This window comes from Polypterus senegalus, chromosome 4 (assembly GCF_016835505.1).
Source record: "Polypterus senegalus isolate Bchr_013 chromosome 4, ASM1683550v1, whole genome shotgun sequence".
In the NCBI taxonomy this organism is placed as follows: Eukaryota; Metazoa; Chordata; class Cladistia; order Polypteriformes; family Polypteridae; genus Polypterus; species Polypterus senegalus.
Window position 1 is genome coordinate 251,095,448 of NC_053157.1, and position 72,089 is coordinate 251,167,536.

Consider the following 72,089-nt stretch of genomic DNA (forward strand, 5'->3'; position numbering starts at 1 on the left):
CAAACACACAGAACTTCACTCTGGAGAGGAGAAACCTCATTGCTGTAAAGATTGTGGCAAACGATTCTCAATGAGAAGATATCTTCAGAACCACAGAATAGTCCACACAGGAGAAAAACCTCATTGCTGTTCAAAATGTGGAAAGTCATTCTCAAGTAGAAGCGAACTTCAGTGGCACAAAAAAAATCACACAGGAGAAAAACCTTACTGCTGTCCAGAATGTGGTAAGTCGTTCTCAAGGAGAAGTGATCTTCAGGAGCACGGAAAAATCCATACAGGAGAAAAACCTCATTGCTGTTTAGAATGTGGTAAGTCGTTCTTAAGGAGAAGCGATCTTCAGAGGCACAGAAAAATCCATACAGGAGAAAAACCTTATTGTTGTCCTTTATGTGGTAAGCTATTCCCAACGAGTAGCCATCTTCAGAGGCACAGAAAAATCCACACAGGAGAAAAACCTAATTTTTGTCCATAATGTGTCAAACATTTTTCTGACAAATGCAGTTTTCAAAGGCACACAGCAATTGATACTGGAGAGATGCTATATTGCTGTTCTCTTTGTGGAAATAGATTTTTTAACATCAGCTCTTTTCAAGTAAACACACAAACTCCCACTAGAGCGAAAATGAATGTGTGATTAGAATGTGGCAAATTTTATACAGAAAGGTCTTTACAGACGTGCCAAAATCCATACTGAAGAAAAATCACATTGCTGTTCTGAATGTAAGAAATGATTCTTTGATTTAAAAGCACTAAAGTGCCACATGAGAACTCATTCTGGAGTCAAACCTTATTGTTGTCCTCAAAGTGATAAGCAGTTCTCACAACAAAGCACCCTAAAAAGTCACATTAGATGTCACACTGGTGAAAAACCTCACCAGTGCTTGGAGTGTGGCAAACAATTCTCACGTCTCAGTCATCTTTATAATCATCGGAGATGTCATATTGGAGAGAAGTCTTACAGTTGTACTGAATGTGGAATGTGATTCTCATTTAAAAGTTCACTTAACAAACATAAAATAATTAATTCTGGTATGAAACAAAGTTGTTCTGACTGTGGCAAGCTGTTTAACTCGAGATCTCTTAATGGCAAAGCATTGTTGCTGTCAGAACTCATCACTGACACCAAATTTGATATACTGTGTTTAACGGAGACTTGGCAAAAAGCAAACGAACTGACGTCTCTCACGGAGGCGACTCCATCTGGTTTCACTTTCCATAAAGAACCTTGCAGCTCTAGACAAGGAGGTGGGATAGCGGTAATTTTCAGAGCAGACTTAAATATCAAACGAATCCCAATTGACTGTCCACTGTCTTTTGAGTGCCTGGCTCTTAAACTAATAACGGAATCAGGTCTCACTCATTGTTCTTTATCGTCCCCCAAAATACAATGCATCCTTCTTACCCGATTTGATTGAACTTTTAACACACCTAAGCTCTTACTCTCAGAGAATTATCCTTCTTGGTGATTTCAACATCCATATTGACACTACTACATATAAACTGAGAAATGAATTCCTGTCCTTACAGGACTGTTTTGACTTGACACAACATGTTGATTTTCCCCCATCCAACCCACTCTGGTGGTCATATATTGGACCTGATCTGCACTTCTGGACTATCTGTTACCAACATCTACAGCACTGATTTGGGACTCTTTGACCATAAAGCAGTACTTTTCACTGTCTCACTGCCTTTACCTCCTATTACCTGTAAACGACAAATTTCTTACAGAAAACTTAAAAATATCTGTCCCTCTATCCTTTCTGGATCCATTTCTGATCTTTTACTGTCTTCACATATTCAAGTCAACACTTGATAGTCTTGTTGTCCACTATAACTCAGCTCTTCATTCAGTATAAGATAAAACAGTTCCTTTAAAACTTAAGGAGGTTTCCTTTAAACGTTCAGCTCCTTGGTATAACTCAGAGATATGATCTATGAAAGCAGCTGGCCGACGCCTTGAGAGAATTTCACATAAGACTGGCCTCACCGTGCACATCCAGGCTTCTCTGACCACCAAAGAGCTTACAGAGAAGCACTAACTGCTGCTAAGAACACCCACTATGGCAGAATAATAGAAAGTGGCCACAATAACCCAAGGGTTTTGTTTTCTGTAGTTAATAAACTACTCGAACCTGCATCTGGCCCAACTACCTCTTCTACTGAAGTCTGTGAGGAATTCCTCCACTTTTTCCGTAACAAAATTAAAGATCTAAATAATTCAACTAACATAAATACATCATCTGTTTATATCTCTCCCTGTTTTCCCACTCCATCCAGCTCCTTTCTCTTAAGTTCTCACCAGTCACATCTGCTGTTGTTAATGACCTGCTTTGTAAGATGAGGCCGACTACTTGTGTACTGGACCCCATCCTCAGCACACTACTTAAATCCTGCCTTCATGCCATAATCCCGAATGCTACAACAATAATAAACTCATCCCTTGACACTGGCTCTGTGCCACTCACTTTCTGTAACCCCAATGTTATAAAAGTCTGGTCTTGATGGTGACGATCTTAACAATTTTCTGCCTATTTCCAACTTACCTTTCCTGTCAAAAGTTCTTGAGCGTGTTGTAGCCTCCCAGCTCACCAATTACTTAACTTCTAATAATTTGATGGAACCCTTTCAGTCTGGTTTCAGGGCGCAGCACAGCTGTGAAACTGCTCTGCTATGGGTAACCAATGATCTGCTTATGGCAGCAGACTCTGGACAAACCAGCATATTAATTCTATTAGACCTCAGTGCAGCATTTGACACTGTCAGACATGACATTCTACTGTCTAGAATGGAGAACATGCTGGGTATCTCTGGCACTCCCCTCCAGTGGTTCAAGTCCTATCTAACTGATAGGCAAGAGTTTGTTAGTGTTGGCAGTCACACAAGGAGTTCCTCAGGGCTCTGTCCTCGGCCCTCTTCTCTTCTGTATTTATATGCTTCCCCTTGGCCATATTATCCGTAGCTATGGACTGGGCTATCATTTTTATGCAGATGATACTCAACTCTACTTCAATGTTAAAAGTGGAACTTCATCAGAGCTTTCTCAGCTCACAACCTGCCTTAGTGAAATTAAAACCTGGATGGAGCAGAACTCTTTGAAATTAAACTGCAACAAAACTGAACTCCTGCAAATTGGGACTAAAATGCAACTTAATAAAATGAGCTCCTTCCCAGTCAATCTTGCTGGTGATCTCATCAGACCTGCCTCTACTGCAAAGAATTTTGGTGTCATTTTTGATTCCTCCCTTTCTTACTCAGCTGACATAAATCACATTATGAAACTTTCTTACTTTCACCTCCGTAACATATCCTGTGTTTGTTCCTTCCTCTTCTTTTCTAATGCTGAGAAACTTGTCACTACTTTTATCAAATTCCGCATAGATTATTGTAACTCGCTGCTGGCAGGTGCCCCTTTTAATCTTATATCACAGCTCCAGCTTATTCAAAACTCGGCTGTAAGAGTCCTCACTCAAACCAGCAGCAGTGAGCACATCACACCATCCAGCTTCGTCTTCACTGGCTCCCTGTGTCTTACAGAATCGATTATAAAATCCTACTAATAACCTACAAAGCCTTAAATAACCTCGTGCCAAACTACATCAGTGACCTTCTCCATCACTATGTGCCTGCCTGCTCACTAAGGTCCTCTGATTCTGGCAATCTTGTTGTGCCCAACACTAATCTACACTCCATGGGTGACAGGGCCTTCAGCTGTATAGTGCCCAGACTCTGGAATGACCTACCGAAATTAATCAGGTCAGCTGACTCCATGAATTCTTTTAAAAAACAACTCAAAACTCATCTGTTCAGGAAGGCTTTTAGCTCTATTTGACTTTATTAGTCTTCTCTCAGTTTACCTCCATGTCAAGATGCTCATGTAATCTGTGTGTTTGTGCAGACCATAAATTATGTTCTCTGAATTTACTGTCTTAATCTTCTTTATTTATTTATTTGGTTTGTACTGTGCTATACACTGTATACCCTGCCATTCTTTCTTATATTCTGTAAGTGCCTTGAACATGGGAAAGGCGCTATATAAATAAAATGTATTATTATTATTAAGCTTTACTCAGATAGCAGGACTCCTAAAGATCACATGAGAATTCACTCTGGAGAGAAACCCTATTGCTGTCCAGAATGTGGCAAACGATTATTACGTCCAAGTGCACTTAAGTGCCACAGAAGGATCCACACTGGAGAGAAGCAGTACACCTGTTCGAATGTGGTAAAGGGTACTCTTCCAGAAGAATTTTCCTTAGACAAACAGAAAGTCATATTGGAGTAAAGCCTGTCCCAGAAATGACAAATGATATTTCCATTGGCTCCTCATGCAAAAAAAAAAAAGAAGAAGAAAAATGTTCTGAATGATGTAAAGCACTCCAGTTGAAAGTAGTTAATAAATACATAAGAATAGTGGAGAAAACACTGAAATTGGCAAACAGATCGTAGATTTAAGGTGACCTCCGAGCCACATCTGAATTCACACTGGAATACAACAAATCTTTCACAAACAGCAAGAATCTTCTTCAACAACTTAGATGTGCAAGAAAAAAACCTCATTGTTGTCCTAAATGTGGTTAACGCTTTTCAGACAGCAGTGGCCTTCATAGTCATAAATAACTGGCCTACTTGTGGTAAGCCTCTTAGCTGTTCTGAATGTTGAAAGTGATTCTCCTGTATCAGCCATCATCAGCAACACATAAGATTTCATGAAGGACACAGAAACTGTACTACCAGGACATCAGCCATACAGGGACTGATCATCTCTGCGCCAGTGCTGTGACATAAGATGGTGAAAAATACAAACACCAGACAACAGAATGAGGTAGCAACAGTACTGTGTGGTGATAACAACTTCAACCACAGAACACAACTGAAAAAGTTCAATGTAATAATGAAAAATAGGAGAAGTCAAATCAATACCACATTAGAGTGCCAACTACCAGGAGGTGCCACTGACAATGAGGGGAATATTTTTGTTTCGGAGCTTTGGAGATGGGGCCTTATCTGAGTAGCCATGAACTTCTACCATCTCTGGGATGTCATCTGATGGCTGACGCCTGGGCTGAGTGCAGACAGCCGTTCTTAACCCTGATAATGAAGAAGTCATTTAGTGACGTCAGCTGACAGCCAATGCTGTCCAATCAAATACTGGGGAGGGACAGTCGAGGAGGACAGGAGACTAAAAAGAGAGCCGTCACATGACAGACCAATGTAGAGGGGCTTTATAAGACTTTTACACTAATTTAGGTTACCATTTATAAATGATAAGAGTCTTTACAAACCAAACACATTCATCAGCTGTGTGTCAAGGGTGAGTCCTTAAGTGGGAATTTAAGAAGATCGAAATACAAATAAAATGAAACATTCAGGGTTCAAAGAGAAATGTTTAAGACCTGAAGAGGGAATCACAACAAAATGTATAGATGGAATATTATTTAAAATAATAATAATAATAATAATGTTATGAGAAATGGGACACCATAATGAATGCAGAACACAATGAAAATGAAATGAACTGATTTTATTGTCTGACATATAAGAGAAAAAGGGAAGACAAAGCAGAAAACACACAGGGATCTCTGCTGACCCAGCTGTTAATTTGATAAATGAACCTAAAAATATAACAGATGTCACTTTGCTCCATGCCAGTATATCCTGGGTGGTGTGTGAAGGACGCTCTATACTCTGAATGTGTTGGTTCAGGTTTCAGTTTGAGTTCAGCACCTTCTTCATATCGATACCCAAGACGTTTCTTCACATCGAGACTACAAGCTGGAGGCCACAGGCGCTCAATAAACTCCAACAGCAGGATGGACGATTAGAAAGCTCTGCTCTGAGAGAGTGTCAGCTTCACAAAGCTTTGGCTTCATTTACTTGACAGAAAACTCCAAAAAGCAGAAGTGGCCCCTTCTGTACCCCCCACTGAAGGTCACATTTGACCCCCTCACTACTCAGCGTTGGTTCACTCTGCTTGGACTTTATGTATTTTGTAAGTTTATGTTTCATTTTTTGGCCACACTCTTTTTACATTTCATTTCATTGATGTTCTCAAATGTGTGAGTATAGCTTGACTCTTACAAGGACTTGTCTAAAAAGGAAACAATGGCCATGAAATGCAAGAAGGAAGAAAAATATAAAAAGTGTAAACCACAAAATGAAAAGGTGACATCGATGAAATAGGCTCAGTGGCAGAGGTGATGAGGACAAAATCAGAAAGAACAGCACAGAAAAGGCAGGTGCCATCTGAAAACAAAAGAAGAAAGCTGACTTGTGGAAAGACCTGTCAGTCACTCCTGATTGGACTGTTGAGGACAGCCGTGGCATTCAGACTTCAAAGTTCATGTGTCTTTGATTTCAAATCTGTGACCATGCACTGAATAAGTCTGTTATTTATCAGTTAGCATGTTCTGAGTCTGTAATGTCATCACAAAGATCATACAAACACGTAATGTGACATTTGTGATCAATCACTTTTGTTGATTTTTATGTCACCATTCATCAGCCCTGTACAGAGTGACACTTCCAGATCAGCAACCCCACTGCACCCCATAGCACATTTGGAGTTTGGGACTGGAGCACAAAGTGGACGGCACTCTGAGAAGGACAGACTTGTAAGACGTGAACAAAGCCAGCTGCCCTCCCTGGTCTGTCTTCATTCAGAAGGACTCACCTGAGTGGTGGGATTGTTCTGCGGCGCTCCTGTTAGCCGACATTTCATCAGCTTGCTTTCTGCGTTTCATCTGATAACCAGCAGAGTTAATCAAAGATGAGCCAGGCCTGTTACAATGAGAACGTTCTTGACATTTTGGTTTGCTTTAAATATTTTTTATGCTTATTTTCTTTGAGTTCTTGGAGGCCATGTACATTAGAGATTATTAATACATGAGCATTTGGTGTTAATAATGAATTGACAATTAATAAACTGTTCTTATTGCTAAATTGTAAGTGTGGCCTGTTGCCATTTTGTACCTTTATCCTTCTTGACTGTGTTGCTAGGACGTGTTGCACTGTTGCTTTCCTAGAATTAAGTGACACGTCACCGACGCTCGGCCTCACACCCTTCATCACACGTGAGGCAGAATCAAAGATTAAAGATCCAACTGTTAATCAGCTTCAGTGTGTGAGTGTAAGTGCAGGCTTATTCTCACTTTGACCATGTTAATGGCTCAGCGCCTAGATTTTGGAGACGGTACGTCATCTGATTATCGGCTCCTGACAAATCTTGCTTTTTCTACGTTAAATGTTTTTAGTGTAGATGTTTGTCGCATTACGCCTTTAAATTATTGTACTGTTTTGAGTCAATGGCCTGAGGCTTAGGATTTCACCTTCCGAGAACTTCACTGTGGTACTCATAGGATTGATGATCAGTTCAGAGAAATACCATTTTTAGTTTGTTTTCAGTTTTAACATCGACATTTAAGGCATATCTTCTAGTCGGTGACTGCTGGTGATTTTCATTATGACTCCGTTAAGCTCTTTGGTTTTTGTCAATGCCTGCTCTGATTCTTTAGCTATTGAGTCCTGCTGCAGTTTCTGGATGTGCAAACATCTGATTAGCCACATTTCCTCTTGCCAGGTGACAGTTATCACTGAACCTCAAAAACAGGTGGACATTATTCATGCTGCCGTCCAGCAGATCATCTCTGGATATTAGTGGCTAACACAGCAACACCGTCCATTCAATATAAGGAGCCACAAAGCCATCCACATCATCTTTGGCTGACATGCTGTTTTATTCAAAATCAAAGCAGCCTGTATCCTCCTTATAGGTATTGGAGTTGGACATTCTGAAACTAATGTGACACCCTGGAGGGCTTTATTAGCTCTTTGTTATTATGCTGGTTTGGGGGCTTCAGTGCCAAAACTCCTGTGCCAAAAAAGAGTCAAAGATGAGATAATGAAGGCAACATCAGACCAAAGACTTGAAGAAGGATCACCTCTGAAAGACAAAGAGTGCACTCCACTACCAACTAGGGTCTTCCTTTGACCCCTGAGCACAAACACAAATGCACACAGCACTGGACATCATCTTTAAAGGGTTGGCATCGTTAAAGTGGCATGAGTGTGCCAAGAGAAATGAGGACTCTTAACAAGTGACTAACCAGCCAGGCCTGCTTTGCCATGTTGAACTGTTATGTGTGAGAAGCTCCTGATTAATGGTCTCATTTAAACTTCTCACTTTTACAATACTGAACTCATCTGGAGACTCAAGAAAGTTGACAGTTTGGTCCTCTCTGACCCAAAGCTGCCCTTCAAAGTGAGGGCACATTGACTGGGATGTCATGCAAAAAATCTTAAAAGAGAGAACCTAAATTAATTTAGATATACTTTATGAATCCCAAGGGGAACTTTAAACGCATACAGCAGCAGAAACATAAAACATGAAGGACATGGACTCACAAGACAATTAATGCAATCAATCAATCAATCAATTTAAATTGTGCAGAAACTGGAAAATGAACTGAAAAAGTATCAGCATTTAGTTTAGGATGTCAGGAGGACGCATTGCAGTGTTTAGCAAAGACCCCTAAGGTGTTTCTTAGCACACTGTGGTGGAATGAGTCTGTGGCTAAAAGTGTCCCACAGGGAGCCCCATCTGGAGGGGATTTTTCCTGATGACCTTCAGTTTAGCCCCCATCCTCTTTCCACAACAGTGCCCAGTGTGCCCAGGGTTTTCCATGTGATGAAGCAGCTTTTCTGATTGGTTTCTTCAGGCCTTGTGCTTTGTTTGAATGCCCCAGAATACCACCGTGTGGAACAACACACAGGCTACTCCTGACTTTTAGAAGATTTCCAGCAGATAGCTGCACACATCAAAAGTCCTGAGTCAGCTCAGGAAGGCCAGTCTACTCTACCACTTTAGAAGCCTCCTGTACTTCGACTAGTTTCCATTTTTAAGGCAGCAAATGATGGGGGAGTCTTCTGAGTATTTCTGCAGGTGGCAAGTGCTGGGATTGTACTGGAAGTCTGTTGTGTTGAGGGTGAACAAGAAGAGAGGCAGAACATTTCTCAAAGGTGCTCCAGTATTACACACCACCAGTTCTGACACACAGCCCTTGACCCTCACAAACTCTCTTCTGTTGTTCACGTAGTCCAGGAGACTGAGGGGGGCATCGTGAAGCATAGCCTTGAGCCTCTTCAGTATTCAATAAGGCTGAATGGTGGTAAAGGCCATGGAGATACCCAAGAACATGATCGTGACTGTGGTGCCGGGTTTGTCCAAGTGAGAGTAGGACTGTGGAGCAGACAGACGACAGCATCCTCCACACTGATATGTGTCTGATTGGCACACTGCAGACCATCCAGATGTGCTGAAACGAGAGGCCACTGCTGTTTTAGGACCATCCTCTCAAAGGTCTTCATGATTTATGAAGTAAGAGAAACTTGTCTGAAGTCCTCAGGGTCACTGGAATGCCCTTTCCTTTGCACTGGGACCACACAGGATGTTTTCCACAGCTGGGGACCCTTCTGGAAATTCAGGGAAAGGGAGAGAAGGTGTTAAGCACTGCAGAAATGGATTGTGTTTGAAATGAACTTTTTTTTTTTTTCACTCCTTCATATTTTCATGACAAGTGAATATAGTACAAATATTTTAATTGTGCATATATGTTTGTGTTATCTGTGTATTTATATTAGAAATTAGAATGGAATTGCAGAGATCTCATTAATGTTAAAAAAAAAACAAAAAACTGATTTTGTAATTGTACCGCAGATTGTTTGTTTGTTTTCCTGCCTGGATTTGAATTGGATGGCAAGGCAGCAGCCCACTTGAATGGATCGCCTCTTTCATTGTGCAGATCGACTTCACGTCTTCGTGTTTGAATCCTAGAACTTTCACAACAGCGAGTTATGCATCTCATCTGAGGACAGACAAGAGAGAAAATTGAACTCTTTTACTGGTTCATCGTTGTTAAATGGTATTGGACTCTTGTTTAACGGATGTCATAGATACTGTGGATGCTGAAGTCGAAAAAAACAATGGGAGTCAAAAGCACCAATTTATTCTTGGTGAGAGGAGGCAGGCTACAAACCCTGTCACGTCTAGTGTGCTACAAACCACTGCACTACGTAAAAAGCAAAATACCAGTGGCTATGTTGGTATTGTGTCCATGAGAGGAGAGGGCAATGAAGCAGTTCCCAAGGGATGCAGAATTCCTGTTGAAGGTTATGCAAGTCCCAGTGCTCTCCATGCTGGAAAGTGTTTGTTAATTGAGCAGCCCAGGGTATCATATTTACCTGGAAGAGTTTTTGTAGACAGTTGTCTTATTAACTTGCCTACTCAGCATCCTTATAAATTAACAGTGTGGGCAAGAAATGAAACTGATCCTGATGTAGTCATTCCCAAGAACTATGTTATTGCTCAATTGGCTGTACCCCATGCTGTACTTTCCAGTTCTTCCTCAGACTGTAACCAGCATGGCAGAGTAGAATGTGGCTGATTATCCACTCAGTTACAGAATGCAGCTGAAAACTTGCATTTAGGTTTCATCTTTGGTGATTCCCACTGTCAGATGCATTGAAGCTCAGGATTACTGAGAGGCTGTATCCGTGTTTTTGTATTTAATGACCTGGATTATGGTCATGCAACTAAGATCAAGCATCACATCAGACTTAAGGATGAAACACCCTTTAAATAGAGTTCAAGGCCTACACATCCCAATGATTATGAAGCAATATGGCAGCTTCTCAAAACTCTCTTGGAAGCTGGAATAATACGTGAATCAAAATCCCCATACTCCACTCCCATCATCACTGTTAGGAAAAAGAATGGTAATGTCAGTATGTGTGTGGATTACCGTAAATTAAACTCTTTGACCAAATAAAGATGCTTATGCACCTCCGAATCTGGAGGAAACGTTCTCCTCACTTTCAGGTGCTCAGTGGTCAGTCATGAATTTGAAATCTGGATATTATCAGATTGAAATGGAAGAAACAGATAAGCACAAGACTGCCTTTGTATGTCCCATGGGCTTCTGGGAATTCAACAGCATGCCACAGGGAAATACTAATGTCCCGAGTACTTTTCCAAGGCTAATGGATTAACTTGAAGTGTTGGTGTTCCTTGACGATTGGATTGTGTTCTCAAGCAGTCTAGAAGAACATGAAGCACGACCTTTACGAGTGCTGAGCAGCCTTAGAGAAAATGCTCTTAAATTGTCTCCAGACAAATGCACATTTTTCCAAACTTCAGTCTGCTATTTGGAACATGTAGTTTTGAGGGAGGGAGTTCACACTGACCCTCACAAAATTAGTGCTTTAACAACCTGGCCTGTACCTAAGAATCTTTTTGGGATTTTCTAGTTATTATCGCTCTTACAGTGCATCCAGAAAGTATTCACAGCACATCACTTTTTCCACATTTTGTTATGTTACAGCCTTATTCCAAAATGTATTTGATTCATTTTTTTCCTCATAATTCTACACACAACACCCCATAATGACAACGTGAAAAAAGTTTACTTGAGATTTTTGCAAATTTATTAAAAATGTAAAAAATTGAGAAATCCCATGTACATAAGTATTCACTGCCTTTGCTCAATAGTTTGTCGACCTTTGGCAGCAATTCCAGCCTCAAGTCTTTTTGAATGTGATGCCACAAGCTTAGCACACCTATCCTTGGCCAGTATCGCCCATTCCTCTTTGCAGCACCTCTCAAGCTCCATCAGGTTGGATGAGAAGCGTCGGTGCACAGCCATTTTAAGATCTCTCCAGAGATGTTCAATCTGATTCAAGTCTGGCTCTGCTCTGGCTGGGCCACTCAAGGACATTCACAGAGTTGTCCTGAAGCCACTCCTTTGATATCTTGGCTGTGTGCTTAGGGTCGTTGTCCTGCTGAAAGATGAACCGTTGCCACAGTCTGAGGTCAAGAGCGCTCTGGAGCAGGTTTTCATCCAGGATGTCTCTGTACATTGCTGCAGTCATCTTTCCCTTTATCCTGACTAGTCTCCCAGTTCATGATGCTGCCACCACCATGCTTCACTGTAGGGATGGTATTGGCCTGGTGATGAGCGGTGCCTGGTTTCCTCCAAACATGACGCCTGGCATTTACACCAAAGAGTTCAATCTTTGTCTCATCAGACCAGAGGATTTTGTTTCTCATGGTCTGAGAGTCCTTCAGGTGCCTTTTGGCAAACTCCAGGTGGGCTGCCATGTGCCTTTTACTAATGACTGGCTGCCTTCTGGCCAATCTACCATACAGGCCTGATTGGTGGGTTGCTGCAGAGATGGTTGTCCTTCTGGAAGGTTCTCCTCTCTCCACAGAGGACCTCTGGAGCTGACAGAGTGACCATCAGGTTCTTGCTCACCTCCCTGACTAAGGCCCTTCTCCACCGATCACTCAGTTTAGATGGCCGACCAGCTCTATGAAGAGCCCTCGTGGTTTTGAACTTCTTCCACTTACGGATGATGGAGACCACTGTGCTCATTGGGACCTTCAAAGCAGCAGAAATTTTTCTGTAACCTTCCCCAGATTTGTGCCTCAAGACAATCCTGTCTCGATGGTCTACAGACAATTCCTTTGACTTCATGCTTGGCTTGTGCTCTGACATGAACTGTCAACTGTGGGACTTTCTATAGACAGGTGTGTGCCTTTCCAAATCATGTCCAATCAACTGAATTTACCACAGGTGGACTCCAATGAAGCTGCAACGAAAAGACACATTTAACATTCAACCTACCGACAGATTTTACATACATGAAGAGCCGGCTGTGGTCCTTGGGGAACCCGAGGATAATTTACTATAAGAATATAGCAAAATAATAATAATACCAGAATTCCAGATTTCTTATCAGAGTATTATTAGTTATGTAAATAATGTCATCTAAAGAAAAAAATCTGCGGTTGGCTGGCGCCCTGCCTGGGGTTTGTTTCCTGCCTTGCGCCCTGTGTTTGCTGGGATTGGCTCCAGCAGACCCCCGTGACCCTGTAATTCGGATATGGCGGGTTGAATACTGGATGGATGGATGGATATTTTGTATATAAAATAATTGAAATAAACATGCAGTTGTTCAAAAGTCAACAATTTTTATTTACATATTATTCTCTTTGATTTTTTAAAACTATACTCTTCAACACTTCTTATTTTGTCTTTCAGTTCAAAGTAAATAAAACAATTCAAACTAAACCCACTCCAGTCAGTCACAGCACACCATTTTCTTCCTGCTCTGCTCAGTGAGTGCTGTCATGTGACACGAGGATCAAACAGTTGCCACCTTCCTGTCTGTGTCTCAGGACCAAAAGTGACTCCTTTTCTGAATTGATGTTCCCCCTGAGTGTTGGACAGTCCCGTCTGCAGGAGAAGTTCTACTCACTCCCTCCCATGAGGCTAAATGCTGCTTTGATTGGTCTTGTAATGGTGGAGTTTCAGCTCTCCTTTAATGTGTGACATGACCAAGGCGTAGCCCCAGCTGCTTCAAGAAGATCCGGTGATGTCTGTCACCTTCTGATGACTTCCAGTCTGGAAAGGCAGTGATGTCTGCAACATCCACCATGTTCATAAATAATGCCATCTGCCATCTGTTTATTTTTCTTCTGCATGTAAACATTTTGGCCTTTACTCACTGCAGACTCCAAACGGATTACAGTTTCTTTATTTCCACAGTCACACCCTGTCTTCATCATATTTTACATTATTATCTGTTATAATAAAACATAAACTTTCCATGTTATAGTTACCTAACACTTCATGATGAAGCTATGCATTGTATTTCAGACTCTGAACTTATCTCACCTCAGAACAGCAGTCTCTCAAGTTGTGAACAGAGGAGCTGTGGAAATCTCGAGCTGCTGCTGTGTCCGTCTGCTTCTGAATGACTAACAGAGTGTCCCTACACCGGTGACAATGTGTGACACTCGAAGTGAGGACCCTTCACGAACAGTGACTGAGTAAATTGTTACATTTATTAAAACTGCATAGGCAGGATTGGAGGCTTTTGACTGGGGGCCTTTGGGTGCTTTAGACATTTGGATTTTTAAAAAGCAATAATCACAGAAAAAAATAGAAAATAATGATGTGACATTATTAGGAACAAACTGCTTGACAAAATCATAAAAAATAGGAATGATGAAAAAACAACTGTGAGGTATGACAAAATATATACCTCAGGGGTCCTCAAAGACCCCAGTTGGTAGGATGAGGGTTAAGCATGTTGGACAGTAGTTTATGTGATGTTTATCTACAATACAAATTCAGTACGACACCAGGGTCTCCAAACACTCAAATATGAAGCTGATTTCGTTTTACAGTGAAACTCTTTACATACACAATACAATTAGGGGTGTGTGCCCCCTGGCCGACTACAGCGGCCCACCCTCCCTTGATAGCTCGATTTGCTCGCTGTCGGTCCACAAGAGGAGGATCAACGACGTGACCCTCTGGGGTCTTCACTGAGAGATAGTTACGATACCACTGAGCCACCTAATGGGGTAATTAACGAGCTCCGCACAACTGAACTACCAGTACTGTTCTTAGCGTAGCAGATGGAGACAAAATATTATGTTTGACATACACATGTTAAATTGGTTTAATTGACACAAGAGTATCATTGTTGTATTATCCTAATGAAGATGAATGATATAGTACAGTCGATTTATTCCACTTCTGGAGGTGTACATTGTCGGTATTCTCCATTGCATTTGCCCCGCAGTGTAACGTGTGCCAGTGTAAGTGAGGGGTGGAAGACGAGCTCACATAACGGGAGACAAGGCACCTCCTCACCCTGATGCCATGCGGGCTCTTCTAATAAATATTACCATCGTGAGGTTTTTCTCATTCCTGCCCGTTTACTATTATTATTATTATTATTATTATTATTACTAGCAACTTGGCGCGCGCTACGCTGCGCGTTGGATGACCACAGTTGAAGGACTCAATCGTAAGGACCTCTCGTCGGGTGTCTCATTGGCACGCTTTTGCCTCTTTCTCTCGCTATCATGGCGTAATCTGTCTTCTCTCTCTGTAGGGGTTTCAGTTGCCTTTCGTTGTGCCTCAGAGACACGTTGTTGAGCTAATCTGTGTGAATGCTGAGTGTCCGTTTCTTACGAGCGACTGTCACGCCTTTGCCTCTTTGCTTCGTGATCACACTGTGATGTGTCCTCTCTCGCAGCAGCAGGTTTAGTTGCGTTTCCTTTCGACATTGTTCCGTAAGGTCTCCTCCCTACAAGTGCACATGGGTAGCTGAAGACGGAAAGGCATAGTGGGCATAGTGAAACACACGAATTGGTGACCAGGGGAACCATCGGACTCAGACACGGGGCTCGAAATACTCAAGTGCTCAAGTGTTATTTATAATTTATTTCTTTTTTTTTTTTGTTATGAACTTCCCCAAAAGAGTTGATCCCTGTAAATAGTTAATAGTATATGAACAATATAATCTGTTGTAGTACGGGCGTATATTGGCGTCACACCTCATAACCTGCATACACCACATGTTTGGCTGTAACGCCAGAAGCGCGGTGGACGCTGTAAGGGTAGGTTGTGGATTCTGTTTCTTTCGTGATTTTTTTGTTTCATTTTATTGATTATTTAATAGGCAGAGGGGAGAAGACATTAATGTGATGCTCTGTCTATTTCTTTACTTTTGTTTTAAAAAGATTTTCCGGAACAGGAAAAATAAAAGCAAACAGGAAAGAACGGAGGAGGGTAAGCAGGAATTCTGAGAGGGGACGGACTGGGCGGCTATACAGACAAAAGGAACGCAGACCCGGACACGGACACCGTGCTGGGCTTTTATTATATAGATTATTATTATTATTATTATTATTATTATTATTCAACACATATGTAGAGGACATGTGTGTCTTATTTTATGTGTGTGACAGGACGGACGGTAAAGCCTTGAATGAAACTCAGTGTTGATGCTTTGGGTAACACGACAGGTGAGGAGCAGAGAACGTTAAACGTGTCAGTGACTGCGGGGGATTGTGGGACTGAAGATGGTTTAAGAAAACAGAAACGACAAAAGCTTCGTCTGTCAAGAATTCTATTTCCATCAGTGATTTACTCTGTTGTGCTGCACTTCAGAAGATTACTTATTTACCCCCCCTTTGATAAGATGAATTCACAAGTAAAGGATGTCGCTGACAAAGTCGGATGTTTTTCACAAGTTTGGCTCCAGATGTGCTTATCCAGCTGCTCCTTCTTGTCAGTACTTGAGTGATCTTTATGTCCACCTCTGGATGAATTCACAGTTTCTTTACAATATTTTTATCTCATTTATGCAGAAATCCTGAGGCTTTACCTAAATTGCATTAAGATTGCACTTCACAATTTCATCTATCTGTATACTTGTATATGGTTGAGATGACAATAAAGTTTGTTTTGACTTTCTGTTTTAAAGACAGTTGTGATTAGTTGTGCAGAGCTCGCTTTTACTCACATTGCTTTTTGTAAATCAATAATACAAATCAGCTACAGATCTGGGAATCACTGAATAGTAAAAACGTTCAATGAGGAGTGTTGTGCGCTTATACAAGTCGGCTTTGGTGAAGTGTTTCTTAGCCTCTCTGATATGATCGACGTGGGGTAGAATAGACACTGGATTGTTATAATAAGTGCTGCCTTATGCAAATAAATGCTTAGAATTTGTGATTCTAGGCGGACACGATTCTACAGCAAGGAACGAGGTGCCCCATGTGAATCGTTCATAATGTCTGCTAAATGTATTTCTAAACTTACAGACAAGTACTACATAACTCTTTTTAAAAAGTCCTTTTTTTTAACTCTGGGCAGAGACCATCCGCGAGCCCCAACTAGGATTTAAACTCACGTCAGCACACTTTACAGATGCAGCGGGGCCAACTGCTTTTACGCTTTGAGCCAAAGCCATTCAGTAGATGAGGGGACTGACCAGTCGGCAGCCGACTGCGCTGATCATAGACATATATAGATGGACGCAGCATTCTCTGTGTGTACCCAGTCGACATGATACAGCAGCGTGTCCGCCATATTGCGAGTGGCAAAAGTGCTATTTAAACTAATACAGCTAGACGTGGAAAATGGGTTTTCTTATGAGAAAACAATAATGTTTAAAACAGAATCGTTTACACACAACAGATTTTGGCGAATCGTTTAAATGCAATTATTTATATCCATTTACGAACTAATAATGGCAATTATTAAATAATAATAATTATAATTATTATAATTATATAAATTTTTCCCATATAAGTAACTTTTCTCTGACTGCCTTCTTCCATCTCTGAAACATTTCTAGATTTCAGCCTGTTCTTACCCAACACAGTACTGAAGTATCAGTTAATGCCCAAGTCACCTCACGTATAGATTACTAATGCTATTCTATCTGGCATCCCACAAAAGCGTATCCATCGCTTACAACTTCTTCAGAATTCTGCTGGCAGGATAATAACCCGCTGTTCTAAATCCACTGAACATATCCCACCGATTCGCTCTCAACTTCACTGGCTCCCTGTTCACTACAGACTACAATACTAAATCCCGCTCTTAACATTTAAAGCTCTCCACACCTCACTGATCTTCTCCAGACGGACACTCCTCTCACTCACTCAGATCCTCATCTGCAGCTCGACTTTCTGTACCACACGTCAGACTCGGTGCTATGGGAGCTCGAGCGTCTCTCATTGTGCTCCTCAACTCGGGAATTCTCTTCCTTTTCATATACGTTAGCTTGATTAAATAACTGATTTTAAAACTGCCCTCAAAAGTTCTCTTTTCAAACTGGCTTACCAATTGTGAATTTTGCACTGTTACTGCCAGTTATCTTTGTTTGTTTGCTTATTTTTGCTTTTTGATTTATCATTCTTTTGATTTTTTTTACTAATGTTTAATTTTATTGTAAGGTGTCACTGAGTGCTAAGAAAGGCACCTATTAAATAAAAAGTATTATTATTATTATTATTATTGAGAAAAAAACTTGACCAATGTCTGAAAGTCAAAATAGTAAGACTGCACCTGGAGTCTGGTCTTTCTTTTAACAGTGAAATGATCCACTCAGTTACAAAAATAAACAATTTTATTGTATACAAATTGGCTTAATAATTTCTGAAAACATTTCACTCTAACACCAATCTACATAGTTAGTCACTAAATACGTTTAGCCAAAACGTTGTTTAGAGGCTCACTTGAGCACATAAATGAATAGCTTTGCTAGCTTAGCCTGAAGTAGCTAAAGTTAAGATTATAAAACGGGATTTTCTAATGGCCAAATATAACCAAAACAATTTATCAGCCTTACCTATGAAATGTAATCACCCGGGATCTGGTTTGGAGCGTACAGCGGTTTGTACAATCCCAAGAAGCACATGTGTAAGGCATCGTTATCCATCACTTCACTCCACAGAAGTGCCACTCGCAATATGGCGGCACGTTGACGTACAATTCTGCAGGTAATGAGGCGTCTAGTAATTCTTTGTCAACAGCGCGTATATCAATGACGTCACGACGCAAGCGTGCCTTAAAATCACGTGACGGGCTCATTTCAAACAATCCTCAGAGCGGCGCTTCGAAAGGTCGGCACGTAAATATGCAGCAGCACATCAGTAATTTGCACTTATGATACCCTCGTGTTCAGACTTTCTCACGGCCATAAAATCAAGCGAAGATGCGGAAGGTGAGAAAAATGTCGAACATGTGGATCGCGTACGGGTGGGAATGCAAGCAGTGAGGAAGATCGCGATATGCAGAGGCTTTACATTTAAGGAGATGCCTGACGCCGCGTGTTTCGCTTTTAAGTGTCAGGGATTGAGCGCTATGTGGAGGAGATGGCACAGCAAATCGCACCTTCACGAGTTTATTGTGGATGATGGAGGTCGCGCACTTTTAGCTGGTGCTACGTTATTTTATTTTCCGATTGTTGTCCCGTGAAATGTAATGCTACATGGGACTTGGCGGAGGCGCGTTAACTCGGGAATGCTTCTGTTCTCTTCGCGCTTGTGCATTTTTTCTCGAGGCTTATGCTTTTGATTTCGCGCATGCTCGAACAGTCCTGTCCGTCGGACACGCGCTTGTTGAGCCGCTCGCTCCCGCACGGCCCCGTTGTTAATTTATTTTTCTTGAGCTCTGCGTGTTCTTTGTATTTTTTTCCTTTTTTTTCTAAAGCCGTCATCGCCAAAGTTTATTAAAGTGGCGTCGCACGTTGTAACTTTACAGGGCGCGTTCAGGTTTAATTTCCAGCAGTTTGTCTCATACTGAGACCTATTAGCAATAATTTTAAATGATTTCATTTTTTGTATTTTCTTATCAGTAAAGATGCTCGTGAGGTTTCACTGTAACAGAGATACTTTGATTTGTTTACTGTGAAATAAAAATACAAACTTTACACAACCTAGTGCTGCCGGTGGATAAAGTAAAATCTACAGCGGGCATTGCATTTTATTTTTAATTTTTTTTTTTTTTTGCAATATTTGAAATGGTATTGTTTTATTTAATATATTCTATCCTTTACCATTACTTTAAGTATTTCTATGTACGGTTATTCTTTAGCTTACTAGAGATGGCCGTGTTAAATGAAGAACAGGACTCAAGCCAATCGGGCTGTTTGTGTCGGTCCACATGAAGCTATCAAAATACAAAATGTGAAAGCTGCAGAGCTCAGTAGAGCCGTGACTCGACTATTATGGGCTGGAGCTCAACTGTCTGTCCTTTTTTAAAGTGGCAGTGCCGCCGCAGAGACTTTGGTGATCAGATTCTGATGCCCATGATGGTGAATCCCTGTTGAGCCCCCTCCTATCTTGCCCCTCAGACCCTCGTGCCACTAGGTGGTCTTTAGGTACGATTCCTGCTAAAGTCTCTTTTTAATATCCATCTTGTGGTTTTTCTTTGCTGACTCAGCTGATATCTCCGTGATTTCCACACACAAGTCCCATAGTTGCAGTTCATTAGTTTCTGGTTCATCTTGCAGATTATCCACACTTGATGTGTCAACAGACCTTCTGTGTCAGCAATGCTGTCAGGATCAGTAAACTCTGAATTATACCAAGTTCTGCTTTGCCAGCCCAATCTAATTCTTTATCTGTATTCCACCATCTCTGCCCACATATCTCACAGTTTGCCCCTTTTTTAGACAAACACAATGACTCAGTTTTAACCTGTGAGTTTGCTCAACTTCAGCATCGACATCTTCTACTGGGACTGAAGAGTTTAGAGTCTCCTTCTCATCTCCAGTGTCTTCATTATCTGATGTAGTGTTAGATAAATCTCTCTCTTCATCTCTCTCACTGCTGGTGGTCTGTCGATTGTCACCTTTACCATTGACTTTATGTAGTCTAGAATGGTGGGCCCTTCCAAGAGCACCTCCACGTCTGACACATTTCACAACTCCATCCTGTCCAATGACATCTGCAGGTCCCTTCCATTCTGCACAGTCCACTCTTTTGTCGTCCACTTTGTCTCAGATTTATCATTTTCAGGATTAACCTGTCTCTGGAGTGCTCTCCGTATTCGGTCTGAACACTCGGCTTCAGTAAATGCTCTTCTTGGAGTGTCGAGCGCTGGAATATGTGCTCCACTGACACACTCCTAGTGGTGTCTTCTAGGGCGGGTGGTCTGTCCACAAGAACACAAGGAAGATTTGGATTTCAGACAAACACCGGCTGATATGAGCTGTACCCATAAATATTGTGCATGGTATTCTTTACCATTAGTGTCCTGTGGCAGTAATCTGGCACTAACCAGTCACATCCAGTATTCTTTATCACTTTCTGTATAATTTCTGTGAGTGTCTCATTGTGTCTCTCAGGTAGTCATTACCCCAGGGACTGTATGCAGTGGTGGTCTTTGTTTCAATGTTAAAATTCTCGGCCATCTCTCTGATTCCCCACCATTATCACTAAGTAGTTTCTGAGGAGCTCCATGTACTCTTATCTGAGAAATGAATGAATGAATTGTATCACAATTTCTGATGGTCTCTTTGTCTTCACAGCACTTCCTGCACTGAAATGTTTGAATGTGTCAATGATGTGAAGACCCCGTCCTCCTGTTTGACGTTCATGTCCGTTTATAGCCACAGTTTCATTGTATTCATAGGCTAGCGGCACACCAACAGCTGCTCTGAGTTTGTGTTTGCTGTATTTCAGGCGAGTCTCACAATTCTCAACATTTTATTTAAGTAAGGGAGCCCACTCTGCCTCTTTGTTTCCTGAGCAGTGAAGCAGTTTGTGTAATCGGTCCAGTGAAGGAGATCCACGTTGGAGGTGAAGGTTTAACAAAGCCTTTTGCTTCTCTCCTGTACTCCTCTTTTCTGAGACTCTTAGAATCTCACGTTCACAACGCTCACCGTTTTTATTTCTTTATCTGAGATGTTCACACAGTAATGAGCAGAGCTGGTTAATTCAAGAGTCACTGGCTGATTAAACATCACTGCTTTGTCATTTTCATTATCGAAAAGTGTCCCTGCCCTTTTTAAGAACCATCCTTCTATCCATCCATTTTCAAACCCGCTGAATCCGAACACAGGGTCACGGGGTCTGCTGGAGCCAATCCCAGCCAACACAGGGCACAAGGCAAGAAACAATCCTGGGCAGGGTGCCAACCCACCGCAGGACACACACAAACACACCCATACACCAAGCCCACACTAAGGACAATTTAGAATCGCTAATCCACCTAACCTGCATGTCTTTGGACTGTGGGAGAAAACCGGAGCACCCAGAGGAAACCCACGCAGACACGGGGAGAACATGCAAACTCTGCGCACGTTTTAAAAAATAATCATTTTTCCAGCTCTCGTATGCCTTTCTCTTGTTAATTGCAGGCAGGATTCTATAATTGGCAGCCATCCTCTACTATGAATGTTAAACTTAAATAAAAACACAACACCTTTGATGTTAGCCACACACTTTTTATTTTTCTCTCCTATAAAACACACCATCATGAGTAACCTCCTACAAACCCACTCTCCTCTAACCCTGAATGTCCTACTCCCAGTCGGGATGCAGTCCTGTAATCCCACAAATAGGAGCACATATATAAGATATAGAATATAACAACTTAACAGAATGAAGCACCCGATGCGGAGTTCAAGTCCAGCGAGGATATCCAACAAAGCCCTAAATATGACGGCTTTAATAGACCTGCCATTGCTGTGTCCACACATGATGGTGTCGTGTAGATAAAGTGTTGTCATATCTACATGGTGGCACTGAAATGTATGCAAATCCCCTTTAATGAAGGTCTGCAGTGCACTTTGATCACATCTAAATTGTTTGATTTGTAATTTTAAACTGTGAAGCAGAGGAGAAATTAAAAAAAAATGTGTATTTGACACAAACCTCATGGAGGGCACTGTGACCCTGAAGTGTGCTCATTATTTTTACTGACTTTATGAAGTTAATTCTACACTTTTATTTTCACAGGGCTTTCCCATTTCACATGGCCATACACTGAGGTGTCTAATGGCCTCCAGCTCAGGGCTGTCCATGTGAGAAGTGAATCTGAGAAGAGAAGGGCAGACATTTAAAGATAGAGAAGAGTTTCCCACAGAGCATGGCCTCTGCCAATGAAGATGGCGTGGATGAAAGAACGGTGGGCATTAAAGAAGAGGACTGTGAGCGGCTCACACCAGAGGATGTGTGTGTGAAGCTGGAGGATCACGAAGAAAGAATTTCAGATTTCAAAGAGGTGGAGAAGTGCAAGGGGGTGACTGCTGCCATTAAAGCTGAGGATTTGAATGATTTCTCCGTTGGTCTTGAACTTCAAAAGCATGAAACTGAGGATATTTTCAAGCAAGAGGCCTGTGAAGAATCTCCATCCAGTTTAAAGCTCTGGTCCACTAATACGGGACGACTGGCTACACAGGAGAATTCTGCAGAGCTGAAATCAGAGTTATCAGAGTCTGAAGAGAAAATCACCGAGAGAAATGGGAGAGAAGGAGAAGAGTCATCTGGGAGTGTTGGAATGAGTGAGTAATGTGATTAAATATAAAAGAAAGAGAGCGTTTATAAATTCTAATGGTGGGTGCTTTGATGTTTTTAGAAGATTGAAATGAGAGTGGAAAACACCGTTAATTAAACTTGGATAAAGACCACCTGCTCAGGTGCATGATAACAAACAATAGGTTACCTAATAAATGATAAACTTGGGATGAATTTGGAAAAATCTAAAGTGTTAAGCGAATGACTTGAACCTCATGAAGCTTTGACTGAAGCTGTGACATATGTTAGGCCAACAGCACATTACATTCAATGAGAATATCAAAAATCATATTTAGTTAAAAACATGTATATTTCTTAAATTGTGCAGCAGTTAAGCCAGAAATGTCCCTGAAAAGAAAGAAAAGTAAGAATAAAATCCTCACCCCGTGCACTAAATATGACAAAATTTTCTCAAGCCAGTGCACACCTAATATGTGCCTTATCTTACCTACCGCCCTTACTGACTTTTTGGCCGAAATCAAAAACTGGTTTACATTTAATTTTCTTAAACTCAACACTGATAAAACAGAGATTCTTCTCATTGGTACAAAATCCACATTATCCAAATTCCACAACTTCCCCTTTATAATTGATAACTGTACGCTATCTCCATCCTCTCAGGCCAAAAGTCTTGGTGTCCTCTTGGATAATAATCTCTCCTTTCTTTCACACATCAATACTATTACACGATCTGCTTACTTCCACCTACGCAATATCAACCGTCTCCGCCCCTCTCTCACCCCACACTCTGCTGCAGTTCTTGTTCATAGCCTTGTCACCTCTCGCTTGGACTATTGTAACTCTCTTCTTTTTGGTCTCCCTCAAAAAACTCTTCACAAATTTCAACTAGTCCAGAACTCAGCTGCCCGTATTATTACGCGATCTCCTTCCACTCACCACATCACTTCTGTTCTGCATTATCTTCACTGGCTCCCTATCAAGTTCCGCATTGAGTTTAAAATCCTTCTGCACAAAGAACATTTACCCATAATGCACACATAAAGGAACAAAACAAGCTGAGTATAACAAAAGGCATGCCTTAATCATTCTTCACATTCCTAATCAAATAAAATGTTTAGTTAGATATTTGTATCCATCTACTATGACAAGAAGAAAATGACAGTCTTGGTGAACGCTTCAGGTTCTTATCTAAGAATATAAGCATCTCTGCATGTTCTGAGGATACTCTGGTCCTCTTGTCATCCACGATGTGTGCTACCATACTGAACAGACCCTCGCTGTCCCCATTTGTATAAGGAGGGCACAGGTAGGACGACGACTTTTATTGGTCCTCCAGAAAGCCAGTAGCCCAGCATCTTTTGTGGCATGAGGTTTACAGAGATAAAGATTCACCTCTGATGCTGCTGACTCAAATATCGTTTTTATCTTTATTAACAATTTCTTCATGCATTCTGCAGTTCTGTTGGTGGAGAGTTTCTTTGGATCTCTCGGCTGTCGTCTGTCTCTCAGAGTGCTTCTGTGTGGTCGAGACACCGGCATTAAGCAGTTTGTGTTTTGAGATTTGCAATCATCTGTGAAATATGTATCCTTGTACCATTGTTTAATGTGTGGTAAAATCATTATGATAATATCTGTTACAGAATTCGAAACTGTACAGTTACTATTCACTAAATGGTTGTTTCATTAGTATTATTTTATTAGTTATAAAACGTAGGCTTGCACCTTTCTACCCTACAAGCTGTTAAGAGAGCTAATTACAAGTGTAACCCCCTTTCACCACCAATCCTTCTTCGGTAGGCAAAGGCCTGAGCTCTTTATAACGGTGTTGCCACCTATATTGTTGGCAGGTTCACTATAGTCCACTTTAAACTCGGTAATGCCCAATCCAAGCACTGTTACTCAGATATGTTATAAAACCAAACTCTCTACTTAATTTGAACATAAACAGTTTTCCCAAAAACTTAAAGTATTTACAAATATATATATACATACAATACATAAAACAAACGCTAAATTATTTACATCTATACAATACATATATTATGTGTCCGAAACTACTGGTGAGCTCACCCAGGACTTATTTACGCAGTCAGTAAATGTTACTGCTCCGCTGGGGCCCCAGCCGTAGCTCGGGTGCGTAGTGGCCACACAAACAAAACAAAAACTGGCCCCTTCACTTGAACGTTTATTCAAGCAGCTTTACACAAACAAAATAAAATAAAGACCGACCTTGTTTGATATCTTCCTTATTATACTCTGGTACCTCCTTTATGCTTCCGTCTCCCTCTTTCTCAAACACCCTCTTTACTCACTGATCGCCATTTCTACATTTTCGTCCGGCCTGCCGGTTTTCCCTTTGATGTTTTAGCCGTGTGCTTACGTTAGTTCCTCTATCTGTCTTTCCGTCTTTCTTCGGGCGCTTTGCCTCCAACAGCCTCTCTTTTCTCTTTGTTTCTGGTTTCAGCGCTTTGCCTCAACAGCCTCTTTTCTCTTTCTGTCTTGTTTTAGCGCTTTGCCTCAACAGCCTCTCTTTTCTCTTCTTACGCCTTGTTTCGCTGGGCTGCCTCAACTGTGACGCTTTCTGCAACTCTTCTTACGCCTGGTTTCGCTCTTGTATCGCATGCTGCCTCAACTGCGACTCTCGTTTCTCTTCGCTCTTTCCGCCTGGCTTCGCGCCTTGCCTCAACAGCGCCTCTGTCTTGTTTCAGCGTTTTGCTTCAACTACCACTTCTTTCTGCAACTCTTTCTTTACGCCTTGTTTCGGCGTGCTGCCTCAAACCACGACTCTTTCTGGCAACGAACTCTTTTCTTTCTTTCTTCTTGTTTCGGCGGTTTGCCTGAAACTATACTTTTCTTTTCCTGGTTTCAGCTCTCCGAACTATATCACATCTGCTGTTTATGGCGGTTCCCTCTTTCAATCAGGCAACCCATATATATACTCCACGTTACCCAACCCCCACAACTGGTGTCCCAATTCTTTCAATAAAACTTTATTTACAACAAAAAAGTTACATTTTCATTTTGAAACCTGACCAGGTTACACAAGTATGATAATGACTTATATTTATGTACCAGCTCAGTAAAACTCTGCATCCCTTTCCTTCCATCTACCTACACATTCACTTAAAGACTTAAAGGGATTTTAGTCACAAACTCTAATGCTTCGTTAATTATACAAATAAATCGGTCAACAAACACTCACTGGTAGATGGAATCGTGGTTCTAAATGATCTAGAAGGTGACATCTTCCAGAACTGAAAGTAGCTGGTTGTCCAGGCTTATGAATTCCACTGTTTTTGCTGTCACAGTAAGTCTTTGGTGTTCTTGCTGTCAGTATTATAAGGCTGAGTTTTCTAAGTGCTGCCATTATTGGAGGCCGAGTGAGAGTAGGTGACTGAGTAGACTAAGCTTGATGGTCACCTCAGCCTTTGAACAGCTCGTTCTTCACACCAGTCCCTTTAGTGTTGACTTCTCAGATGGTGAATAAGGTTTGTATTGTTGAAAGTGTTAGCAGAGAATACTCCATGACTGACTTCTTTTTGCACAAATATTACAAGCCACAAATTTATGTCTTGTAGGAAGGCAGTTCAACTGTTAGACCAGTGAGGACGTGTTTCTGTATTTTGGTAATGTGGGAACTTTGTCTTGCATGCTTTTTATCATTCAAAATCAGATGTTAAGATCAGTCATTTTAATAAGTCGTTTGGAGTGAAAATTGGCTGATTTAGATTTTTGATCGATTGATCAAATCAGGCCTGTCTTTCACATGTGAGAGAAAGGTGTAGAAATTCAATAGACAGCAACAGAACATGTTAAGATGTCACATGGAGTGGCCAGAACATAAATGGCACCACAGTGTGAGGATGGAACTCCAACTAGTGTGCCACCACTTTACTTGAACTGTTTCATTTATTTTAAAAGACGGGTAGTGGTTTGAAATGTGGACATCAATCCCTGATGTTAGAGTTCAAATTTAGCTATTGACATCATGTCACCTCAAGCAAGTCATGTGACCAGCCTGTGCTCCAGTTGCAAATACAAGAGACATGTAACCAATTGTGTCTCAAATGTTGGAATTCACCTTGGATAATCCTGTTAGGAAAATAATAATTACAATAATAGTTAAATTGTTTGTGTTATTTCAGATTTACAGAAGATGGGCAGTTTCTCTTCACCTTTATTTGTTCAGCCCTCTCCTCAATACACAGAGAAAGGTATGAATAAATCGGTAAAAGGATCAGAGAACCTGACAGTAGCCTTTTTGCAGTGCAGTTCTCTCCCTGCTACTGGAGTAACACAGACAGAAGACATCAAAACTGATCGACAGCAAGTGGAGAAAGAAGTCCAAATTCCTACAGGAAAAAAATGTTTGGAATGTGGCAAACAATTCACACACAGAAGTAGTCTTTATCAGCATATGAAGATTCACACAAGAGAAAGAACATATTGTTGTCAGGTATGTGGTAAGTCCTTTTCAAGGAGAAGCCATCTTCAGAGTCACAGAAGAACCCATACAGGAGAAAAACCTTATTGTTGTCCTGAATGTGGTAAATCATTCTCAACAAGTAGCCATCGTCAGAGGCACAGGAAAATCCACACAGGAGTAAAACCTCATTGCTGTCCAGAATGTGGTAAGTTGTTCTCAAGGAGAGGCCATCTTCAGGACCACAGCAAAATCCACACAGGAGAAAAACCTTATTGCTGTCTAGAATGTGGCAAACAATATTCTGACAAACGCAGTTTTCAAAGGCACACACAAATTAACACTGGAGGTAATCCATATTGCTGTACTCGATGTGAAAAAAGGTTTTTCAACTTTAACTGTTTTCGAGTCCACACCCAAACTCACCCTGAACAGAAAATGCAGTATGTATGTTCTACATGTGGCAAATGTTATGCAAGAAAAGATAGTCTTCAGAGTCATGTCAAAATTCATACTGGAGAAAAATCTTTTTGCTGTTCTAATTGTGGGAAACGATTCTTAGATTTATGCTTACTCCAGTGCCACATCAGATGTCGCATTGGAGAGAAACCTCACAGTTGCTTGGAGTGTGGCAAACAATTCTCACGTCTCAGTTCTCTTTATTGTCATAGGAGAACTCATACTGGAGAGAAGCCTTACAGTTGTACTGAATATGGAATGCAATTCTCATATAACAGTTCTCTTCACAAACATAAAATAATTCATTCTGGTAAGAAACAAAGCTGTTCTGATGGTGGCAAGGTTTTCTCCGACAGCACGACTCTTAAGGTCAACATAAGAATTCACTCCGGAGAGAAACCCTATTGCTGTCCAGAATGTGGCAAACAATTCTCACGTCAGAGCGCACTTGGATGCCACAGAAGGATCCACACTGGAGAGAAGCAGTACACCTGTTCTGAATGTGGTAAAGGGTACTCTTCCAGAAAAGGTTTTCTGAGACACACACAAAGTCATACTGGAGTAAAGCCTGTCCCAGAAATGACAAATGATCTTTCCATTGGCTCCTCCACCAAAAAATAATAAAGACAAATCTTCTAAGTGAGTAAAGGACTCCAGTTTAAAGTAGTTAATAAGTACATAAGAATAGTGGAGAAAACACTGAAAGAGGCAAACAGATTGTAGATATAAGGTAACCTCAGTGCTACATATGAATTCACATTGGAATGAACACACTGGAATACAACACACATTTCACAAACAGCAAAAATCTTCAACAAATTTTATGTGAAAGAAAATACCTCATTGTTGTCTTAAATGTGCTTAATGCTTTTCAGATAGCAGTGGCCTTCATTTTCATAAATGACTGGCCTACTTGTGGTAAGCCTCTTGGCTATTCTGAATGTTGAAAGTGGTCCTCCTGTATCAGCCGTCCTCAACAACACGTAAGATTTCAAGAAGGACTCAGAAACTGTACTGCCAGGACGTCAGCCATACAGGGACTGATCATCTCTGCACCAGTGCTGTGGTATAAGATAGTGAACAATACAAACACCAGACAACAGAATGAGGTAGCGGCAGTACTGTGCGGTGATAACAACTTCAACCACAGGTCACAGCTGAAAAAGTTCAATGTAATAATGAAAAGATGAAGACGTCAGATCAAATCCACTGATTTTATTGTCTGACATATAAGAGAAAAAGGGAAGACAAAGCAGACAACACACAGGGATCTCTGCTGACCCAGCTGTTAATTTGATAAATTAACCGAAAAATATAATGGATGTCACTTTGCTATATGTCCGTATATCCTGGGGTGGTGTGTGAAGTACAGCTTGACTCTTACAAGGACTTATCTAAAAAGGATACATTGGCTATAAAATGCAAGAATGCAGAAAAATATTAAAAGTGAAAACCACAAAATAAAGAGATGACGTCAATGAAATACTCTTGGCGGCAGAGGTGACGTGGACAAAATCAGAAAGGACAGCACAAAAAAGGCAGGTACCAACAGTAAACAAAAGAAGAAAGCTGATTGGTGGAAAGAACTGTCAGTCACTCCTGAGTGGACTGTTGAGGATAGCCGTGACATGCAGACTTCAAAGTTCATGTGTTTTTGATTTCAAATCTGTTACCATGTACTTAATAAGTCTGTTATTTATCAGTTCGCATGTTCTGACACTGTAATGTCATCACAAAGATCACACAAACATATAATGTGGTATTTGTGATCAATCACTTTTGTTGATTTTTATGGCACCATTCATCAGCCCTGTATAGAGTGACACTTCCAGATTGGCAACCCCACTGCACCCCGTAGAACATTTGGAGTTTGGGACTGGAGCACAAAGTGGATGGCACTCTGAGAAGGACAGACTTGTAAGACGTGAACAAAGCCAGCTGCCCTCCCTGGTCTGTCTTCATTCAGAAGGACTCACCTGAGTGGTGGGATTGTTCTGCGGCGCTCCTGTTGGCCGACATTTCATCAGCTTACTTTCTGCGTTTCATTTGATAACCAGCAGAGTTAATCAAAGATGAGTCAGGCCTGTGTGAAAAATGTGAACATTCTTGACATTTTGTTTTGCTTCTTTACTTTGAGTTCTTGGAGGCCTTGTACATTAGAGATTATTAATACATGAGAATTTGGTGTTAATAATGAATTGACAATTAATAAACTGTTTTTATTGCTAAATTGTAAATTTGGCCTGTTGCCATTTTGTAGCTTTATCCTTCTTGACTGTGTTGCTAGGACGTGTTGCACTGTTGCCTCCCTAGAATTAAGTGCCACATCACCGACGCTCGGCCTCACACCCTTCATCACACGTGAGGCAGAATCCAAGATTAAGGATCCAACTGTTAATCATCTTCAGTGTGTGAGTATAAATTCAGGCTTAGTCTCACTTTGACTACGTTAAAGGCTCAGCGTCTAGATTTTGTAGACGGTACATCATCTGATTATCAGTTCCTAACAAATCTCTTCTTGTATATGTTAAACGTTTTGAGTGTAGATGTTTTTGGCGTTATACCTTTAAATTATTGAACGGTTTTGAGTCAAAGGCCTGAGGCTGTGGATTCAGCCCTCCAAGAACTTCACTGTGGGGACTCATAGGATTGATGATCAATTCAGAGAAATACCATTTTTACTTTGTTTGCAGCTTTAACATCAAGATTTAAGGCATTTCTTCTAGTCGGTAACTGACGTCCATTCAACATAAGGCACTACAAAGCCGACCCCATCATCTTTGGCTGATCTGCTTTTTCATTCAAAATCAAACCAGCCTGTATCCTCCTTATAGGTATTGGAGTTGGACATTCTGAAACGTCTGTGACACCCTGGGGGGCTTTATTAGCTCTGTGCCATTATGCTTTGTTAGGGACTTCAGTGCCAAAACTCCTGTGCCACAAAGAGTCAAAGAACGTAACAGTGAGCTGAGGAAGATAACGTCAGACCAAAGCCCTGAAGAAGGAGCACGTCGGAAAGACAATGAGTGCACTCCACTACCAACAAGGGTCTTCCCTTGACTCCTGAGTACAAACACAACTCCACACAGCACTGGACATCATCCTTATAGGCTTGACATCATTAAAGTGGCATGAGTGTTGCAAGAGAAATGAGGACTGAACACCCAGGCCTGCTTTGCCATGTTGAACTGTTATGTGTGAGAAGCTCCTGATTAATGGTCTCATTTAAACTTCTCACTTTTTCAAGACTGAATTCATCTGGAGAATCAAGAAAGATGACAGTTTGGTCCTCTCTGACCCCAAGCTGCCCTTCACAACGAGGGAACATTGATTGGGACGTCATGCAAGAAATCTTAAAGAGGGAACGTAAATTAATTTAGATAAACTTTATGAATCCCAATTGGAACCTTGGACACATACAGCAGCAGAAACATAAAAAATCAAGGATGTTCTCTCACAAGACTAATAATTCAATTAATCAATCAATCAGTTAGTGTAAATTGTGCAGAAACTGCAAAATAAAGGGTATCATCATTTAGTTAAGTAGGTCAGGATGAAGCATTGCAGTTGGCAGCAAAGACCCCCAAAAGCTCTTCTTAGCACACTGTGGTGGAATGAGCCTGTGGCTAAAAGTGCCCCCCAGAGATCCCCTCAGGATGGGATTTTTCCTGATGACCTTCAGTTTTGCCCCTAGCCTCTTTCTACAACAGTGCCCAGTGTGCTCAGGGTTTGCCCTGTGATGGAGCAGCTTTTCTGATTGTTTTTTTCTTTGTTTGAATGCCCTAGGAGACCATTGTGTAGAACAACACATGGGCAACTCCTGACTTTTAGAAGATTTCCAGAAACTTGCTGCACACATCAACAGACCTGAGTCCACTCAGTAAGTCCAGTCTACTCTGGCCCTTCTTGTACAGCACCACTGTGTGGTCAGTCCAGTCCAGTTTGCTGCTCATATGAACCTCCTGGTACTTGTGGTCTGCACCACGTACACGTCTTCCCTCTGAACAGTTGGTGATCTCAGAGGCTCTTTGGCCTGCCAGAAGTCCACCACCAACTCTTTTGTCCTGCTGATATTCGATCAGCAGGTGGTTTTCCCAAAGGTGCTCCAGTATTTCTCAACCACTGTGGTATAGCGGGTCCACAACTCAGATCAAAAAGGCCAGTTTTTTAAATTGAAAATCGCCGCACTTGCGCCTTAGAGGGGCCATGGTAGTGTGGCTGGAGTGGTTCCATCGCGCATCCGGAATTGTTGCCGGGAGTTGCTAATCACCACACCTGATCCACATCCCTGTAATATATAGTAGAAGCGCAAGGCGGACATTGGGATCGGAACAAAGGAAAGAACAGGAACGGAGGTTAAGGGAGAAGAAGCCGCCAGTAGAAAGAAGAAAGCACCGGAGTTTTAAGACAAGACTGCGTCCAGCGATTATCATTTTAACCTCATTTAAAAAGGATGTATTTATTGGATTTTAACTTCCACAGTTCACCTGTTTTAACAGATTATTTATTTAAGAACTATTTGAGACACTGTGCTTTTTTATTTGGACACTGTTTTTGGTTTGGTTTTTAATAAAAGCACTTTGAACTTTTTGCAACATCCCCTTGCTTCGTTGTTGTTGTCTTCATTGTCTAGCTCATTGGTGACATTAGCGTCGGTGTTGGATTTGAGAGCTCCCCAGAAGCCTAGATGAGAGCATGGTATAGAACCTGCATCTTCACAACCACCAGTTCTGACACACAGCCCTTGAACCTCACAAACTCTTGTCTGATACATTATTTAATTACTGGCCCTAATCTGCCCCCCGTGCCAACTGTTTTTGGAATCTGCTGCAGGCCTGAAATGCAGGAATGGATGTATAATAACAAATGAAATGAAGCTGAGCAAACAGAACATGAAATATCTTGGCTTCATACTGTCTGCCATTAAATCAAAGTCAAAGTACATTTAAGAATCTCTGCTTCTCTGTTTTTTTATTTGCCTTTTCCATCCCATCCCATCCCATCTTCTTCACATATTTGGTTGTAAACAGTTGACGTCAGAAGTTTCCAGACACTTGGGGTGAATTCTTTCAAACTCACTTCACCTCCACAGATTTTATACTCTCAAACTGTACATTTGTCTTCTAATTTAAGACGTCTACATTGTAGGTGGTAAAAGTCATTTCTTCCAATGATGTTCACAGACCTCGAAGTTTTTCACTTTTTATTGAGCGTATCCCAATTCCAGGGGGTCACAAGTAGTGGTGGGCTGCTCAATACTGACGTGTCGATGCCGTGTTGAGCTTTCAAAGCGCAGATTTGTCACTTTGAGGCTGTATTATTGTGGGATTTCCCTCTCCTTACCCTTTACCTCTTTTCTTTAAGGGTCAGTGTGCTCGTCAAGTTTGTCACCGGGTTGGTCTCCTGTCGCACTTTAAGATGAACACACACAGACAGAGACATACGCAGACACACAGACCCTCAGCACACAAGTACCGTATGGAAGACGTACACACAGCACGTTATTCTCACCACTTTAACCCACATGAGTGTCGTCTGAATAACACAAGCACAGTCCGCTCTCCCTAGCACTCCGAGAGACTTACTTATCATAGTCACGAACAACGGGCGATGTCTCCGATATATCTCACACCTAAATATCACCTTTGGTCTCCACGAATATATTCAGACATACAAAGGCTCAACATCCCCGGCTATCGGCCATTTATCACATGTTTGACTTTAACGCACTCTTCATTACTGGACTGAGCTCTTCGTCCGCAGTTCGATAAACCTGGCAGTTTGGATCATATGGCACTTCACACTGCGCCAGGCGCTCTTCACAAATTACTTTATTACCTCAATCACTCTGGATATGAAGACAAAGTATAGAAAGTTAAAAGCAGTGTGGTATTAATTAAAGAGCAATAATACCAGTAGAGAAAAGCATCAAATATGCATTGCTTGCTCAGATAGCCATTGTATTTAAAAAAAATTGTAAAAATAATTGTCTGCTGTGGGTTGTTCCTGCCTTGCACCCTGTGCTGGCTGGGATTGGCTCCAGCAGACCCCTGTGACCCTGTGTTAGGATATAGTGGGTTTGACAATGACTGACTGACTGACAATGTGGAGAACAAAGTACAAACACAGTAACTCTTTTTTGCAGAAAAATGGCGCCTCTGTTAGGCTCTGCCTTTGCGTTCGTCTTGCCCCGCTCATTGAGGTTGTGGGATATTTTTGTGTTTTTTGTTTATTTTGTGGCACTAGTCATACGCGGTTTTCCAGCCGCGTTAGTGTACGATCGCATTTCATTGATCAACATTAGATCAGCAATGGAAAACTTCTCTAAGCATTACAACTATACCTTTTTTCCTCCGCCGTTTATGAATGCTACGTTTTTCAGCGGCTTTTCCTCTCTGTTGGTTAACGGCACCCGAGTCAACCTGCAGTCCCGTCGGAGGAAACGTGGAAAAGGGGCAGGTGTACATGCGAGGTTTCGGCGTCTATGGCGCTGTGTTTCTGATGTGGATCATCCATCTTTATCTAAGGATTATCTGAGAAGGCCGACGTGCTTGAGACCTGTTCTGCCGGGATTACCTTTCGTGTTGCTTCCCGCTCCCCGTCCGAGACGCCGAGTTTGCCGAGGGAGTAATCCCGGACTTCTCCGTGCTATCCCTCGTATTCCAGGAAATGCTAATTTGACGGCCGCTGTTTCTATGACTCTGCCAGCTAAGGTAGCACACTGATTAATGCACGCTCTATCGCAAACAAGTCATTTATTTTGAATGACTTTTTTACTAGTAATAATTTGGATTTTATGTTCCTGACAGAGACTTGGCAGCGTGATTCTGATTTTACTAATCTGATAGAGTTGTGTCCCGAGGACTGCTCTTTCATTAGCACACCGCGGCACACTGGCCGTGGAGGTAGGATCACCATGGTTTTTAAGAAGTTATTTGTATGTCATTTTATTCCTACCATTTCATATAAGACTTTTGAACTTCAGATTGTTAAAGTTGGGCGTGTAACCCCAATATATTGTATTTTAATTTATCGTCCACCTGGTGCGATTAGTCCTTTTCTTACTGATTTTCAAGATTTTTTATCCACCATTATTAAGATGGATAGAATAGTAATGCTTGGTGACTTTAACATCCATGTGGATGATATTTTATGTAGTGTGGCTTCTGAATTTCTGTGTATCACCAACTCTTTTAATTTTGTACAACATGTTGTTGGCCCTACTCATAGTGGGGGACATACATTGGATTTGTTTTTTTTCTTATGGAGTTGGCTTGAATGATGTTACAATTTGTAATGTAACCTTTAGTGATCACAAGTGTGTTTTGTTTGACTTGTCTTCAAATTTAGAGCTGTCACCCTGTGTTAACTCTAGGCGTACTCGTTTTATTAATGAGTCAGTGATCAATCAGTTTGCTGATTTATTTGTGGCATCTGATGCCGGCAGTAATATTGATAATGTTGAGTTAGCAGTTCAATGTTTTAATGACCATTGTACTGATATTTTGAATAAGATTGCTCCTCTTAAGATCAGGCAGCGTTCTGTTACCCACTCAGTTCCTTGGATGAATGACTCCATTCGTAATCTTAGGCGTTCCTGCCGAAAAGCGGAGCGCCTATGGAAGTCTACTAATCTGGAAGTTCATCATTCATACTTAAAGGATTTACTTGCTTCTTTTAATTCTTTGGTTAGGGATGCTAGAACAGCATACTTTTCTAATCTCATTCAGACTCACAAGCGTAATCCCAAAGTGCTATTTGATACTATTCACAATATTATTTCTCCATCTCAATCTGTTACTCAGGTTTTTTCTGACAGTGAATGTAATAATTTTCTTAGGTTTTTTATTGACAAGGTTAATGTTGTTCGGGCTAATATTGCTCCAGCTGTCTTACCTAGTGCTCTCCTTCACTTATGTTCTGAGTCTTTTGTGTTCTCAGAGGTTTCACTTTCGGATCTTTCTGACTTGCTCAGGAAGATGAAACCTTCATCATGTACTACTGACCTGTTGCCAACATCATTAATGTTAAAATCTTTGAGTTTTATTGGTCCGTGCCTTTTGAATATCATAAACTGCTCCTTGAGATCTGGTGTGGTCCCGTCGTATTTTAAACATGCTGTAATTCAACCGTTGTTGAAAAATCTAATTCTGATGCCTCTATTTTGAGTAATTACAGGCCAGTTTCAAAACTACCTTTTATTGCCAAAGTTTTAGAAAAGGTGGTTGAACAGCAACTTTGTACCTTCTTAGAAAAGCAGCGGTTCTTTGATTCTTTTCAATCTGGTTTTCCGAGGCGACATTCTACAGAAACTGCTCTTTTAAAAGTTTTTAATGATCTTTTAATTGCGGCTGATGCAGGCAGGGGCTCTGTACTTATACTGTTAGATCTTACCACAGCTTTTGATACGGTAGACCATCAGATCTTAATTAATAGATTAGAGCTGTTAGGTGTCTGTGGCTCTGCTTTGGACTGGTTCTCCTCTTATTTGTCAAATAGGAGTTTCTCAGTCGGTCTGGCTGGTTTTTCATCTGACTCTGCTCCTTTGACATGTGGAGTGCCACAGGGATCGGTTCTTGGACCTGTACTTTTCTCTTTATATATTCTTCCCTTATCACAGATTCTTAACTCTTTCAAAGACATCTCGTATCATCTGTATGCAGATGATATACAGCTCTATTTTTCATTTAAGCCTAACCAAATTAATACTTTGGTCACTTTAGTTGATTGTCTGTCTGAGGTTAACGACTGGCTCAGTAGTAATTACCTGCAGTTGAATTCAGGAAAAACTGAGGTACTAATTGTTGCTCCTCCTGTTCTTCATTCTAAGATCAGTTTAAAATTATCTTCTGTCTCTCCTGTTATTAAGTCGAGTCTACGTAACCTTGGGGTTATTTTTGACCAGTCCCTGACACTTGATGAGTATGTACGGTCAGTCAGCCGCTCGTGTTTCTTTCATTTAAGAAATCTTTCAAAACTAAGAAATGTTGTTTCTAAATCAGAATTGGAGATGCTTGTTCATTCTGTTATCTCTTCACGGCTTGATTACTGTAATGCTCTCTTTACAGGTTTGAGCAAGTCCTCTCTGTCACGCCTTCAGTTAGTTCAAAATGCAGCTGCCAGGCTCCTAACTCGTGCTAGCCGGAGTGATCATATCACTCCCATTCTGTACACACTGCACTGGCTCCCAGTGTTTTATAGAATTCATTTTAAAATTTTGGTACTCACTTTCAGAGCTTTGCATGGACAGGCTCCTGAGTACCTAACCAGCCTGCTCCAACGCCATACAGCTTGCCGGACTCTAAGATCTGGGCAACAGGGCCTTTTAGTTGTCCCACGCACTTGGCTAAAAACCCGTGGGGATCGTGCCTTTCAGTCTGTGGCACCAAGACTATGGAACAGCCTGCCTTGTTGTCTGCGTGGAGTCGAGTCTGTTGATTCTTTTAAAAAACAACTAAAAACATTTCTTTTTAAACAAGCTTTTAATTAGTGCTAAATAGTTCCAGTTTGTTTATTTATTGGTTTTTTTTACTGCTTTTGTTTATGTTTTTCCTTCAACTGTTTGTATTTATTCTGTATTTGCTGTTCAGCGCTCTGTGACCTCTTGTCTGTGAAGGGCGCTATATAAATAAACTACTACTACTACTACTACTACTAACCATCGAGCTACCAGTAAGACCTCCATTTGTATGTGAGCTCAGTACTCAGACGGGGAAGAAAGAAGAGGATTTGGTTTTCTACTTTTTCTTGGTTCAGAAGTTAAACTCTGTATTCTGTAACAAAGTTACCCCTCAGAATTAATGATTTAGCAAATACGCCGCGAGCTGAAAAAGAACGAGAAATAAACAAATGATATGCACTGTGAAATAAAACACTAGGACTGTGTCGAATAATTACAACTGTGTAGAATAATAAATAGCCTTACCTTTTACTTTGTCACTGAACTTGGCTTCAACGTGCAGGTCTGTCATTTTGAGCGCAGATATACTGCAGCGTCGGCGCCGAGCACCGCAATGGACGGAGTCTCTGCTCTTCACGGGGATCTCTGAAGGGCTGCTTGGCTTTTACCGCATGAAAAACCTGCGTACGGAAGGGTATTAGGGCCACGGAGAAGAAAAAAGAAAAATAATGACACACAGTGAAGAAAAGAAACAAGTGTATGTCGAGAATGGAGTCAACATTTCCACTTTATTCTCAACACAGATTGCCACACAGAATACATTCACTTTATGATATTCCTTCTCTCATTTAAATGCTAAATTGAATATTTGATTCATTTAATGATTGTTCTGTCTTCCTTACTCACTGAGGAGGTGGTGGTTCTCAAGGGGTTTTATGCCAAAAACACGCACAGCAGACCTTTTAGGTAACAAAAATAAACTTTTATTTCTCTCAGGCTTCAGAGATGCTTACTCTTCCATTTTCTTATTTTTTCACCACAATAAGCACCCAGGATGCATTGTACATAAAAAAAAACACAAAGTTCCCATCCGACTTTTCAGACCAATCACAAAATGGACTTTTGCATTCTGGTGTTCTGTGCTCAGACTCCACAGCTGCCCCCCTGTAAATACTAAACTCAGGTTGAACAGCGAACCAGATAACAGTCTCCTTAAATTTCATTGACAGCTCAGTAATACAATTACCAAATTCTGTTTTTTTTTAATTTTTTATAAGAACTCCAAAACAATTTTCATAAATCTAACCTCCGTGGTGCCCGTCTTTTTCAAACTGGGCGTACTTGTGAATCAGCCTGTGGTGGAGGTCCAGGTGGAGGCACTTGCATAGTACCGGTATCCATGTTTCACTGACTCTTGTCAGTGCTGGTGTCCACTACAACGTTCATCTCAGTATCATCGATATCCAGAGATCCTCCAGTTTGGCCTAAACCAGCCTCCTCCACACCAATGTCATCATTCTTTGTTAGTTTTACTTTTAATGATTGATTTACATGCCTTTTTACACGGTTCCCATCAACCTGAACCATATAAGTAACAGGACCCGACATTTATGAAATTACGCCACTTAACCAGTTTTCCCCTCCCCTGTAATTTCTTACCAAGACATCTTGCCCCACAATAAAAGATCTAAGCTTCTGTGATCCACCTTTTTTGTTTAAACCTTCCAGCTGCACCCTATGTGAAAACTCAGGTTTAATTTGGGACAATTGGGTACTCACTTGCCTTTTTAAAAACAGCTCTGCTGGCATTTTGTTTGTATGCACATGAGGTGTATTTCAATAACCAAATAACAACCTGGTAATACAGTGACCAAGCGACATGCCCCCCAATGCCCTATTCTTTGCTAGAGATTTTTGAAAAGGTCTGAACCAGCCACTCAGCCAAACCATTAGAGGCAGGGTGATATGCTGGGGCCTGCGCCACCACCACCTACTCAAAGCATCATGATGCTCCAACAATGATGGATGGATTAAAAGCCAGAAGTCTACGTGACCATCATCATCAAGCCCTTCCATGAGAACCCTAAATCCAAAGAGGACTGTTTCATTTATGTGAGGTAGAATGCCCAGAGGGGACTGGGTGGTCTCATGGTCTGGAATCTCTACAGATTTTATTTTTTTCTCCAGCCATCTGGAGTTTTTTTTTTTGTTGTTGTTTTTTCTGTCCACCCTGGCCATTGGACCTTACTCTTATTCGATGTTAATTAATGTTGACTTATTTTATTTTCTTAGTGTGTCTTTTATTTTTTTATTCTTCATTATGTAAAGCACTTTGAGCTACTTTTTGTTTGAAAATGTGCTCTAGAAATAAATGTTGTTGTTAACTCCATTTAATTCTAAAAAAGAGTCCAACTCTTTTGATGTGAACTGAGGCCCATTATCTGTGACTACTTCCTGTGGAAACCCATATGATGCAAACAAACTCCTCAGAGCTTTCACTCTCTCAGTTGTGGTTGGGGTTGGCATATGGATTATCTTCGGCCACCTAGCATATGCATCCATGACCACCAAAAACATCTGTTTATGGTCCTCAGCAAAATCCAAATGAATTCTCTCCCATGGACTTGAAGCCCATTTCCAGGTTTGTAGAGGTGCCAAAGCTGGCATATCCCTCTGCTGTTTGCAGATGTCACATTGACTCACTTCATTCTCAATGTGTTTGTCTAAATCAGGCCACCAGAGCAGATTTCAGGCTAGTGCCTTCATCTTTACAACTCCCAATGATGCTCGTGCAATTCTGTCAGTAGCCTAATTTGTAACTTCTGAGGTGCCACCACTCAAAGACCCCACAGAATACAATCATCTTCTATAGTAAGTTCTAATTTTCTTGTAAAATATGGCTTTAAAGTGTAATCTGCCATACAATTTGGCCAACCACATAATACATGCTGTTTTAAACTTCTCAGCACAGGGTATCTGTCAGTTTCATATGCAATGTCTTTTGCAGTAAGCTTCGATTTATCTAGAAAACACACCCCATACACTGGATTTGGTTTCAGTTCCTTATTTGAATCCAACAGGGGCAAAGGGGATAATACACCTGCATTACTAGGCTGTTCTGATTTTTTGTATTTCATTTCGTAAGTATAGGCTGACAAAATAAGTGCCCATCTTTGCATTCTAGCAGCAGCAAGTGTGGGTATGCCCGTCTTGGGTCCCAAATTCTTTAATAACAGCTGGTGATCTGTTACTAATATAATTTTTCGGCCAAACAAATAATCTTGGAACTTCATGACTCCAAATACAACTCCTAAAGCTTTCTTTTCAATTTGAGAGTCATTTCTCTCAGTTTTGGTGTCTTGGTTTTGGCCTCTCAGTGCCATCCTTCATTTTGTGAGAAATTACTGCACCTACACCTCCAGGTGATGCGTCACAAGCTAAACTAAGGGGTAACTGTGGGTCATAATGCACAAAGACGCTGTTAGACTGCAACTGTGATTTGGCCTCATCTCCAAACTCGGGTTGATCGTTACCTTATAATCTCCACAGACTCTCACAGTATTATCTTTATTTGGAATACAAACATTGGCGCCGCTCACACACTGTAACTAATGGGGCTAATAACGCCTTCATCCTGTCATGTAGACTGCTCCCATTCTACTGCTTCATGTAGCGCGTATGGCACTGTGCGTGGCTTACACAATTTTGGTACCACTCCATCCTTAACAAAAAGCTTGGCTTAGATTCCCTTAAGTGTTCCTAATTTAGGATGGAAAACTGTGGAGTACCTGTCACACAACTGGTGACCTTGTTTACATGAGACCAGTCTAACCTTAAGCAACTAATCCAATCTCTACCCATCAATGCTGGGCCGTTTCCTTTAACTACCAGTAAGGCTGCATTTTTTACACATTCTTTACATTTAATCAAAACAGTGATTTTTCCTTTTAAAGAAAGCATTTTGTTACTCTAAGTCTTCAAATTACAATTAGCAGGGCTTAGGTTTATCTTTTTAAATATACAAATGTACAGTTTCTCAGAAATGACGGATACAGCTGCACCTGCCGATCTCCATTTTCACTCGGACACCATTTATAGTCACATATACATAGTAGGGCTTATTACTGTCTCTGGTAGTCTCTAAAGAAAGTAACTCAGTTCCTCGTATGTCACCTTCAAAGACTGGGCTGTAATCTGTTGTCAAATGAGCTTCTTGTCCTTGTATCTCAAACTGCTTTAAGGCAGTCTGTGCTGAGGCTCCCCACCAACGAGCGGTCCTGCGTGTATCCTTCACAACAACAACATTTATTTCTAGAGCACATTTTCATACAAACAGTAGCTCAAAGTGCTTTACATAATAAAGAATAGAAAAATAAGACACAGTAAGAAAATAAAATAAGTCAACATTAATTAACATAGAAATTAGGGTTAGGTTAGGGGATATAAGCCTTGCGGCAACGCTTAGGTACACTTTTTTCCGTCATAAAATATTTTTTATTTTAACAGGATCACCTAATCTATCTAAATTAATACATGATCTAATCACCCCTCAAACACTATCCTACACTCATCTCCTCAATACCATTATATCTGAACCATCCAATGATTTTAATTAATTTTATTAAACGTTTTAATAATGGCTGTTCTGACGAACTATTGTGTATCATTCCTTTATAGCATTTTTAAAAAAAAAATCATTTTTAATTCAATAAAATAGTATCCATCCATCCATCCATTTCCCAACCCGCTGAATCCAAATACAGGGTCACGGGGGTCTGCTGGAGCCAATCCCAGCCAACACAGGGCACAAGGCAGGAAACAATCCTGGGCAGAGTGCCAACCCACCGCAGGACACACACAAACAAACCCACACACCAAGCACACACTAAGGCCAATTTAGAATCGCCAATCCACCTAACCTGCATGTCTTTGGACTGTGGGAGGAAACCGGAGCGCCCGGAGGAAACCCACGCAGACACGGGGAGAACATGCAAACTCCACGCAGGGAGGACCCGGGAAGCAAACCCAAGTCTCCTAACTAACTGTGAGGCAGCAGCACTACCACTGCGCCACTGTGCCGCCCTCAATAAAATAGTACCTCATGGATATTACATAGAATAGTACACTAAAGTTACAAAATGAGATCATGTGCCAATTTATCTGATTAGGTATTTGTTTTTCTCTAATACTGACTGTAAACTTTCATTATTTCTACCTCTACACGATTGTCCTAAAAAACATTTAATTTATAAAATCTTTTTCATCCCCCTTCCTGATTCAACACAATAAAAAATAGACCATCCCCCAACTACAGCCTCCTTTACTTATATAGCCCACCTCACTGACTTAACATTAGGGCCTAATACCCCTAGAGGTTAAGGTTAGAATAAGGCGCGGGCGAGACGATCTATATGACATAACACTCAAATCATAACTCTCTCTTCCTTTCATTTATACAATACTTACTAACCTCCACTGGAGCTGCCCCATACACTATTTAACCTCAGGGCCTTTCCTCCAGTGAGGTTAAATTCAGTATTTTGATTTGGTGTTGGATGTCTAAATTAACCCTAAGAATAGAAAAAGAAAAAAGAGAACAAAACAAAAACATTACTCAAACCTCCCCATTGTCCTTTTAATCACGGCTTATCAACAAGGAGGTGAGAGACACTTATAACACCTCAATAACTCCATCTATTATATCCATTCGGCAGCCACTAATATTCACTTGAGGTTTTATTTAGCCAATAATGCACCAGTTCATGAGCCGATGTCGAAGCCAAGCGATCCGGGTGATCCACCTCCCTATATAATTTAAATCTTGGGGAGAGGATCACTCTCGTCATATCACACTTCAACAACAGCTCATTGAACTGGAACAATTTCCTATTTAACACCGGGTCTGCGGAGAGTGGAACCTGCGCCAAAAATACCTGTGCCCCTACATAAGCAGATCTTATTACTGGCAGCACCTTAGACCAATTAATCGGGATATTGGCACAGGTTGATGGCTGTACCACATCCAGATATCCAGCCAGGACAATAACTCTTTTAATGCCCAAAATAATCGGCTTTTATTAAAATAGAGCAATAACGGCGCTAGCGTGAGATTTTGTACGCTAACCAAATATATACGTCATTATGTGCCCTGTTATGATAATTGGTCAAAGTGCCATCCGAAATGATCAATGTATCGGCTAAAAAGTCCAAAGGTAGGTGGGAGAGGCCCTGACAATGGCAGACCTTCATGGTATGGGTGTCAGTATCACTCTCATCCTCCGAAGATTCGGCCGAGAAATTATTCATCACATTCCCATTACCAACGAAATTTTTCTTTTCTAATTGAGAAATACTTTTTGAAGTTTGTTTTTTCTCAATCTGGGCTGCATCCTTGCCAGGCTGGTCCACCATACCCCGGGAATCTGGCGGTAAAGCACATTTATATATTACATCTTTATTCTGTACAGGTCCACTCACCGAGATCGGCGTAGAAGAAAGAGAGGTAAAATCCACTCTATTTATCACCTCTGTCCGTGAAGGAATCCGTCCAGAAGCCGAATTTACAGATACAAGAGACGACGAGGCCTGCAAATTCTGCACCCCCGACTCCACTGACACCGATCCACCCAAATCTGAAGAGGATTTCGTTCAGCAGACAGAGGTAAGTCATTTTGTTTTTTCGAGTTCGTAAAAATGTGCTGCCTAAAGGAGATAAGAGAAGAGGCTGTTAATTTATTTCTATACTTTCTTTTGGCCATTGATATGGCTTTGGCCTGTGCCAATTAGTCTGCTACAGGTAAGTTCTTGCACCACTGTTGTATAACATTAGTGTAATGTTCTTTTAATATCAACAGTACATTTTGTAACCATATATCAGTACAGTTATTAATTTTTTGCCGTAGTAGCCGAATTTAGTGAGGATGGTTTAATAAAACTAGCCAATCTTTGAACCTGTTTCACAATACCTTTAGGTGGTCGTGGATTAGCCACAATCTCCATATGATGTATTGCCTGGAGAAGTTTGAAATATATTTTTTCCAGCCTCATGGATGCCATTCTAGCTAAAAAAAGACAATACAAAAATAGATAAAACAAAGACCAACAAAAACAAAGGAGAATTAAAACGTTAAAATATAAGTGATTGGTTGTCCCCCACAAGGTAAGTATATAAGGTTAGGGTTAGGGTTCGCTGAAGTGCTGCAGAGGTGCTGTCTGTTTCAGCAATATCCAGGTGTCTTGTCCACTTTGCAGGTTTATTATTTGGCCTTCCTGGCGTGCACGGCAAGCGCAAGTGATATTGCCCTCTCTTCTGGCACTGGCGGCACTCCATGTCTTTATATCTGCAGTTATCAGGTGACCCTTGCCATTGCATTGATAACACGCTTTACAGTATCTATGACCTCCGGTTTCTTTCCAAAAACTTTAGTTTTCATGGTCAACTTTTCTTTTAAGATGTTAGTTTTAAGCGTCCTCTGAGCAAATTGTTGCGCACTGTTCTTTATCTTATCATTCTAAATGTTCAGAGAGCAGGAATATCATAAAGTGAACGGATTCTGTGTGGCGATCGCTGTAGAATAAAGTCGGCATGTTGACTTTAACCTTGACATACAATGGGTTCTTTTCTTCGCTGTGTTCTTAATAATTTTATTTTTATTCTCATTGGCCCTAATACCCTTCCGCACGCAGATGGTTTTTCCAACTAGTGCGGTAAAAGCCAAGCACACTGTGGTGTATTAAGATTGGATGTTTGTGTTTTTTTAGTATGTTGGAGTGGCCGTAGTTGGAAGCTGAAAAGTAACATAAAAGGTGTTTGGGGCTCAATAAAGAAGTCAAGTACAGAACTTAAGTTTCAAACAGCAGCAGGTCTGTATAGAATATAATCTCTGGAGTAAAGCCTGACTTTCTTCTTATTTCTTTCACAAAACACTGCTGCATATCAAGAGGCTGTTCAGAAATCATACATCATTATTAAACTATAAATCGTTGTATACAGCAAGTGATGCCAGTCCTATTTAAATAGTAATAATTGCATTTAGAGAATACATATTTCGAGATAGGCGTGAGAGTATTATTTATTTTCCTAGAAATAAACTTCACAGATTAAATTTCAATTTTTGTTTTCCCCAGGTACTACAACAAGAAAAAAAGGAAGATTAAAATGTGATATATGGAAACTTGTTTTTTCCCTTCTTCAGAAACATAATAAAGAGTTTGTTCCACCTCTCTCAGAACTCTCACGTCTTACAAGAAATGCTTTAGGTTTGTACTCGTCATTTAAGGAACTTCTTCACACAATTAGATGCTTTCAATTGTATTTATATAATTTATTTTATATACAAAATATGCAAATTAATTGCAAATTTACGATAATGATGATAATAATAATAATAATAATAATAATAATAATAATAAGCTATTTTTTCTTTAGATTACATTATTTACATAACTAATAATGCTCTCATAAGAAATAAGTTTTGCTATTATTATTATTATTTTGCTATATTCTTATATTAAATTATCCTTGGGTTCTCCAGGGACCCCAGTCGGCTGTTGTTGTATGTAAAATCTGTCGGTAGGTTGAATGTTAAATGTGTCTTTTCGTTGCTGATCGCTATACGGCACTTCCATCTTAGGACAATTCGCTATAAACAGTTTCAGCCAATCAGCGCCTTCCAAACACGCAGCAGGACAGCGTGAGCCTTCATTGTCGGCGGCGCGGCCTCTTCGTTTCATTGTCTTATATTGAGTTGTTAGACGATTTACTGTTGAGTGCTGTTTGAGCTGCCGTTTAGTACAACAGGTGGCTTACTGAGCTCTTAAATCGATATTGAAATGAACACTCAAGCCTCCTAACTTAGTTATTGAAATGCCTACGTTTACAGTGTCCGTTTTAGGAAGTCGTAGTTTTACTTGTTCCCGTAATTATGAATTATAATTTCTCAGCGTCACATATTATTCGTTACTACTCACGAGTCCCGCTTCATTGAGATTCTGTTTTATATTCTGTATATGCAAACATTTTAAACAGAGCGTTTATTGAACTGACTATAGCAGACTTGTCATCTTCTTAAAATGACTTTATTTATATGATATTAACAACTAATCATGAGGTCAGAAATCAAGGAGGCTGTGAGTTTGCATGGACTGCGCTGTTTCTTTGTTTTCGTGACATCGCGTCAGTAGAGAGTGCGTGACGTTAACAATGCATTGTGTCCTAAATGACAGCGCACACGCTTTGTGATAAAAGGCCAATGTGTCTCAGTTTGTTCATTAATATATTTTGACAGTGTACTTTAATCAGAATGATTGTAAACATATTACCCATATTCATTTCCCATGTAGATATGTCATGTTTGGTGAGAATTAAAAAAAGAGAAACAACATATTGTGACGTGTCTTGCCATTGCATGGGCTATAGGGAAGGGAAGGGAAGCAGTGTTGGGGTGGAGTCTTGGGGGAACCCTGTTTGTAAGGGCTTGGGGCACCTCCCTAGAGAGAGATGAGTGACAGGGATCCGGGTTAATTAATGGGGCGTGATAAAAAGGGGTGGTGTGGCCGGAAGGGGGAGTTGCAGAGACTGGAGAAAGTGAGGAGAACAGCATAAGGTGTAAAGAAGGGAAGTAACTGTTTTTAAGGACAAAGGTGATTAGTCTTTGTTATTTTGGAGGTGTCCCCGTGACCCAGACAACGGGCGGTTGTAGGGCACCGTTTATATCGCGGCATATTGAATAAAAAGCCAGTCGGCATTTGGAAGACTTCCCCGGACAAGCGGCTCCTGAGTGTGTTTATTCGACGGGACGTCACATTGGTGATCAGAAGTGGGATTTGGTTATTAGACAAACGGAGTCGCGACAGTGTGGAAATGAAACGAAGCAGCAGTCAAAGTCCGGGTGAGAGTGTATTTAAAGAAGCGTTCACGCCGCATATAAGTTCGCCTAGGCAGTTAGCACTCATGGAGGAGGGCAGGTTTTCAGCCCGCATGAAGCAAGAGGGCGACTTAGAGCCTCCTTCGGAACAGTTTGCATTTATGAGGCTGAATGCTGTTGAGCCTGCAGAGCGACCCCATTTTATGGAAGACGCTCAATTTAATGCGAGGCCGGACGGAGCGATAGAAACGAAAGAATTGCAGCGCTTCCCGAGTGTGTTGGCGTGGACCGAATTCAAACAGCGCTTCCTTTATTTAGCAAATACGTACGGATGGACGGAGGATTATGGAGCAGGGCAGTTATTGGCACACGTAGATGGAGAGGCAATAAACGTGTTGGCTGAAGGATTGCGCGAAGGGCGCCGTGGCTACACAGAACTGTTACGCTGCATGGACAACACGTGGCTGAGGGCGGCTAGGGAGGCGGTGCATGTGAGTGATGAAATAAAGACACAACGGATGGGTGGGACTGTATTAAAGATTGGCAGATTTGATGGAACTGGGTCTTGGGAAGCATACAACACCCGTTTTCGCATGATTGCCAGGGCAAATGGCTGGAGTTTGGAGGACCAAGCTGTGCAGCTGGCTGCAGCATTGGATGGTGATGCATTGGTGGTTCTGACGGATGTGCCAGAAGATGAGCTGTTAAATGCCCATGCTTTGGAAATTGCATTGGAGCGACGGTTTGGCCATATAGAAGCTGTGACTACAATAAGACAACAGCTGGAGCAGAGGGTTCGCAGGACAACTGAGGCCCTGGGGGCATTTGCAGCAGATGTACAGTCTCTGGTGCGACGGGGTTATCCCCATTTTGACAGATCCGTGCAGGCAGAGTTGGCTAAGGAGGCATTTCTGCGGGGTTTGAGCCCACCATATCTCCGACAGCAGGTCCGTTTTGCTAAGCCTGAGACCTTGGAACAAGCTTTGTCCGCAGCCCAGGAGGCAGAACAAATACTTAAAGAGGGTTACAGCCAAGTACCTCTTCCATCAGCAGAGTCGACCAAGGTGAGGAGACCAGAAGCTATCCACCAAACTAAGGCCATAGATGTAGAACAAAGTATGAGGCAGTGGCTCCAGTGACTACCGTACAGAAGTTCAGGAATCCTTCACGCCTAATCGCCCACCCGCTGCTGGTACTGTGGACAACATGGACACTTGCAACGTGACTGCCCCAGTAGGGCTAAACAAGAGGACTCCCAAGTAAGCATTGTACCGGGAAACGAAATGGGACCAGTGTAGGAGGGACAACGCTGGCCCCAAGAACAGTCCCTGTTGGTCAGCTGGGTGAGGGAGATTACTGTCACCTTTCAGTTTTGATTGGCGGCCATGTATGCAAGGCACTGGTGGATACAGGGTCAACTGCATCTATTATCCATCCTGACATGTTGGATGTGGCGGTCCTATGTGCAGCCAATTCTACTAAGTTGATGACAGCTACAGGTGAGATGACCCCCATGTTAGGCAGAGCACAAGTAGACATTTGTATTGCTGAGAAGCAGTGGGTGCAGGATGTCTGGGTGGCTAATATCAACAACTCCTGTATCTTGGGACTTGATTTCTTACAAGCAGTTGGAGCGAATAGATCTTCAGATGGGGACTCTGTATCTTCAAGGCATTGGGACACTCCCTTGTTAGGGCACCAGCAAGGCAGAAGGGAACCACCAGTGGTGGCTCCCAAGAAGAACATGTGCCTATTTTTACTAACATCACTCAACCCGTACCAGTAATGAAGGTTGTCAGCACTGTTTGGAATGCCAACAGGAAAGGGTTAACACACAAGCAACAGCGCCAGCTCTGGCAGTTATTACATGACTTTAGGGACCGTTTTGCTACCTCTGCAGATGATGTTGGCCAGACTTCTCTTGTGCAGCATGACATCAATACTGGGAGTGCTTTCCTATCAAACAGCGCCCCGCCGTATGCCACTAGCTAAACAGACAGCAGCTGAGAACATTCTGCAGGAAATGAGACAGGCCGGGATTATCGAACCCTCTGAGTCTCCCTGGGTCTCTCCTGTGGTCCTTGTTCCCAAGAAGGATGGCAAGTGGCGATTTTGTGTTGATTATCGGCGGGTAAATGCTGTAACCATCAAGGACTTCTATCCGTTGCCTCGCATTGATGAGTCCCTGGATTTGGTGGCAGGATCAGCCTGGTTTTCATCACTAGACCTGCGCAGTGGCTACTGGCAGGTGCCGCTAACACCTGAAGCTCGACCTAAGACTGCATTCTCTACAGGAAAGGGACTCTGGCAGTTCCGAGTTATGCCTTTTGGTCTTTGCAATGCTCCAGCTACCTTTGAACGGTTAATGGATAAAGTATTGGCAGGTATGTCTGGTACTCAATGCCTTGTCTACTTGGATGATTTACTGGTTCATGGCAAGACATTCCAGGAGGCTCTGGAGTCCTTGAGGGAGGTTCTGCAGAAGCTTCGTGTGGCCAACCTTAAACTTCATCCTGATAAGTGCCACCTTCTCCGGAGAGAAGTGTCATTTCTGGGTCACCGTGTGAGTCAAAGAGGTGTCACCACAGAGAAAGATAAGGTGTCTGTTGTGCAAGAGTGGCCAGAGCCACAGGATCGAAGGCAGATTCGTGAATTTCTTGGACTGGCCTCTTACTATAGGCGATTTGTACCTGAATTTGCCACTATTGCTGCACCCTTGCATCGTTTATTGAGCCCAGATGAAGCATTCCAGTGGGGAGGACCAACAAGCCGCCTTTTGTAAATTGAAAGAAGCCCTTTGCGGTGCACCGATCTTGGCTCCACCCAATATTGACCTGCCATTTCTCCTTGACACCGATGCCAGTGATGTGGGCTTAGGGGCTGTGCTGTCACAGCGGCACCCAGAGGGAGAGCGTGTGGTGGCTTACTATAGCCGTGCTCTCAGAAAAGCTGAGAGGAATTATTGTGTAACTCGGAGGGAGCTCCTCGCCCTGGTAGAATCTGTTCGTCACTTCAAGCACTACCTGTGTGGTCTCTCTTTTGTGGTCCGCACTGATCATGCTGCTCTCCAGTGGTTACTGTCTTTTCGAGAACCTGAGGGTCAGATTGCTCGTTGGTTGGAGGAGCTTCAGACTTACCACTTTCAAGTAGAGCATCGACCTGGTGAGAAACACAAAATGCAGATGCTCTGTCTCGGCGACCCTCGCAGATCAGGGATGTGCCTATTGTGAGAAAAGGGAGCGTCAAGATCAAAGCTGTGAGGATCCTGATAAGGTTCAGTGCCAAGCTCTTTCAGTGCCAGGTTGTACCCAAGAATGGCGAGTTAGTCAGGAATGTGACCCTGAGGTCAAGAAGGTTCTCCACTGGAAAGAGGAACAGCATCGTCCCTGCTGGGAGGAAGTGGCACTGGAATCACCTGCAGTTAAGGGTCTTTGGTCCCAGTGGGACAGCTTGGTTGTGGACGAGGGGGTATTGAAGCGACAATGGAAGGACCCTGCAACTGGAGAAGGGAGGTGGCAGATCGTTGTACCACAACAGCTGCGTGAAGAGATCCTGAAGAACATGCATGGAACGCTTGGAGTTGGTCATTTTGGAGTCACCAAGACCTTAAGGCGGGTGAGGCAGGCGTTTTATTGGGGACAGTGCAGGCGCGATGTAGAGGACTACTGCCGCAAGTGTGATTTATGCACAGCCAGGAAAGGACCCCAAGGAAGGTCTACTGCCCCACTACAACAGTATCAGGTAGGGGCTCCAATGGAACGGGTGGCAATTGACATTCTTGGGCCATTTCCCTGCTCAGCTATGGGGAATCGGTTTGTTTTAGTCGCAGTGGACTATTTTACCAAGTGGCCCGAGGCCTATGCACTACCTAATCAAGAAGCTGAGACTGTTGCTGAAGCTCTCATTACAGGATTCTTTAGTCGGTTTGGGATGCCTGTCGAACTGCATTCAGACCAAGGGAGAAACTTTGAAAGCCAGGTCTTTCAAAAAGTATGTGAGAGACTTGGCATCCAGAAAACCCGAACCACCCCCCTACACCCCCAGAGTGATGGGCTAGCCGAGCGGTTTATCCAGACTCTGACCACACAGCTGGCTCTTACCACCTCTAAAGATCAAAAGGACTGGGACCAACAGCTGGCTCTGGTTCTGATGGCCTGCCGATCTGCTGTGCAGGAATCCTCTGGATGCACCCCTGCTTTATTAATGCTAGGACGAGAGCTGCGAACACCGTCTGCACTTGTATATGGTGTTCCCCCTGACACCCCAGCTGAACCTCCAGGCCCTGACTATGCTCGCAGGTTGCAGGATCGATTGGAGGTGGCACATAACTTTGCAAGGTGCCGGATAAGAGTAGCAGCAGAAAAACAGAAGCGCCACTATGACATTGGGTTCGGGGCAGCCTTTTCAAGCAGGTGATCAAGTTTGGGTGTATGGCCCAAAAAGACAGAAGGGACGCTCTCCAAAGCTGGATAGTCCTTGGGTGGGACCCTGTCAAGTATTGGAACGGGTGGGGGAGGTTGTTTACTGGGTCCAGTTACCACCTCCGGGCAGGAGAGTGTTTTTGCATCAGGACCGTCTGGCCAGTTACAGAGGTTGTGCTCCTTCACAACCTGCACCCATGACTGCCACAACACCTTCTACAAATCCTGGCTCGGATGTTACACCACTTGCCCGGCCTGACTCCACTAACAGACGCCCACGCCGGCGAAGACAGCTGCCAAGACATCTGCATGATTATGTGCTTCCTCGGGGACGAGGAGCTGAGGAGGGGGCAGTGTGACGTGTCTTGCCATTGCATGGGCTATAGGGAAGGGAAGGGAAGCAGTGTTGGGGTGGAGTCTTGGGGGAACCCTGTTTGTAAGGGCTTGGGGCACCTCCCTAGAGAGAGATGAGTGACAGGGATCCGGGTTAATTAATGGGGCGTGATAAAAAGGGGTGGTGTGGCCGGAAGGGGGAGTTGCAGAGACTGGAGAAAGTGAGGAGAACAGCATAAGGTGTAAAGAAGGGAAGTAACTGTTTTTAAGGACAAAGGTGATTAGTCTTTGTTATTTTGGAGGTGTCCCCGTGACCCAGACAACGGGCGGTTGTAGGGCACCGTTTATATCGCGGCATATTGAATAAAAAGCCAGTCGGCATTTGGAAGACTTCCCCGGACAAGCGGCTCCTGAGTGTGTTTATTCGACGGGACGTCACAATATAATAGTTATGTTGCATTGTTTATAATTAACAAAACTCATCGTTGACGGTATTCTCCATTGCGGGGTATTGTGGGACTGAAGATGGTTTAAGAAAACAGAAACGACAAAAGCTTAGTCTGTCAAGAATTCTATTTTCATCAATGATTTACTCTGTTGTACTGCACTTCGGAAGACTTCTTATTTACCCCCCTTTGAAAAGATGAATTCATAAGAGTCGGATGTTGCTGACAATGTCGGATGTTTTTAGAAAGTTTGGCTCCAGATGTGCTTATCCAGCTGCTCCTTCTTGTCAGTACTTGACTGATCTTTATGTCCCCCTCTGGATGAATTCGCAAAGTTTCTTTTCAACATTTCTGTCTCATTAACGCAGAAATCCCGAGGCTTTCCCTAAATTGCAGAAGACGCTGTCGATTGAGCTGATTCTGTTTTAAAGACAGTTGTGATTAGTTATGCAGAGCTCGCTTTTACTCACATTGCTTTTTATAAATCAATAATACAAATCAGCTACAGATCTGGGAATCACTGAGTAGTAAAAACGTTTAATGAGGAGTGTCGTGCGCAGATACAAGTCGGCTTTGGTGAAGCGTTTCTTAGCCTCTCTGATATGATCGACGTGGGGTAGAAGAGACGCTGGATTGTTATAATACGTGCTGCCTTTCGCAAAATATGCTCATCAATGTGTTACAGATTCTAGGTGGACACGATGACACAACAAGGAACTAGGTGCCACATGTGAATCATTCATAATGTCAGCTAAACGTATTTGTTAACTTAAAAACAAGTACTACATAACTCTTTTTAAAAAGTATGTTTTTTTTTACTTTGGGCAGGGACCATACGCGAGGCCCACTAGGATTTAAACTCGCGTCAGCACACCTTACAGATGCAGCAGTGCCAACTGCTTTTACGCTTTGAGCCAAAATCGTTCAGCAGATTGGGGGGCTGAGCAATCGGCTGCTGACTGCGCAGATATCAATGACGTCATGACGCAAGCGTGCCTCTAAATCACGTGACAGGCGCAATTCAAACAAGCATCAAAGCAGCGCTTCGAAAGCTCGACAAGATAGTGTCCAGCTGCACATCACTAGTTTTCTCTTATGAGACTCTCACGCTCAGACGTCTTCACGGCCAGAAGATCAAGCAAAGGTGTGGAAGGTGAGACAAAGCCGAACGTGGCGATCGCGTACGGGAGGGAATGCCAGCAGTGAGGAAGATCGCGACATGCTGAGCGGCTTTAAATTTGAGGAGGTGCCTGACGCTGCGTGGTTCGCTTTTAAGTGTTGGAGATTGAGCGTTACGTGGATGTGGAGGAGGCGGCACAGCAAATCGCACCTTCACGAGTTTATTGTGGATGAAGGGAGTCGCGCACTTTTGTTAGTGCTACTTTAATTTATGTTCCGGTTGGTGTCCCGTGTAATGTAATACTACATCTGACTTGGCGGAGGCGCGTTAACTCGAGATTGCTTCTGCTCTATTCGCTCTCGTGCACTTTTCCGCGCCGTGTCGCTTTTTGATTTCGCGCATGCTCCGAACTGTGCTGTCTGCAGGGCACGCGCTTGTGCAGCCGCTCACTCCCGTACATCCCGTTGTTTATTTCTGATTTTCAATAATATCCACTTGCAGAGCCACAGCCCCATACGTCACCGCAGTTGTAGACATAGACATATACAGGTTGACGCCGCCTTTACTGTGCTGTCCAGTCGACACGATACATCAGCGCATCCGCCACATTGCGAGTGGCAAAAGTGCCATTTAGACTCATACAGGTAGACGTGGAAACCGGGTTTTCTGATGAAAAAACAACAACGTCTAAAACAGTATCGTTTACATACAACAGATTTTGGTGAATCGTTTAAATGCAATTATTTATATGCATTTATACACTAATATGGCAGATATTAAATAACAATTTAAAAAACACAGCATCTGAACCAATCTCAGCCCGAATAAACTGATTGATCACAGATATACTGACAGCTTGTCCTAATGTCGACTGTCAGATAAAACGCTCAGCTACTTTGACCATCTTGACTGTACTCTCAGAAGGAATCATCAAACCTCCTTTTGTTTTTTAATGTAAGCGAGTTGTAGCTTTGATCATATGATCCCGGCTCAGCATCTGTTACAAACTAGCACGGCACACATCACAGGACAGCTTTCTCAAAATCCCGTCTAAGGGCTACCTGACCCCCCCACTGCTTCCTGAGGTGGATTTCTTTGGGAAACCTTCAAAGTTTGAGAACTGTTAACAGCTAACAACAATCTGCATAGTTAGTGACTAAATACGTTTAGCCAAAACGTTGTTTGGAGGCTCACTTGAGCACATAAATGCATAGCTTTGCTTGCTTAGCCTGGCGTAGCTAAAGTTAAGATTATAAAATGGGATTTTCTAATGGCCAAATATATCCATAACAATTGTTCAGCCGTACCTATGAAATGTAATCCCCTGGATCTGGTTTGGAGCGTACAGTGGTTTGTAAATTCCCAAGCAGCACATGTGTGAGGCATCTTTATCCATTACTGCACTCCACAGCAGTGCCACTCGCAACATGGCGGCGTTGTTGCTGTGCGATACTGCTGGTCACGTGGTGTCTAGTGATTCTATGTCTACGGTTGTAGACCCGCAGTTACAGACTTGGAAGTGACGTCTCTGTCGTTTCAGAACTGACTTCGTAAAATGACTTTTGGAAGGTTTCTGCTTGTCTTGGCAAAGCCCGGAAAGTAACATCGGGTCTAGGACCCGTTCAGAAATTAAGCGATAAAAATGAGAAGGACAAACCAAATAATACACATCATAGTGAAGTTCAGAGGGTTTCTGCCATCACGTCGTGTCATAAATCAAACTTAACAATACGGATTGTTTCTGTGAAATATACTAAGTGACTTGAGTATTGGAAAGGAGCTGCATAAATATGATGTAGTATTATTATTACTGTTAACATTTACATTGTGTTCGGGGCTGTGGGAACCATTTAACATGTCGACAAAATTAAAATCATCAAGATCTGTCTTAATTGAAAAAGGTTTTTCGTTTACATTCATGGAATGAAATATACAATATAATTAAAATGTTTGCACCTCGTTAGAGTTTAGTAGTAAAAGTGATTGTTTTTTAAAATGTACTATGCTTGTGTGCAATATTGTTCTAAACCAATTTAGAATTAACATTTAAGCCAATCTAATATTTTTAAATATGTATGTGAAGAAAACGGCAATACATATTCTACACTGAATTATGCTTTATATTAATTGCCTTATACAGAACTCCTCTAGTTTTTGTTACTTATTATTATAAATGATGGGCCATCAAAAGGAAAAAATACTAATAAGAACATGATTTATTTATATAGCACCCTACCCAAAATTCAGAAAGAACAACAGGACTGATATAACATTGGCTACAAATAATATCTTCACTAAATAAAGATAAATACAGGATATACAAAACATTCAAATAGAATAAAAGACAATAATGCAGACTAAAATACAACATAAATTGTGATAAAAATGCAATCCCCGAGTACCTGGACAGACAGAGGGTGTAAACTGACAGAAGGGGCCGAATGTCAGCTCTGTTTAATGTCCTCCTAAACAAATGAATGGAGTCAGCTGATGTCAGTAATTTCAGGAGGTCAGTCCACAGTCAGGGCGTTATATACAGCTGAAGGCCCTGCTAATAAATAAGAATTAAAATTAGGGAACACTAATTAACATAGAATTAATATAAGGTCCGTTGGCCAGGAAGGACAGACAAAAAAACACAACAAAAAAAAAAAAAGTCCAGACGGCTGGAGAAAAAAAAAAATCTGCAGGGGTTCAGAGGCCACGAGACCACCCAGCCCCTGTAGGCATTCTACCTAACATCAATGACCTCAATCAGTCCTCATTGTATTCAGGGCTCTCATGGAAGAACTTGATGATGACGGTCATGTGGACTTTTGGCCTTTAATCCGTCGTGTTCGCGTCAGGACTGTTGCAGTTGAGTTTTGAATCAGCTGGAGCTGTGATGGAAGATTATATTATTATAAAATTAAGATAACCTAATTATTACATTATAAATTAAAGCATGAGAGTACATGACATAAGCTACATAGTGTCTGACAATGGGTCCAAGGATTTAATCCCGATACCTAATGGCAGTTAAGGTGCCCTTGTCTAGCCTTTAGAGGTCTGTGCGTCCCTCCATGGATATGCCTCCCTCCCCAGTCTGACCATCACTGACCCACCACCAAACCGGTCAAGCTGAACGATGTTACAGGCAGCATAAAGTTCTCCACAGCTTCTCCAGACCCTTTCACGCCTGTCAAATGTGCTTAGGGTGAACCTGCTCTCATCTGTGAAAAGCACAGGGCGCCTGCCAGTAGTGGACCTGGCAATTCTGGTATTCTATGTCAAATGCCAATTGACCTCCATGGTGCCCACTAGAGGGCATCATGCCCTCAGGCCACCCTCATGAAGTCTGTTTCATTTTGTCAGAGGTCAGAGACACCAGTGGCCTGCTGGAGGTCATTTTGTAGGCTCTGCCAGTGCTCATCCTTTTCCTCCGATCCTGCTGATGGGTTAAGGACCTTCTACGAGGTGCCCTGTCCAGCTATTCTAGTTTAACTGCCTGTCTTTCTGTCCCCTAGAATCTTCTTCATGCCCCCGAGACTGTGCTGGGAGACACAGCAAACCTTCCGGCAATGCCACATATTGATGGAGAAGTTGGACTACCTGTGCCAGCTCTGTAGTGTCCAGGTATGGCCTCAGGATACCAGTAGTGACACTGACCATAGAAAATATAAAACGAGTGACAAAACAGATGAGGAGGGAAAAATGTCAGTGGCCTCCCTCCACCTGTTAAACCATTCATTCCTGCTTTGGGGGTGATGCCATTGTTGCAAAAGTATTTTTTTCTGAGATGTTCAGTACGTTGATAAAATTGTGTGTGGCCAGCATCCAGCGTAATGTTTTGTGTAAATTATTCTCTCCTCTTATTGTAGCATTATAGTCCATTATCATTTCTATCCATGGCATCTCCTCTCCCTGTGCAGGTCACATTGTGCACCAAGGATGTGTCATTTGTTTAGACAAACGTGAAGGTCTTCACTGGCCAGTTCTGTGTGGCCAGCAGTTGAGATGGGAGCTCTGGCTTATTTGTTCTTATTGTGCTAAGCATTGTTACCTTCATCTTGAGGAGCTGCTGTCCCAGTTTGTGAAAAAGTTATTACATATGGCGTTGTGGCCATGCAGCTTATGTCATGTCCAGAGTAACCCTCATGCCTTATTTTCTCACCAGAGTTCCTCCATCTGACTTCCCCTCGTTAATGAAATGACATCCTCTGCTCTTCTGTATCTCTGTGCTTCACTTTGAGCAAGTTATTCATAGCTATGGACTGGCTTATCTTTATATGAAGATGATACTTAGGTCTATTTAAGTGTTAAAAGTGACACTTCATCACAGCCTTCTCAACTCACAACTTACCTCAGTGAAATTAAATTAAAATTAAAACTTAAACAGATAAAATACTCTTTAAAATTAAATTGCAACATAACTGAACTCCTGCAAAGTGGCACTAAAGTGTAACTTAAGAAAACAAACTCCTCTTCAGCCATTCTGGGTGATGATCTCCTCAGACCTTCTTAAACTGCAAAGAATCTCGGTGTCACTTTGATTCCATCCATCCATTATCCAACCCGCTATATCCAAACTATATGGTCACGGGGGTCTGCTGGAGCCAATCCTAGCCAACACAGAGCGCAAGACAGGAAACAAATCCCCAGCAGGGTGCCAGCCCACCGCAGGGCACACCCACACACCAAGCACATACTGAGGACAATTTAGGATCACCAATGCACCTAACCTGCATGTCTGTAGACTGTGGGAGAAAACCGGAGTACCCGTAGGAAACCCAGGCAGACACGAAGAGAACATGCAAAGTCCACACCGGGAGGACTCGGGAAGCTTACCCGGGTCTCCTAACTGTGAGGCATCAGCGCTACCCACTGTGTCACCATGCCGCCCACTTTGATTCCTCCCTTTCTGATTTCACCATGTAAGCCACATTAAGAAACTTCCACCGGTGTCACATTTCTTATGTTTGCTATTCCTCTCCTTTTCTAATGCTGAGAATCCTGTCGCTGCTTTTATCACATCCAGCATTGATTATTGTAAGTCACTACTGGCAGGTGACACTTCTAATCTTAGATCACAGCTCCAGAGGATTCAAAACTCAACTGCAAGCGTCCTGACATGGACCACCAACAGCGAGAACATCCCAGCCATCCTGCTGCACCTTCACTGCTCTCCGTGTCTTACAGGACTGAATATCAAATTCTGTTCTTGACCTGCACACTAAGGTCCTCTCATTCTGTGCCCCTCACTAACCTGCACTCTGTGGGTGACGGCAGGGCCTTCAGCTGTTTATAGCTCCCTGACTGTGGAACGACCTCCTGAAATTAATGACATCAGCTGACTCCATTCATTTGTTTTAACTCATTTATTTGGGAGGACATTAAACAGAGCTGACATTCGGCCCCTTCTGTCAGTTTACCTCCTCTATCTGTTCAGGTACTCCAGGTTTGGATTTTTATCACAATTTATGTTTTTTGTGTTGTATTTTAGTCTGCATTATTGTCTTTTATTCTATTTGAATGTTTTGTATATCCTGTATTTATCTTTATTTAGTGAAGATATTATTTGTAGCCAAGGTTATATCGGTCCTGCTGTTCTTTCTGAATTCTGGGCAGGGTGCTACATAAATAAATTGTGTTCTTATTAGTATTTTTATTTTATTCTTTTGATGGCCCATCGTTTATAGTAATAAGTGACAAAAACTAGAGCAGTTCCATATAATGCAATTAATATACAGCATAATTCAGTTTAGAATATGTATTGCCATTTTCTTCACATACATATTTAAAAATAGTAGATTGTAAATTCTAAATTGGTTTAGAAGAATATTGCACACATGCATAATACATTTTAAAAAACGTAATAAACTCTAACGTGGTGCAAACATTTTAATTATATTGTATATTTCATTCCATGAATGTAAATGAAAAACCTTATTCAATTAACACAGATCTTGATGATTTCAGTTTTGTCGACATGTTAAATGTTTCCCACAGACCAAAACACAACATAAATATTAATATTGTGTTTCACAGAAACGATCCGTATTGTTTAGTTTGATATATGACACGAGGTGATGGCAGAAACCCTCTGAACTTCATTATGATTCTTATTATTTGGTTTGATGTACGCTTTGTCCTTCTCATTTTAATCTCTTAATTTCTGAACGGGTGCTTTACCCGATGTTACTTTCCGGCCTTTGCTGAGACCTGCAGAAACCTTCCAAAAGTAATTTTATGAAGTCAATCCTGAAACGATGGAGACGTCACTTCTGGGTCTGTAACTGTGGGTCTACAACTGCGGTGACATGTGATGCTGTGGCTCTGCAATTGGATGCTGCTGCTGATTTTTCTTGAGCTCTGCGTGTTCTTTGTGTTTTTTTTTCCTTTTTCCTCTAAAGCCGTCATCTGCAAACTTTATTAAAGTGGCTTCGCACAATGTAACTTTACAGGGTGTAGTTCAGATTTCATTTCCAGCAGTTTGTCTCATAATGAGTCCTATTAGAAATAATTTAAATTATTTTTTGTTGTATTTACTTATCATTAAAGATGCTTGTGCCATTTCACTGTAACAGGGAGACTTTAATTTGTTTAATGGGAAATAAAAAATACAAACATTACACAAGCTATTGCTGCCGGAGGGATACAGTAAAATCTACAGCTGGCATGGCATTACGAGTACAGTTTTGTGACATTTGAAACGGTGTTGTTTAATTTAATATCTTTTATCCTTTGCAACAACTTTCATTACTTATTTGTACTTTTATTCGTACTAGAGATGTTCGTGTTAAATGAAGAACAGGACTCAAGCCAGGGTAGTGGTGAGCCCATCAGGGCTGTTTTCATCCGACGATATGAAGCCATAAAAATAAAAAAATGTGAAAGCTGCAGAGCTCAGCAGAGCCGCGACTCGACTATTATGGGCTGGAGCTCAACTGTCTGTCGTCATTGTTTAAAGTGGCAGTGCCACCTCAGAGACCTTGGCGAGCAGATTCTGATGCCCATGTTGGTGAATCCCTGTTGAGCCCACTCCTATCTTGCCCCTCACACCCTTGTGCCACTAGGTGGTCTTTAGTTACGATTCCTGCTGAAGTCTCTTTATGGGCATATCCATCTTGTCGTTTTCCACCTCCTCAGATGCTCCATTTCTTTCCCAGCTGCTTATCTCTTCCTGCTTTGCTGACTCAGCTGATATCTCCGTGATTTCCACACACAAGTCCCATAGTTGTAGTTCATTAGTTTCTGGTTCATCTTGCAGATTATCCACACTTGATGTGTCAACAGACCTTCTGTGTCAGCAGTGCTGTCAGGATCAGTAAACTCTAAATTATACCAAGTTCTGCTTTGCCAGCCCAATCTAATTCTTTATCTGTATGCCACCATCTCTGTCCACATATCTCACAGTTTGCCCCTTTTTTAGACAAACACAATGACTCCATCTTAACCTGTGAGTTTGCTCAACTTCAACATTGACATCTTCTGCTGGGACTGAAGAGTTTAGAGTCTCCTTCTCATCTCCAGTGTCTTCATTATCTGATGTAGTGTTAGATAAATCTCTCTCTCCATCTCTCTCACTGCTGGTGGTCTGTCGATTGTCACCTTTACCATTGACTTTATGTAGTCTAGAATGGTGGGCCCTTCCAAGAGCACCTCCACATCTGACACATTTCACAACTCCATCCTGTCCAATGACGTCTGCAGGTCCCTTCCATTCTGCACAGTCCACTTTTTTGTCGTCCACTTTGTCTCCGATTTATCATTTTCTGAATTAACCTGTCTCTGGAGTGCTCTCCGTATTCGCTCTGAACACTCGGCTTCAGTAAATGCTCTTCTTGGAGTGTGCAGCGCTGGAATATGTGCTCCACTCACACACTCCTAGTGGTGCCTTCTAGGGCGGGTGGTCTGTCCACAAGAACACAAGGAAGATTTGGATTTCAGCTAAACACCGTCTGATATGAGCTGTACAAATAAATATTGTGCATGGTATTCTTTACCAGTAGTGCCCCGTGGCGCTAATCTGGCACTAACCAGTCACATCCAGTATTCTTTATCACTTTCTGTATAATTTCTGTGAGTGTCTGATTGTGTCTCTCAGGTCGTCCATTACCCAGGGACTGTATGCAGCGGTGATCTTTGTTTCAATGTTAAATTCTCTGCCATCTCTCTGATTCCCCACCATTATCACTAAGTAGTTTCTGAGGAGCTCCAAGTACTCTTATCTGAGAACGAATGAATGAATTGTCACAATTTCTGATGGTCTCTTTGTCTTTACAACACTTCCTGAACTGAAACGTGTGAATGTGTCAGTGATGTGAAGACGCTGTACTCCTGTTTGACGTTCATGTCAGTCTGTAGCCAACAAAGCCCTAAATATGACGGCTTTAATAGACCTGCCATTGATGTGTCCACACATGATGTTGCTGTGTAGCTAAAGTGTTGTCATATCTACATGGTGGCACTGAAATGTATGCACATCCTCTTTAATGAAGGTCTGCAGTGCACTTTGATCACATCTGAATTGTTTGATTTGGAATTTTAAACTGTGAGGTAGAGGAGAAAATCGAGAGAAATGTGTCTTTGACCCAAACCTCATGGAGGGCATTGTGACCCTGAAGTGTGCTCATTATTTTTACTGACTTTATGAAGTTAATCCTTCTACTTTTATTTTCACAGGGCTTTCCCATTTCACATGGCCATACACTGAGGTGTCTAATGGCCTCCAGCTCAGGGCTGTCCATGTGAGAAGTGAATCTGAGAAGAGAAGGGCAGACACTTAAAGAGAGAGAAGAGATTCCCACAGAGCATGGCCGCTGCCAAAGAAGATGGTGTGGATGAAAGAACGATGGACATTAAAGAAGAGGACTGTGAGCGGCTCACACCAGAGGATGTGTGTGTGAAGCTGGAGGATCACGAAGAAAGAATTTCAGTTTTTAAAGAGGAGGAGGAGTGCAAGGGGGTGACTGCTGCCATTAAAGCTGAGGATTTGAATGATTTCTCAGTTGGTCTTGAACTTCAAAAGTATGAAACTAAGGATATTTTCAAGCAAGATGCCTGTGAAGAATCTCCATCCAGTTTACAGCCCTGGTCCACTAATACGGGACGACTGGCTACACAGGAGAATTCTGTAGAGCTGAAATCAGAGTTATCAGAGTCTGAAGAGAAAATCACTGAGGGAAATGGGAGAGAAGGAGAAGAGTCACCTGGGAATGTTGGAATAAGTGAGTAATGAGATTAAATATGAAAAAAAGAGAGCGTTTATAAATTCTAACGGTGGGTGCTATGATGTTTTTAGGAGATTGAAATAAAGTAGAAAACACGGGTAATTGAACTTGGATAAAGACCACCTGCTCAGGTGCATGATAACAAACAATAGGTTACCTGATAAATGATAAATTAGAAAAACTTGGGTGAATAAGGAAAAATCTAAAGTGTTCAGTGCATTACTTGAACATCATGAGGCTTTGACTGAAGCTGTGACGTATGTTAGGCCAACAGCACATTACATTCAATGAGAATATCAAAAGTCGTATTTTGTTAAAGACGTGTATATTTCTTAAGTTGTGTGGCAGTTAAGGTAGAAATGTCCTCAAAAAGAATGAAATAAGTAAGATTCCTCACCCATGTACACTAAATAAGAGTGAATTTGCTCAAGCCATTGCACACCTAATATGTTCCTCATCTTTCTAATGGTAATCTCATGCACTTTGACATTAACAGTGACAAGAGCTACCTGTACGAGCCATGATGGCATTCAGGGGGTCTCAGTGTCTTCTTTCAGCATCTTGTGTTCTGCTCTCAGCCTGAACTCGCTGGGCAGCATGGTCTGGACAAGTTGGCAGTGGTGTGAAATCTTCATGTGGAGTTATTCTTGGGCCCTTCCGTCTCCCACAGTCGCATCGGGTCAATTTGGAGTCACCACTCCACTTCACCTACATGTTCTTGTGGATGAGGGGAAGAACCAGAATAACCAGAAACGCCATTCAGAGCCCCTGTGTAGAACAACTGTGGGCAGGATTTGACCCCAGGACACCTGAACAATAAAGCAGCTGTGCTGAACACTGTACCCCCTAACACAAGCGGATATATTTGTATAATTATTTTTAGTCCAGATTGAGGATGTAACTATAATCACATACATTACAATTAAGAAGAGAAACCCCAAATAACAGCATATTATTGGGTAGGAAGGCTATCATCAGAGTCTTTAGACCTGATATTGATCACCCATTCCATTACATTACAATCTGCTGATCTCAATCATAACAGTGCTTTTCTTTTTTTTTATTAAATAAATGTTTAGCCATGCATAAACTTCACATTCTATAATAAAGTGCTACTGCATACAGCATACACAAAGAATACTTACCCATAATGAATACATAATACAACAAAAACAAGCTGAACAAAATAAAAGGCATGTCTTAATGATACTCCATATTTCTAATCAAATTAAATGTTCAATTAGATATTTGTTGCCATCTACTATGAAAAGAAGAAAACGAGACAGTCTTGGTGAACACTTTGTCACAAGCCATCTACTAAAGCAGATGGCCTGCTAGTAGTTTGGGACCGAACAGGACTGAGGGAGTAACAAGAGAGGCTCAAGAGAGGCAGATGTTCAAAACAGAAGGTAATTTATTTATACCACGATGGAATAAAAAAAAAAAATAAGTTGTTGAAAGAAAAAAGAACAAAAAAAAAAATTAACAAAAATGTATAAATAATCCAGTGATAAGACACAATCAAATTATAAAGAAAAAAAAAACAAAAAATAGAAATTGGGAAACACCAAGGCTCTTACCCTAATATAATCAATTCTCGTTCATGAAAAGTCCAGGGCAGCCTTAAAATAATACCAAAAACTAGACTCTGTTTCAGTCCAGGTCACCAGTACAACTCCTCCAAAAAAAAAATCTCAGGAGTCGTTTTTTTTTGGTCCTCAGGAGCTTAACCCAATCCTTTACAGCAACCAACAGCTCAGTCACTAGGCACCTCTTAGGCTGGCGTCCTTCGCACTACCTACTTTTTCTCCCTTTTCTTTTTTTTTCTCCACTTCTTGCAGCCACAACAGTATTTAAAGCCTTTTCCATTGCCAGGATCAGCTTACCTAATCATAGGAAGGAACCATTTAAGTCCTGACAGGGAAAATCGTACACTGCTAGTACAAATCAAAAATAGCCGACAACAACATCTACATAATAAAACAATAAACAACAAAACACCACATTTATACCTAACCTCGAGGTTACTAATAAACAAACTTAGAGATTACGATACATGTACACTACTAACGCAACTTGGACTCCCCCTATAGCTGTCGTTTGATCTTCCCAGACACCTGTGACTGCATTTAGCGTCTGTGCCCTTGTTAAACGGGGAAAAAAAACCCGATCGATTACGCGCAACACTCGCAGTAGAACCATATGGTAAAACATCTAGAAAATAAACTAAACCGGAGGGTAAGCCCAAAAATCCTAAATGAAAAAGAAAAAAAAAAATCTTTCCCCCGTGGTAAACGTGCTGATATATTGTTCACACTTAAAACTTTGATAGTCCTGCCCCATATCCATTTAATCCACCAGGTATCAGCATTACAGTGAGGCTATAGCGTCACACACTTCAGGTTCTCATCTAAGAATATTAGCATCTCTGCATGTTCTGAGGACAGTCTGGTCCTCCTGTAATCCATGACGTGTGCTGCCGTACTGAACAGACCCTCGATTTCCGCACTCGTATAAGGAGGGCACAGGTAGGACGACAACTTTTATTGGTCCTCCAAAAAGCCAGTGGCCCAGCATCTCTTGGGGTATGAGGTTCACAGAGATAAAGATTCACTTCTGATGCTGTTGAAATATCGTTTTTATCTTTATTGACAATTTCTTCATGCATTCTGCAGTTCTGTTGGCGGGGAGTTTCTTTGGATCTCTTGGCTGTCGTCTATCACTCCGAGTGCATCTGTCTGCTCGAGACACCGGCACTAAGCAGTTTATGCATTTGAGATTTGCAATCCTCTGTGAAATATGTGTCCTTCTACCATTGTTTAATTTGGGGAAAAAAATCATTATGATTATAATATCTGTTACAGAATTCATAACTGTTTAGTGACAATTCACACTCAATGCTTATTATGCATAATTAGTATTTTATTTAGGTCTAAAAACTAGGCTCATACCATTCTACCCAGCAAGCCAATAAGAGGGCTTGCTGGGTAGAATTTCGCACTAATCTTCATCCACTTGATAACGATTTATATTTATGTACCAGCTTGGTAAAACTCTGCATCCCTTTCCTCCCATCTACCTACACATTCACTGAAAGGCTAATCAATGGAATTTTATTTAAAACATCTCATGGCTGGTTAATTAGTTATACAAATAAATCAGTCAACAAACACTCACTGGCAGATGGAATCATAGATCTAAATGATCTAGAAGGTGACAGCTTCCAGAACTGAAAGAGGCTGGTTGTCCAGGCTTACCATTTCCACTGTTTTTGCTGTCACAGTAAGTCTTTGGTGTTCTTGCTGTTAGTATTCTAAGGTTGAGTTTTCTAAGTGATGCCATTTTTGGAGCCGAGTGAGAGTAGGCGACTGAGCTAGACTAAGCTTTTTATGTCTTGTATGATGGCAATAAAACTGTTAGACTGGTAAGGACATGGTTTTGTATTTTAGTAATGTTGGAACTTTGTCTTGCATGCCTTTATCATTCAAGATCAGATCAGCTAATTTGCTGATCCTCGGTCAAGTCATTAGGAGTGAAAATTGGCTGATTTTGATTTGTGATCGATTGATCAGATCATTCCTGTCTTTCACATATGAGAGAAAGGAGGAGAAATTAAACAGGCATGCAGCAGAACATATAAAGACCCCACACAGAGTGTCCAGACCATAAATGGCACCTCAGTGTTAAGAAGGAACGCCAACCAGTGTGCCACCACTTTACTTGTACTGTTTCATTTATTTTAAAAGGCTGGTAGTGGTTAGGAGTTTGGACATCAAATCCTGACGTTGCAGGTTCAAATTCAGCTATTCACGAGCAAGTCACGTGACTTGCCTGTCCACCAGTTGGAAAAACGAGAAATGTAACCAGTTCTGTCTCAAATTTTGTGAGTCGTCTTGGATAAAGGTGTCAGGGGAAAATATAGTTAAAATATTTGTGTTATTTCAGATTTACAGAAGAATGGCAGCTTCTCTCCACCTTTATTTGGTCAGCCGTCTCTTCAGTACAAAGAGAAAGATACGAAGAAATCAGCAAGAGGATCAGAGAACCTGACAGCAGCCTTTTTGCAGTGCAGTTCTCTCCCTGCTTCTGTTCTAACACAGACAGAAGCCATCAAAACTGATCGACAGCAAGGTGAGAAAAAAGTCCGGATTCACACTGGTAAAAATTGTTGCTTAGAATGTGGAAAACAATTCACACAGAAAGGTGATCTTAATAAGCATATGAGGATTCACACTGGAGAAAAACCATATTGTTGTCATGAATGTGGTAAGTCGTTCTCAACGAGAAGCGATCTTCATAGACACAGAAGAATCCACACAGCAGAAAAATCACATTGCTGTTCAGAATGTGATAAGTCTTTCTCATGTATAAACTATCTTCAGAAGCACAGAAAAATCCACACAGGAGAAAAACCTCATTGTTGTCATGAATGTGGTAAGTCGTTCTCAAGGAGAAGCAGTCTTAAGAGACACAGAAGAATCCACACAGGAGAAAAACCTCATTGCTGTCAACAATGTGGTAAGTTGTTCTCATGCAAAGGCAATCTGCAGAAACACAGAAGAATTCACACAGCAGAATAACCTAATTTCTGTTCAGATGGCGCCAAACAATTTTCTGACAAATGCAGTTTTCAAAGGCCCACAGAAATTGACACTGGAGAGAAGCCATATTGTTGTTCTCAATGTGGAAAAAGGTTTTAAACATTAGCTCTTTTAAAGTAAACTCACAAACTCCGACTAAAGTGAAAATGCAGTATGTGTGTTCTGAATGTGTCAAATGTTTTACAAGCCCAAAAGGTCTTTATCCACATGCCAAAATCAATACTGAAGAAAAATATCATTGCTGTTCTGAATGTAAGAAACGATACTTAGATTTAAGCACACTTCTGTGCCACCTCAGCACTCATACTGGAGATAAAAACCTTATTGTTGTCCTGAATGTGATAAGCAGTTCTCACAACAAACCACCATAAAAAGTCACATCAGACGTCACGCCGGAGAGAAACCTCACATTTGCTTGGAATGTGACAAACAATTCTCACACCTTAATGCTCTGTATAAGCATACGAAAACTTATTGTAAAATAAGCCTTACAGTTGTACTGAATGTGGAATGCCATTCTCATATAACAATTCTTTTCACAATCATAAAATAATTCATTGTAATAAGAAACAAAGTTGTTCTGACGGCATAATAATTTACTCGACTTTCAACAAAAAAGTTAACAGTGGTATGTGTTTCATTTTCAAGGAACATCTGAGTACTGGGGTGTTTTCCTAATAAAGATTTTTAGTGAAGCAGTATTTAGCTGTATGAAATTAAATCAAATGTGAAAAACTGGCTATGCACAAATGTCGGTCCCCTTGTAACTTTGCTGACCTGAATGCCTGTCGCTGCTCAATTCTGATTACTTGCAACACCAAATTGGTTGGATTAGCTTGTTAAGCCTTGAACTTCATAGACCGGTGTGTCCAATCATGAGAAAAGGTATTTAAGGTGGTCAATTGCAAGTTGTGCTTCCCTTTGACTCTCCTCTGAAGAGCGACAGACAGCATGGGATCCTCAAAGCAACTCTCAAAAGATCTGAAAACAAAGATTGTTCAGTCTCCTGGTTTAGGGGAAGGATACAAAAAGCCATCTCAGAGGTTTAAACTGTCAGTTTCAACTGTTGAAAATCTAATGGATGATTTGAAGCAGGCTGTTCATGCTTGGCAGCCATCAAATTGAACTGAACTGGAGAGATTTTGTATGGAAGAATGGTCCAAAATACCTCCATCCAGAATCCAGGCAATCGTCAAAGGCTATAGGAGGACAGTGTCTAGAGGGTGTTGTATTTGCCAAAGAAGGCTCAACTAAGTATTGATGTAATATCTCTGTTGGCGTGCCCACATTTTTGCACCTGTCTAATTTTGTTATGATGCATATTTTCTGTTAATCCAATAAACTTAATGGTTTCCTAAGGCATGTCATATATTAAAAGGAAGTTGATACTTTGAAAGCTCATCCAATGATGAACACAAATCCGAAGAATTAAGAGGGGTTCCCAAACCTCCCCACACGACTGCACACACATACACATATGTATATATACAATCTTTGCAATTTATACTTATCTTATTTGAACTACTTTGGCTTTCATTTCTCTAATTACTGTACCTCCTAACAGTGACACTGTCATGAGAAAATTTCTTACATGCTTATATGAAAAAGTGCTTGATTACAAACCCGTTATGTGTTTAATTACTTTACTATGTTTCTTGTTACTCGATTCTGGAGCTTTTTCATATTCACACTTGTCTCCGATTCTGTGGCTTATCTTACTATCACTGAGAGATAACGGAGCTCTTGCAGTCACTCACTCACTCACTCCTTATTCAGGGATGGGGCAGTTTCAATATGTATACATATGTGCATGTGCCTGTTTTTTTATCTAGATGTTATTTAGTTTACTGGTGTTACCCTAAAGCCCTGCACTGGTACTTGCTTACACAAAGTTATGCTCTACTCACACCTATGCTACACATATACTCAAGCCTACATGCAAAGCTGCATTTACACCTGCTCAGTATCTGTGTTTAATCAGTTGTTACAGCTTCCTCACAAACTCCATAACCCCTATTCTATTCCTAACCTAACCTATTTAATATAAATATATAACTAAACTAGCCCTATTCTTACCTATACTTCCCTGAGCTTTCCCTGCACTAAATTTTATATATTGGTCTGTTTTTAGAAGATATATATTATTATATATATTTTTTGCTTCCCTCTCTATCTCTCACACTAGCACACTTACTCCACCTGCTGCCCGGTCCCAACTCCTTGACTTCACACTATGGCGAGCCAAGTGTGGCAACCACAGGAATTTCACCTACCAATGCAGACCCTTGTCTCTAATCCAAGGTGGTATCCGTAGGACTCCAACCTTGTCAGCCCCCTCACCCGTAAACTTTATGTTGGACGCGGCAAGAAGGGAGGACAAAGCCCAGTGTACCAGGGGCCTTGACCTGCTTCTAAACTGACTCGTTTCTTCGCACAACTCCTTGCAGCCTCCTGCTGGCTCAAGCACAGCAACTCCTTTGGCAGCCTCCTGCCCTTCTGTCCTAAACCTTGCACAAAGAGAATAACCCAAGTTAGAGATGAGAGCATACACAGACTTTTACTTCACAACCCGGCCCAAATACAGCCCACGGATAACTCGAGTTTCCGACTTTTCAGATTCACGGTCACACATTCACACTGTAACAGTAATTCCAGCTTTTCTTACTTCAGATCTGGCTGCCCTTCATCCCTCTCCACACTATTCAGTTTGTTATCTAGAAAAGCTTGTTTTGCAGCTTCTCCATTGAAGGGGCAGGATCTCCATGAAACTAACACAAACAATTTATAGCGAAATTTACTTACCCCTTTTAAGTGGCTACCATTTGTGTCCATTTCTCAGAGCCCCGTCCCAGCCTCTGGATCAGCTTCAGCCTTTTCTAGTCCCTTCGTGGTCGCCAATCTGTTGTGGAGAAATATTAGAAAAAACAAGCAGAGTCTTCAGAAAGGCAATCAGAATTTAAGACTTTATTGCACAGCATAGAAAAGAATTCCGGAGAATATAAAGGTTGTCTCAGTTCATGAAGTGAGCCCCGAGTGTCCAGAGCGCCCCAAATATATTCCAGTTCTTATCTCAAAATGCCTCCCTCCCAGACTAGGTTCCCAGCATCTACTGTATGGAGTTTCTCATGATGTTTCCCCCACTCAGCACCTTTCCCCATAACAATCGCCTGGTGTCCCAAACCTTCTCATAACAATATTGTTGCCCCTGGAGACCTCCCCATAACTGTCTTCTTTTCATAACAATATTTTTGCTGGCAGGATATATTTGCCATCTGGCGGAAAACATCACCAGATTACTCCTTCCTCTGTTTTTAAGGCCTAATCCTGGGCTGCTAAGGTCACTGGCCTTTCAGTTGTTAATCAACTCCCAACTTAACAATGAAGTTGAGGAACAATTAAATTGAGATGAGGGGGACCCATAGATAAAATCTTACTGGACTGGACTTCCTAATTAATAATTCAATAACTGATTACTTGTTGCACTAGCGTCCTATAAGGGTAACATAGTAAGCGGCTGTGCCAGTGAGCCGTAGCACACAGCTTCACTGATAAGAGCCAAGCTGCAAACAACTGTGACACAGTGCTTCATGCTTGAGAAAGAAAGAATGAAAAAGACAAACCTTTAAAAATTGCTTCTTTAATTTCACTCATATGTGCTACTATATCTTATTATCATTATCTATTATCACTAAGCTATATAAAGAAATATTGCAAATGCTGCTGTAAAATATATACATGCTTACTAATATAGAAGCCCATGAACGCAGGCAGCTGTACTGTTAAGTCGTGGCACACAGCTGCCCGGTGGTCTGACTGAGGCCAGGCTACTGCTTACGTCACGGCACATGTTCAGGAAAAAGACCCCTAGCTTTCAATAATCAACTCTGAAGTGCCTAAAGTGTTCAAAACTAACTAATATCATAATACATTGTGTTTAATTTTATTGCCTAAGCTATTAATGAACTCTAATGTTTCTCTTCTAAATGCCATTTAATTATTTATATACTTTATACGCTAGCTTAAGAACTTACCCTTCACTCACACAGGCAAAGGCCTTACATGCAGTTTGTTTAGTCTTAGATAAAGCTCGGCTCCTGCAATGTTCAATACAAAGTTTGCCTGCTTTCTTCCTCCGAGAGCTCATGATGACCTCGTCTCACAGTTCGACTCGCAGAAACTCAAAAACAAAGCAAGTAAGAAGGACAGGCAGACAGCAGGCCTCTCTAACAAAACTTTGAGGTAGAAATATTAATAACTGTAATGATTATAAGTAGTTAACTCACAATACCAGGGACTGAATTTTGTATTAATCATGCTGCAGAGAGCGATATGATTTATTACTTCTATATGATTTATTCTTCATTTATGTAGAAAAAGAATTAAGCTTATGCACAGAATAAGGGACTAACTTGCATTAACAGAACATCCTGTGATAATATAAACCGGTTGTGACTGTTTCTGAATTCTTGCTTAACACTTTAAGAAACATGTCACTTATGGATTAATAAATAAGGATCTATTAATTGTGGGACTTTCCCGGACACCACCAGTCGGCAACCACGTCTTTATATAAAACACACGTTTATTAATCACCAAATACACAGTCCCATACACAGCACACAGTGCCCCTGCACCAATCACACCTTTTCCAGGCTTTACACTCAATGTCCGTGGCCGCCTTTCCTCTCCTTATGGGAGCTTCATCCTGCTCCTGCTCCCACTCCCAACTCTAGCTCACTGATTGTAGGGAGGCAGCCTCTTTTATTTCCACCCGGATGTGCTCCAGGTGCCTGATGACGTTCTTCCGGCAGCACTTCCTGGTGTGGAGGAAGTGCTGCCCTTTGCACCGGAAGCACTCCGGACGTCCCTGGAAGTATCTTCCTCCATCTTCCCGGGTGTGGTGGAAGTAAATGTTTCCCGGGCTCCACAAGGCTTGAGGCACCCCCTGGCGGTGGC

General features: G+C 41.6%; 2 protein-coding genes across 3 annotated transcripts; both read left to right on the forward strand.

The window, feature by feature from the left end:
- Positions 1-22,404: 22,404 nt before the first annotated feature.
- On the forward strand, positions 22,405-45,407 carry LOC120528459 (gastrula zinc finger protein XlCGF57.1-like). 2 transcript variants are annotated; one of them, XM_039752618.1, is made up of 3 exons: positions 22,405-22,878; positions 43,602-43,795; positions 45,262-45,407. In XM_039752618.1, the coding sequence occupies exons 1-3, from the start codon at positions 22,464-22,466 to the stop codon at positions 45,289-45,291; spliced, it is 639 nt and encodes a 212-aa protein (XP_039608552.1). In that variant the 5' UTR covers positions 22,405-22,463; the 3' UTR covers positions 45,292-45,407. The 2 variants fall into 2 exon arrangements, with proteins under 2 accessions (XP_039608552.1, XP_039608551.1); XM_039752617.1 differs by lacking the exons at positions 43,602-43,795; positions 45,262-45,407 and adding an exon at positions 26,998-29,964.
- Positions 45,408-62,026: 16,619 nt separating this feature from the next.
- On the forward strand, positions 62,027-68,007 carry LOC120528487 (zinc finger protein 665-like). Its single transcript, XM_039752665.1, has 2 exons — positions 62,027-62,529; positions 66,478-68,007. The coding sequence occupies exons 1-2, from the start codon at positions 62,115-62,117 to the stop codon at positions 67,110-67,112; spliced, it is 1,050 nt and encodes a 349-aa protein (XP_039608599.1). The 5' UTR covers positions 62,027-62,114; the 3' UTR covers positions 67,113-68,007.
- The last annotated feature ends 4,082 nt before the right edge of the window (positions 68,008-72,089 follow it).

Excerpts from the sequence above, each read along its gene's own strand:
- LOC120528459 (XM_039752617.1), top strand. The coding sequence starts at position 22,464 with ATGGCCTCTGCCAATGAAGATGGCGTGGATGAAAGAACGGTGGGCATT. Across the intron at positions 22,879-26,997 it reads ATCTGGGAGTGTTGGAATGA|ATTTACAGAAGATGGGCAGT; the intron begins GTGAGTAATGTG and ends GTGTTATTTCAG.
- LOC120528487 (XM_039752665.1), top strand. The coding sequence starts at position 62,115 with ATGGCCGCTGCCAAAGAAGATGGTGTGGATGAAAGAACGATGGACATT. Across the intron at positions 62,530-66,477 it reads ACCTGGGAATGTTGGAATAA|ATTTACAGAAGAATGGCAGC; the intron begins GTGAGTAATGAG and ends GTGTTATTTCAG.